Here is a 72,089-nt window from a genome sequence, read left to right on the forward strand (position 1 = left end):
ATGGGGGGCGGTTGAGTAATATTAAAATACTAATTTAATTCAACTTTTCTCCATTCTGGTTTGAGATGTGCTTTCTGATTCATGGGTTGTTAAGCTAATTATCAGTCCTGTTAGATCAGGTTTAAGTGTCAATCAAAGCACAGCTTCCGTGAAAAGGTTGAAACTGGGTTGTAAAAGGAGCCCACCGGTACCCCTCTACCCAGGTCCCATCACTGAGGTAAATCACTGAGCGCTGAGTGAGTTGAGAATCCAGGACGGCAGCTGAGGAACACAGTATGTTTATAAAGAAGACGATGCTCCTGCAAAATCAAAATTGTCTTTTCTATCTCCCTTTTATTTTTCCATACTTTAATTATTCTCTAATCAAAACCTAGAACATTTTACGAGTACGAACCCAAAACTGGATACACTTGGGGAGCAATGGAAGGGATTCCTGCTGAAGTGTGCGTGGAAGTGCGGACAATGGGCACGAAGACAGATGACAGGAAAATCGCTTTTAGCACTAAAATTCCCTTAATACAGGAACAGATTAAGTTAGGCAACAAAACAAACCAAATCACACAAAAAATGATTAGAAGTACTATTTGGCCAGGGGTAGAAAACTTAACTAGGAAGTAAATTTATCTCAGTTACAAGCTTTAAAATATTTTTGACTGAAACTTTGGAATATGTCAAAAATTCCACCAATACCCACAGTCTTTAGAACTAATTTCAGTGTAAGTGGGAGATATGGGGTTAGTAACCCTAATGGTTAAGCTTCCATCCGAAACACCCCAAAGACCAAGACAACATAAAATAAAAAGTCCATGGCAATCACTTTGCAAAAATGTGCAGGGTGGGGGAAATAGATCACATTCATTCATTAACGTAAGAAAGATATATCCAAATATTAGCCTCCCATGTTTTCTCTACAATGAATATTTCACTTGCATCACTGAAAACGGACGTGATAAGACAATGTTGGCAATAACAACATTTCAGCACATAATACAGGATGAGGCCACAACTACTGTCAGCCAGAACCCAAGTCCCAGTGCCTGTGGACCAGATTTCTCTGTGAGGAGGCTGGGTAACTACCATCTTCGCGTTCCTCCATCCATCCACCCATGTTGAATAAGCTTCTCCTTCCAACTAGCCACTTATTCTAGGCACCTGGGGTGCATCCAAGAATCAAAGATTCCTGACTCCAGAGAGCTTTTCAGCTTATTCTTGTGCGTTTTTGTGATTTGTAGACAAAAGAGAAATGTCTTGAGAAAGCGTGACCCCCGTAATTAAAACGTAAAAGCAGGCTAACGTGACCGAAGACAGGGTTAATTACTCACACCCTGTGATCATTGTTGGAATGTAACCGCACCTCCTCCAGTAACTGTTCCAGTTCAGAAACCGGCAGGTGTGTGAGCTCCCCTCCTCACCCTCAGCCAGGGATGGTGATGCAGGCACAGCCTAGGTGCCAGCGGGAGCCCCCAGGGGACAGGCCATCCCCAGAATGCCACCAGCGAGTCCCGGCTGCTGCATCGAGGAAAGCTCCAGGGTGGGGGTGAGTGGGAGCGGGTGCAGGAAAACGTCTCTTTTCTTTAGCTCCTAGCTATCACATCGTAGGGATTCTACGTTGTCTCCCTCTCTGAGTGAGCTGGGAGACGGATGAACCATTAGGGATGTTAGGCCAGGATCCAGCATGTCTGTGGAAATCACCTCTAAAGATGGTGGGTCGATAGTCTTTAAATTTAATTTGTGCAGATTTTGCCATATTTTAAAATGTGTGTATTCATATCTTTTATTTTAAATAGACATGTTTTTTGCATTTAGTGTCTTGTTTAAAAAACCATTGTCTAGCCAGTCAATGGTACGTGAATTCAATGACAGATACTTCCATTCTTTTAAAACACAATCGTTAGCTTTTTTGTACAGGATTTGAGAATCGAAGTCCATCCCTTTACAGTTGGTTATTCAGTTATCACAACACGGATTTGTGCTGCCATTCTACCTTCAACCAATTTTATTTATGCCTAGAATTATTTCTAAAAGTTCTCCTCTGTTAAATTTGTCTGTCTGTTTATTGCTACTGGAGAAACACACTTGAATTATTTTAGTTTCTGGTTGGACTACAACACTCCTGGACTGATTTTTAAATGTTCTTACCTTTCTTTTGTATTTACTCATCCAAATGAACTTTGGAATGCTTTGTTTTCAATCTCATCACCTTTTAAAATAATTTTTGTGTTTATTACACAAGTTTGAGCCAACATGCTATTTTCTCATATAAATAAAGAATATGTTCCATTTATCCATATCTTCCATTGTATGTCTCAGAAAATCTGTAGTTTTTATTGAGCTTATTTCCTTGTTATTATATTTTTGAACAAACATTAAGCACCTACTGTGTGCCTGACACTGATTGGCCATTGGTATATATTATGGGCTTTGAACAAGGACAACTTGACTTTGCTGTCTGTCTCAAGTATAGAGACACTAAACAATGTATTACAAGAAGATGGTGTGAGTGTTACAGAGAGAACATAAGAAGAAGCTATGAGAACACATAATGAGAGGGTCTAAGCCAGCAGGTGGTGTGAGCCTGAAGAATACACAGGAATTGAGCCCACTAGAAGAAGCATATGCAGAATGCATGGGGAAGCGTGGACACCTGGGGTCGAGGGGCCACATATTAAAGATCTGGCTGTGTTATACTATCGTAAGGAGGTCAGAGATCAATATAAGGGTAAACAGGCAGTATTAGGGCTTTTGAAGGAGAAATGGAATGCTCATATTTGCATTTTTGAAAATTTTGTTTCGATATTGGGGTTGATCATTAATGGTAATGGAATGAGAACACAGAAAAGACCTTCAAGAGATTGTTAAAAGATTTGTGCAAGAGATGGTACACCGAAATACAGAAGGGCCAGTGGGGATGGAGAAAGAGGCAAAGCTGGCTAAAACCTGAATCCTACTCACAGAATCAAAGCCCGGGAATACATCAGTAAAAATTAATGTTTGTTCCCACCACATAATAAAATAGCTAACTATGTAACTGTGCCACAGCTGCCTGGTCCCTGAATGTGATTGGGTAAGGAAGCCCAGATTTAAACCTTATCATAAAGGACTTTGGAATGGTTTTTAGATGGAGTAGCTGTGATCTAACAGGTCTCTTCAATTAGGGGGTACTAGAAAATGAGAAAGACTATATTCTGACTCCAAACATAAAATTAGTGCACACAATACAACCCAAAAGAGATAGCTCACAGAAAGAAATGCATCACATGAGATGCATAAATTCTAAGAAAACTACTAGTAAATCATCTACAATATTATGGCAAAAAAAAATGACACCGACTTCCAAAATAGTTTAAGAATGGATTAAAATTGGAAAATCAATTACTATAATCTATATGCTCAACTAAGCAGACACAGATAGGGTACACAATAAAATCCAAACGTAATAGGCAGAAAGGCCAGTTCTTGTGATGCCAGGCCTGGACACACACATTGTATTCAAAGATGCATTGTAGCCTATAAGCCCTGTAATATCAACAACAGAGACACATAGACCTCTTTTGACCCGATGCTGCCTGGCCAGCGGTGTGTAATCAAGTGTCCCTTCAGCAATGTATGACCAGCTTTTATACCACCCACCTCCCTTAGCAAGACCACCTTTCCTGGACAGGTGAGTTGTGAGGCAGAGGACACTCAGAGACTGAGTGCTCAGCACCTGGGCTGGCAGCTACTCCAATCATTGCCGTCATTCCCAGGTGGCTCCAAGGCCCCAACTCAAGTGGCTCTGGCACGAGGCAGTGACAAATGAGTGGGCTCTGCATGGTGACTGGTCAAATAGTGAAAGGAGAAAGGAACTCGGATGCACAGAACTGGGACATAGAGCATCTCTCCCACGCATCCTGTCTGTCCCATGATTGCGAGACAAGTCCCACTTCCAAGAGCACAGAGAACCCTTCCACATTCTGCTCCCTCCACTTCCACAGAGCTGCCTTGTGCTGGGGAGCAGCACCTGCCATGGGGAGCAGCCTTTCAAAAGGCAGTGGAGACGTTCCTGCAGGTCAATTTTGTATTGAAATTAGATCCCACTTTGAAATAGGAATCAGCTGAAGGAACTATATTTCTCAATGCTTTAGCGAAAACTTTGCCAACCCTAACGAACTCCTCCAGCCTCCAAAGATTTTTCCATTGGCCCAGAAATATGTCTATAGGACCTGTGAAGAGAAATTAAGCCCGATTGGTGTCATGGTTGGGAACAGAGGCTAGTGGAAAAGTCAAACCTTTACCTAGAGTGAGTGTTAATCAAGAGGCTGAAATCAAGGCTGTGTCCCCAAATATCATTGTCATTTGCAATTCATTAGCTTGCTGCTTCATGTACATGTTATTCTACTTTTTTTAACTCTTACCCAAGGATATGTTTATTAATTTTAAAGAGAAAAGAAGGGGGGAGAGAGAGAAAGAGAGAGAGATGTGAGAGAGAAACATCGGTGGGCTGCCTCCCACACACACCCCTGACCAGGGATGGAACCCACAACCCAGGCCTGTGCCCTGACCCTCAGCCTGTTGCTGTATGGGAACAACACTTCATCCAACTGAGCAACCCAGCCGGGGCCATGTTATTCTCTGTGTTTATGTTACATTTTTTTCCTGAGTCTTCCAAAATATTTGAAAATAAAGATTAAAAACAGGCCTTTAAGACATTTTCTTAATCAAATATGTAAGTGGCATGGGGGTAAGGATTTGTTGTCGTTTTTTCATCCCAAATGGGTGCTATGAAAATTAGAAAGACAAAGAAGAAAACAGATTTTTTTTTAATTTTGTTAAATTTATTGGTGTGGGGTAGCCCAGGACATGGCCCCTCCACCTCAGAGAACAGAGGGCTGCCTGGCCAGCAGCCATAAGGACCAAGGAAAGTGGTGTCTCAAGGCCCCTGAGTTTATCACACACCTGTAGCATTTTCACAGGCTACTGCAGCACCCTCCCTGCTGCACTGCCCCCTCCCTAACCCTGTGAGCAGTGCTGAGGCTGGACGCAGGTGGGTCTCTCTCCCACAGATCCACCACCATCAGTGCATCCCCTGTAACGTGAGAAATAAATGGCATATCCACATCGACTGGTCTTCCAGGGAGTTGTTTTTTGTTTGTTTGTTTGTTTGTTTTGGAATATCACGATACTTAAGCAGCTCCCTGGCTTGGAGCTCCTGTATTACAATTGGGGTGACACTGGAGCCAAAAACACACAGTGGAGATCAGAAAGCCTCTTCAACGAATGGTGCTGGAGAAACTGAAAAGCCACCTGCAAAAGAATGAAACTACGCTGCTATTTGTCACCATATACAGAAATTAACTCAAAAATGTACCAAAGACCTAAATGTAAGACCTGACACAAGAGATTACATAGAAGAAAACTTAGGTGCCAAACTTAGGGACCTTGGCCTTAGAGAAGATTTCATGAATCTGACCTCAAAGGCAAGGGAAGCAAAAGTAAAAAGAAATAGGACTCTATCAAACTAAAAAGCTTCTGCACAGCAAAAGAAAAACATCATCAAAACAAAAAAGCAACCAACCAAATAGGAGGAGCTATTTGTAAATAACACCTCAATAAAGGGTTAATATCCTAAAATCTATAAAGAATTCATACAACTCAACAACAACAACAAAAACCAATCCTATTAAAAAATGGACAGAAGACCTGAATAGACACTTCTCCCAAGAGGGAATACAAATGCCCGGCAGATATATGAAAAGATGTTCAACTTCACTAGCTATTTGAGGGGGGAGATCTTTTAAAATAAAAGATCATCAATTATTCTACCTTGTTCCCCACCATTGAATTGCATACGCTCCCCCAAATCAGTAAATAAATCTTCCATGTCTGTCTCCTCTACCAATGAATTGAAATGAATCATATCCGACTTAACACTGCGGAGCAATGGAGGACGACATTTTTCTTTAGAAATAATTATTTCCCACCATGTTCTCAAAGTCGTTCACGTTTGACTGTAAACCTTTTTCTCTTGCAGTAGCTCAGCCTCCATGAAATTCCCATTCCTAGTAGCAAATAATATTATCTGTAGTGTTCTTTCAATGAATGTGTCTTTCCAAAATAATAGAAATGATAGAAACATCTTAGCAATATTCAAACTGTCAGTGTTGGCTCTGGAAGCAGAGAAAATGGTCTTTCATCTGCGACACACATGACTGCAGTTTTCCGCGGGTGCCCCCTGACTTGCCAGGGTGGAGTGTCATCTGAGAGCTCACTGCCATCAGGAAAGTTCTTGTCCTCACGGTGAGAAGCAGTGTGAGTTGGTAGCAGTATTTCATTTTCTCCTCTGAGACGCGGAGAAGGCATCTCCGTTTTGAAGATCACTGTGCTGTCTTGGGCTACCTGTGTTCAGGATTGCCCTACTTTGCATTTTGCTGCCTGCACTGCGCTTCATCTCATTGTGGAGTCTGGACTGGTAGGAAAGACACAGCTTTAATTGTCAGTTGCACAAGTTGTCCCTAAGTATATTTTATCGGTGTTCAATATCAAAGTTAATGAATAGCATTTCTTGGCTCCTTTCTATTAAATCACAGGACTTTGGTTTGCTTCCCACCCGCATGCCTGAACCTCGCTTTGGTCCACAATACTCACCATACCTTACGCACCCACTCTTTAAAAACTGGACCCAGAGAAGACTGTATCTCTCAGTGACCACAAATCTCTGCCGTGGATTTCTCCTCCCCATCATTCCAACAAAGATGTCAGCACATCACAGGTGGCAACCCTCACCCCCTCAACAGTTCCAACAACACATTAAAACTGTGCAGAAGGAGGGGGACATGTCCCAACCCTGGAATCCAGCTGTGGAATATCATCTTCCAGTGTTGGGTGCGTGAGGGTAGCTTCACGGTCTTTCCTCACGGGGCAGAAAAGTGACAGGAGGTTTCCCGTGGCAGAGTGCAGCCCACACGCAGCAGACAGGATGACTCACCTGTGGGAGGTGTGAAGATGCTGTCAGTGTTTGAAACACCCACGCCCCAGTCACTGTGACCTGAGTCTCACCTCAGGAAACTTGACTGAGGTGGGAGTGTACGTAAGAAGTGCACTCCCACCAATGACAGCCAATATGCTCTGTGATGACTTTGGGCCCGTGGGGGACAGGTTCACTCGGGGACAGGGTCACACAGGAGCAGGAACGTCATGGACAGCTGGCATCACTATCGTCACAAGCTTCCATGCACGGTCCCAGGAGAAAGAGGATGTCTTTCAAAGGCCCAACCTTGGATCCCAGTATCAGGCACATGGCTCTGATGGGTTATAAACACGTTATTAATGTCTAATACACGTACAGTGATATGTGTCATCTGTATGATACTGAAACGTCAGACAGGAAGGGCAGGGGCCCAGGTTCAGACACCTGGGCCCATGTCTGACCTGCCGCCTTGAGAAAACGACTTTCTCTGTTCCGCTCCCAGTAGAGCACCGCAGCTACCTAACCCACCAGGCTTGTGGGCGTCTCTGAAAGAGGTAATACATGAAAAACAAAATGCCTGGCAAAAGCGAGAAGTACCTTACTAGTAGCAAAGTGTTACCTCTTGTCATTATAATCTTTACTATATTTACTATTATTGTTTAGTCATTAATTTGTATTACCATTATTGCTACTTTATCACTGCAGTTCCTATCGTGACTAAAAAACACTCAATCATCATCATTCTGCATAATACGCAATTAGGAATCTGTTCCTAATTAATGTCCCTATTTCATACAGTATTCCACCTATTAGAAATTATTGTATATACGATGCTTAATGATAGCATATGTTTCAACAGCAACTGTGTCTGGGGATTTATGTCACTCTCCCACATAACAGGGATGCTTCATAGGTCAAGGCCCTAGAGGGGGAGTTAGTGAAGCTGCCCCTTACCGCCCAGCTTCACACCCACTGCTGGCTGCTCTGCTCTGCGTGTCTGAGGCCCGGAATCTGCAGACCACATTTCTGTCTTTCTAACTGGCACCTGGCCCGAGGCTCTGGAGGTGCTGGGGGGATCCTGGAAAGTTAAGGAAGGGGACAAGGACGAGCTCTGTGCTGTCTGCATGCTGCTCCTACTTTGCTGCGCTTCCCTGCAGCGTTTCTCTGCCAAGGCCTCTTCCCCCCAGGCGATGCCTGCTCTGCCAGCAGTAGGAATGACAATTCGCCAGGTTCCCCAACACTCCAGGACTAGCCCCACTGCGGTCTGCACCTCCCCGGTGCCCAGAGAGCTCAGGTCTCAGCTGTGTGCACGACCAGCCTCCGCGGTCCGGAGGCACCACACCAGGCCTGCAGTGCCCCAATTCCAGTCCCAGCTCCAGCAAGCTAGGCTGGTCCTGATGCTTCAAAACTTTAATATCTCCACCTATTCCCTGTGTCCACCCAGTCCCTGTGTTGTAACTTCAAAATACTGCAATGTCCTATTTCTGCCTCCAGGATGCAATTAAAAAGCTTTATATTCAATTTTGTCTGTTAAAATAACTGGCATAGCTTTTTCCTTCTGACTCTAGATCCTAACTATGGAATGTGTAAACATGTTTTTTTTCTTTTAAAATATTTTATTGAGTATGCTATTACAGTTGTCCCATTTTGCCCCCTTTATTCCCTCTGCCCTGCACACCCCCTCCCACCCACATTTCCCCCTACCTAGTTCATGTTCTCGGGTCGTACATATAAGTTCTCTGACTTCTACATTTCCCATACTATTCTTAACCGCCCCCTGTCTATTTTGTACCTACCAATTATGCTTCTTATTCCCTGTACCTTTTACCCCCATCCCCCACTCCCCGCTGATAACCTTCCAAGTGATCTCCATTTCTGTGATTTTGTTCCTGATCTAGCTGTTTGCTTAGTTTTTGTTTTGTTTTTTAGGTTCAGTTGTTGATAGTAGTGAGTTTGTTGTTGTCATTTTACTCTTCATATTTTTTACCATCTTTTCTTAGATAAGTCCCTTTAACATTTCATATAATAAGGGCTTGGTGATGATGAACTCCTTTAACTTGACCTTATCTGGGAAGCACTTGATCTGCCCTTCCATTCTAAATGATAGCTTTGCTGGATAGAGTCATCTTGGATGTAGGTCCTTGCCTTTCATGACTTGGAATACTTCTTGCCAAGCCCTTCTTGCCTGCAAGGTTTCTTTTGAAAAATAGCAGAGAATCTTAAGGGAACTCTTTTGTAGGTAACTGTTTCCTTTTTACTTGCTGCTTTTAAGATTCTCTCCTTCTATTTAATCTTGGCTAATGTAATTATGATGTGCTTTGGTGTGTGCTTCCTTGGGTCCAACTTCTTTGAGACTCTCTGAGCTTCCTGGACTTCCTGAAAGTCTATTTCCTTTGCCAGATTGGGGAAGTTCTCCTTCATTATGTTTTCAAATAAGTTTTCAATTTCTTGCTCTTCCTCTTCTCCTTCTGGAACCCCTATGATTCAGATATTGGAATGTTTAAGATTGTCCCAGAGGTTCCTAAGCCTTTCCTCATTTTTTTGAATTCTTGTTTCTTCATTCTGTTCTGGTTGAATGTTTATTTCTTCTTTCTGTTCCAAGTTGTTGATGTGAATCCCAGTTTCCTTCCCTTCACTGCTGGTTCCCTGTATATTTTTCTTTATTTCACTTTGCATAGCCTTCACTTTTCCCTCTATTTTGTGACCATACTCAACCATTTCTGTGAGCATCCTGATTGCTAGTGTTTTGAACTGTGCATCTGATAGGTTGGCTGTCTCTTCATCTCTTAGTTGTATTTTTTCTGGACCTTTGATCTGTTTTTTCATTGGGGCCATTTTTTTGTCTCAGCACACCTGTTCCGTAGTAAGGGGTGGAGCCTTAGGATTTTGATAGGGTGGGCAACCCATGTGGCTGTGTTGTGGTGCTATATGTGGGGGAGGGGTCCGAGAGGGAACAGTGCCACTTGCTCGACTCTCCGCCGGCTTTCAGTCACTTTCCCCGCTACCCACTAGCAATTTGGGCCCTTCTGGTGCTGATTCCTGGGTGGGTGGGTTTGTGTACATTCTAGGACCCTGTGGGTCTCTCCAGCGAATTCTCCTTTGAGACTGGGAGTCTCTCCTACAGCCTCAACTCCCCCCAGGTTTTTTCAGTCAGAGGTTTTGAGGCTTTATTTCCCCTCACTGGAATCCTGGAGCAGTCTATCTTGCTCCCCAGTTGTTCCTCCTGGTTTATCCACACATGAATGTGGGACCACCCAGTCTGCCAGCCGCCACCTCGCCCACCCTGGTCCACCAGCTGCTGCATTGCTACGCAGCCTCTCTGCCCCTCCTACTGGTCTGGATGAATGTTTCTTCTTTAACTCCTTGGTTGTAGGACTTCCATACAGTTCGATTTTCTGGCAGTTCTGGTTGTTTTTGTTTTTAAATTTGTTGTTGTCCTTCTTTCAGTTATGCGAGGAGGCACAGTGTGTCTACCTACGCTTCCATCTTGGCCAGAAGTTCAGAATGGGTAAACATGTTTGAATTCAGTAAATCTCTTAGTGCAAATTTTGCCATATGCTTGGAATTGCTGCCTTCCTTTCTACACACCAGCAAACTGGACACATCGTGTCAAGAGAGACTGACATGCCATAGGCTGTGTCCTGTGACAGTTATCTGACTTCTAGGTTGAAGAGTGCTTGTTAAAATTATTGATCATTTCTTTGTTTTCTTACCAAAAATATTGTCTAAAGAATACTTTAAGAAAATGAAAAAAAATATTGTCATCATTTAACTCTTATTTCTTCATATTTCCTTACTTTTTAGTTTGGATCTCCTCTAATTCTTACCTCGAATCTTTGTCTTTCAAAATATTTGTACTCTGATTTCTATTTTTTTAATTGCTTTTTGAAAGAGTTTTTTTACTGTTTTTAAAGCAAATTGGCCATTCTCTGGAAAATTCCTCCACAGTAAATACAGTCTTCTCTGGCTTCATGTTGTTCTAGTTTTCTGTTTCTCAACTTACATCACGAGCTATGTATATCTCTGTCTATATTTTTTCTATCCCTTCTGGCCATCAGTTCCCTTACTTCTTGTGTGGGTTGACTTTGCCCCACATACTTGTTCACGTCCCCCAGCACTGAACCCCACACACGTGCTCCCAGCCCCTGAACACCTGGGAACCTGGTCCGCATGCTCACTCAGGTGCTAGGATGATGTCTCTGCATTAATGCCTTTCACTTTTGTCACACCATAGCAACACTTTTAATGCAAAAAAAAAAAAAATTTACTAAGCACCGACTTTGTGCCAGGCATGGTTCTTAGCACTAGAGACAAAAGCAGTAAAGAAAGAGCCAATGAACAAATGCACACACACAAACATGTATACAACACATTTCATCATACAGGATATTAGAGAGACAGATGACAGGTGATGATAATGATGATGATAGGCAGAGAGAGAGATAAATAGAAAGAAATAGGTGTTATGATTAAAAAGTCCATGTAACTGATTAGAGAGTGATAGGGCCGGTGATGTGACATTTGCAGAAGCTCATCTGGGGAGGTTGATGAGTAGAGGTGACTTTGCACTGAGACCTAAAGAAAATGAGAGGGTGAGGCAAGCGGGTGCACACAATGCACAGGCTCTATAGGCCTGTTACCTGTGGCGGGGGAGCTGCAGGGGAACAGAATGGAGAACCACATATTCAGATGTCAGTATTGAGAATCTTCTATTTATGTGTTAAGTGGCAATTTCAGGGTGCTAAATAAGGGAGACAGACAAGAGGAAGAATAAATTACAGAAGAGAGAAGCTCTCTTCCCTCCCCCCGCAAAATTTAGCCCAATATCCTACAGCAGGGCTGATCAAGGTAGGTGTCCACAGAGGGGCGGGGTTTGGGGAGGTACAGTAGCCCAAGAGGGAATGCGGAGTGGCATGAGGAAGACATACCAAAGAGCGGGTGTTATGGATTGAATGTTTGTGGCCCCCAAATTTAGTTGTTGAACCCCTAAACCCCAGTGAGCCTATATTTTGGGTTGGGGCCTCTTGGGTCATAAAGGTGGGGCTCTGATCTAATAGAAATAGTGTCCTTATAAGAAGACTTGTCAAACTGGTCAAGGTCATAAAGTCAAGAGTGAAGAACCGTTCCAGACTGAAGCATACTGAAGGGACACGGCAATTTAATGCAGCATATGCTTCTGACTTGGATCCTGGTGCTGTAAATGACATTACACGGGCAATGTTGAGACCCGGCTGGGGTCTGAGGATCAAATGGATACAGCGCATCAGTAATTGAGATTGTCATTTGTGCGTATGCAGAAGGCCATCTCTGCTTCTAGGAGACACGCACTACAGTATTCAGACGCCATGGGCTTCAGGTCAGCAACGCACTCTCAAACGACTCAGGAAAAATGCTACTTGTCCTATACATGAAACTTTTTGGCAAATTTTAAATTGCTTCGAAGTATACAATTTTCTAAAAAAAAAAGAGAGAGAAAGAATGAGAGGAAATAGCAAATGGAAACTACTCAATGAAGATATTTTTATAAAACAGTAGCCAAATAAACAAACGAAAAACATGCCATTGCTGGAGGGAAATGTGGAATCAGGGGGAAGGTTCTTTTAAGATGGGTATTGGGTGTATCCAATGTGTTTTTAAGCTATTGGAGGTGACAGTGGAGAATAAAAATTTTTTATTGAGTAAGGAATGGCAGAGATGCATAAATGGATGAAATTCAGGCATGAGAGTAGGAACTGCCATTATTTAAGAGCATAAAAAAAGTAACCTGAAAAAAAGAGAAGACAAAAGCTATCAATCCAGAGACAGGTAAGTTTGTAGATTTCAACATGGAAGCATCAGGAGGCTCTTTGTTCTACTTTTTCAGTGGCGTGTCCCCTTGTCAGGCAAGGGAGAAAGGACGAAAGTTGATCATACTATGGATTATGAAAAATAAGCTGGGTAAGAAGAGAAATAAGGAGCTAATTGGGATGGTGGACCATGAAAAGGTGATTGGGTTAATGGATTGGATGTTTTGATGGGATAAAGTATTGGTGAGAATGTGCTGGAGAATAGAAACAGGACATTTAGGGATGAATATTCAGAGAGCCGGGTGTTTGAACATAATATACCGATCCTATTCAGCTTTGTTTCATAATAACATCAGAAACAATTTCGTCCAATTATCTTAGGACTGGAGATTTAGTGGGGTCACCGATGATGTGGGTAGATAGGAATGAAAACATTTTGGAACATTATCAGATTTGTGAAGATCGTGATTCTTAGGAACATAATTCAGAAAGACACTGGAATACAAGAAAATCAAGTCTCTTTTCACTGTTTTTGAGATTTGTGTTCTAGGCAAATGTACAAAAAAGGGATTGAGAAATCACAAAATGAGTAGATTGGAAAGCACAGCCAGTCAATTTCAAAAGTCTTATACAATAAGATGAGAATATATTCAGCCATTTTACTGTCCTTAATGATCTGTCCTACTAGGAATGGGTTTGTCTTATGGAGGAAGTTTCTGTTATTGCCTCATGGTTGTTGAAGAAAGATGAAAATGGAGGAACAAACTCATTTTGATAATGCCTATTTTTCATTTAAATATATATGTATTCCCACCCATTATCAAAAACCTAGGGATATTTTATCATTGCAGAAAATGTGGGGATATTTTTTAAAATTAAGATATCAAAATTATTTATATTCTATTATAATAATGTCAAAGAATATGTTTGATGGAATGACCTTGGGTCACTTTCTGCCACTGCTGAGCCTTCATTAGAGAGAACACATTTCACCAACTGGGCCTTTTCTGGTCTGTGAAATAAATGGAAAGGATGGATGATAATTTTTTAGAATAGCAGGGACTATATGAATATAAGTGGTTTAGACATGAGTATTTCATCTGTTGTTTCAAAATAATCAAGTCAAAGAACATTGGTGGTGAAATATGCACATTTGAAATGCGTTTTAGAAGGCTAGTTTACTCCAGGCTGACCCTTAACGTATTCTCAGTTCTTTCCTTCCTTTCTTTTGCTCGTGGTGCCTTAATATAGCTCACATGTGCCACGGAACTGTGCCTTTCTCTTCTTTCTGTTGTTATCAAGCTTATTTACAATTTCTGCTTATTATGCTTTGAGTGCTTTTGAAGATCATTATTTTTCTAAATTAAATTTACAACTCTCAAGTCCAGAGTGTGTGGAATTATAGGGAAAATAGGATGTTAGAAAGACGATTAAAGTCCTGAGAACTTGTAGGCTGTTTCCATGTTTAAGAGCCATTAAAATCATCTTGGGGACAAAGATTGAAAATAAGAACCAGGCAACCAATACCAAATTCTCTAAAATGGAGAGATTTAACTTAAAGGAATTAAAGAATGGCTCAATAAGCAATCCATTCTTAACTTCCTAAAATATCAGTGTGTTGCTTTTTAAGATAAACGTATGTATAGCTTATAGGTCCAACATTATATGATCTTTATTACAAGTCATGAATTGTGACAAATGTACACACATTGAACAAGCACCCAATCATAATATTAGGTAGCTACCCTTACAATATCACACAGAATACAGGATTCACCACCACCACCACCCCCAACAAAAAATAAAAGAAACTGTGTGTAAGGTGTGATGAAAATGGCATTTTATCTAATAATGTTCACCTATTCAAACCCTCCCCCCTCTTTCAGCCTCTGGCAAGCACTGTTCTGTTTAGAGAACATCACATAAGTAGAATCATACTGACTATAGCTTTTTCAGAGTGAATAATTTTATTTAATAGTGTGCATTTAAGATTTGCCCATACTGTTGTATGAATTGATAGTTAGTTCCTTCTACTGCTGGAGAGCATTTCATTATGTGGGCTTCCCACACTCTGTTCACGTATTTACCTAGTACACGGCATTTTAGTTGCTTCTCGCTATTGGTAATGAAGCTCCTGGTAGCCTTCTGCATGCTAGTTTTTGTAGCCTAATCGCTGGATCATATAGTAAGATAACATTTAGCTTTGTAAAAGGCTGCCAAATTGTCTTCTAAAATGGTTGTACCATATTGCATACCCACACGCAATGAGAGCTCTTGTTGCTCCGCATTCTCAATCAGTGGTTGGTGGTGTTAGTTTTTTGGATTGTAGCCATTTTAATAGGGATGATGATATCTGATTGTAATTTTCGTTTGCATTTCCCTAATGACAAGATGCTGAGCCTCTCTTCCCAAGCTTAGCTGCAATCTGCATATTCTCTTTGCATCGTCCTCTTTGGGTATCCTCACATCTTTGGCGAGGTATCTGTTCAGGTCTTTTGCCATATTTTAATTTGATTGTTTCTTTATGGTTGAGATTTAAGAGTTCTTTTACATTCAAGATACAATTTCTTTAACCTGTTTTCAAATATTTTCTACAAGTCTTCAGCTTGTCTATTTATTCTCCTAACAATGTCTTTCACAGGGAAGACATTTTGCATTTTATTAAAGTTCAACTTAACTTTATGTTTTTTTCATGGACTGTGCTTTTGGTGTGGACCTAAAAAAATCATCATAAAATCCAAGGTCACATTGATTTCCCTCTATATTTTCTTCTACAAGTTTTATAATTTTGCATTTTACATTTTTGTCTCTTATCCTTTTTGAGATGAGATAAATTTTGTAAAAGGTAACTTTTGTGATGTATATGTCTATGTTTGTTATTTTATATAGAGGTATAAGTATTAAAATAATATTTATTGAAAATATTTTTACATTGAGTTGTTTTTGTGCTTTTGTCTCAGTGCCTCTTTTTATTCAGTAATTTTCATAATATTTTAAAATCTCTTAAGGTAGGAAAAATACATATTAAACAAACAATTATTCATTTCAACAATGGTTGAGCCACAAAAAAGGATGAAATTTTACTATTTTCAACAGCATGGGTGGACATAGAGGGTATCGTGCTCAGTGAAATAAATCAGCCAGAGAAAGACAAATAGCACATGATTTAACTTATATGTGGAATCTATTGAACAAAACAATTGAACAAACAAAATTGAAAAAGACTTATAGATACAGAGACCAGACTGATGGTTTCCAGAGCAGGGATGGGAGGAGACAGAGTGAGGAAGGAGAAGAGATTAAGTAAAAACTGGCAGTTACGCAACAGTCACGGGGTGTCAAGCACGGCACAGCAAGCACAGTCGGTAACACCGGGAGAACCCTGCACGGTGCCAGGTACTGACAACACTGGGGATCAGTTCTCCAGGTGCGCGATGGTCTAACCACCGTGCTGTACACCGGGACCCAATACAAAATCATACTGAATGTAAACTGTTACTGAAAAATGAAATTTTCAAGAAAGAAGCTCTCGTGGATAAAATGTGTCGTAGGTGTAACAGCCCACTCAGAGCTGTTCTGAATTTGGCCCGTGCAGACAGTCTGGGAGAATTAAGTAACTCCAGCAGACCTGCGTGGTTGATTGTAAATTACAGAAAAACCAAGAAAAGTCTGTGGTGTCTGTCACAAGTCCCTCACCCATCTTCGTCTTTGTCTGTCCTTGCCGTGGCAATATTGAACCACGAAGACAAGGGCCCAGTCTGGCCCTTGGGGGTTTCCAAGAGCAGATGACTGGACTGACCCCGAACCACCGACCTCCAGATGTCGCGTAACAGAGAGATCAAGTTCAGCCTTGTGTAAGAAATGGTTATGCGGGACTTTTTAATGCCTCTGAGCAAAATGTAATTCTCACTAACGAACCTATCCTATCTACATAATTAACTTCTACTGTTCGGGTACACACACACACACACACACACACACACACCCCTCTCCTCCCAACATGGTGTAGCGTGCACACCTTCCATGGACAAACCCTCCAAACGCAGAACAAGTCCCAGGAAATTCTGAAGACCTCCTTTTCCCTTTTCGTTTCTCCTTCTTAAATTGCATAGCATTTTCCCAAACTACGCTTTCCTGTACTCATGTTTCCTTGGACTGCACTGCTTTTTTTTGCTCCTTCTTAGCAACTACAGAGACTGACTGATGACTCAGTCCAGACATCGGGAGCCACTCCCCCAGGGCCGGTGGGCCTCCCGGCAGAGAATGTGATCCGACTCCTGCTCTCTGAATTTAGAGCCCTCTGACTTGGGACCCAAATTCTCTTTCATCCAACCTCAAATAACCTCACAACTAAAGCCTAGCCATTTTGTTTTCGTAGTTGTTGTCTATGACTCTGAGTATGTGGCTTGTTTGTCTGTTTTTGTTTGTTTTACTTAATCCCTTCGCCTAAATCCTGGCCTTTTAAAGGAGTCTTAAGTAGCTTTTCTTCTGCACCTTGAAAGTTACCCCTCCATGACCCTGAACTGGATACTGAAGTAAGGGCTTCATATTTCTCTTTAATGAGGGTGCTCCTATCATTTATCATCCAAAGAGGGCTGCTTTTGAAAGCAAAAGTACGTGTTATTCATAATTATGATGAGACAATCGGCATAAACCAAGACCATTACAGTGTGATCACCATCCTTTTAACCAGCGAAGAACCTGTGTGCTGCGTGGGGATGTGAGTTGGGGAATACGCTGAATTCTTAGGCAGGCAGTCCTTGCACCCTTCCCACTGCAGTCAGACCAAGTCCGATTAAAGGTATGGCCGTGCAGAATTACTTAATAGCCATTCATGAATACACCTGGCTTATTTTCCGGGGAGGGGGGGGGGGGACGTTCCCATGTACTGGAGTCAGCCAGAAGCCCATCCCCCAATAGAACGCCATGCTGGGACACTGCCAGGCCAGCCACAGGACTTGGACAGCGGCTTTGGCCCCTTTGTCATCCCATCTCGTGCACATAGCCCCGGGGGCCCAGTGTGTTTTTCTTTTAGTCTTCTTATTTTAAACCAACTCCAGTTTCTCAAGTACCCATTCTTTAATAAGGATAAGTGACAACAAAAGTAAGGTTTAGCTTTTATTGAGCTCTTACTGTATTCTTGACATTGTCTTTACAAAGTACGAGCAAACCGTTCTGTACCGGGAGACTGGGTGACATCTTGGGAAGATAATCACTTGCTTAAGGACAGAGAGATAATGAATGCTGAAGGTGAGCTTGAACTCCATCTATGATACTCAGTAATTGAGAGACATGTATACTTAAAAATGTAAGGTGAGCTCGATGTTTATAAATTACCTTGTTTTTTTTAAAGATTTTCAACAGCTTTATTGTCAGTTATTGCTTTTATTCAAATTGTAAACATAGGCTAAGAATGACAGAAAACCTCAGAAATTATAGACTCTACCAAAAATTGCAGCTTTTCTTGTATTTTTGGTTTTCTTTCCCCAAATAATTATCTGTGGTACAAAAAGATATAGAATGGAGTTACTCATGTTTTAAAAATCCATGGGATTTTTAATGACAAAAGCATATACTGAAATTAACAAATATCACAAATCCTGAGTTTTAACTGGAGCATATTTGGAAGCAAATAGAAACTTCCCAGACCTAGCAGATTCGGTAACAACCCTCAGCTTCCCTTACTCCACGGTTTCTAGTTGTAGAGTCTTACTAGGGAGTGGACACATAATATTCATGTCAACAGTTTTTTTTTTGTTAATGGAGAAATTAACAGACATAACTTAAAATTTAATCATGGGCCCATTTTAATCTCTCATAAGAGAAAAAAATGGACATAAGGGTCAATGAGTTTTGTAGAGGGCATCTAAGCAGATTGTGGTATTAACTTTCACAGAAACTATGAAGCTTCCCTTTGCCATTTTCAGAGGTCACCGCTGGACCAGACATTAGAGTTTTAAAATAACACAACATGACCTCATGAATAATTGGAGTTCTAACTTTGTGAACTTCAATTAGAAAGTTACGTAGAGTTCCATGGAATATAAGCTAGATGTAGGTAATTTCATGTTAACGATGTGAAAAAGGAAAATATAATGAGAGAAAGGTCATCTGGAAGGTGAAAATGAACAGGAGCCTTTTGGTGGGCAGTTGCAGTCCTTAGAGCCCACCTGGCTTTGCAAGAGGCTTGACTACTTCTAACGACCACCGGCTATGCTGGCTCTCTGAATTGCTTACTTCGCGAGACACAGGATATTAGACGACCCGAAGCTGTACGGAGGAGAGTTGAATACTATTCTCGGAGCATATAATTTCGAGTGACTTGTTTACCAGTGTATCACAAAAATGTTGAGTGCAATTTGGTCTCTAATGGTTCCTTTTTCAATATAAATTTTACAACCAAGAGCATGAACAAGATCCATTGTTCTTAAAATACTTAAACCTTCCCCCTCATTTTAAGCATTTCAGATCTTAGGATCTTGAAAAACTAAAATCTAGATTTGTTTTTGGATCAAAGTGGCTGGTTAACTAGCAGCCCCTGGCCCCTCATGTGTAAAATAAGCAGTTTGGATTAATTGCTTACTAAGCTCCATTCCAGTTCTGAAGTTCATTTATTTTATGAAGACACGCTGTGTGCATGCATAGAAAGAAATATTGTTCCTGTTGTTTCTTTTGTCATTATCTTGTCCTTGACCTTGTCATACCTTTGAAAATGTGGCAGGATACCAGTAAACCCAGTGCTACCAAGGCATTGCCTCTATGATTCAGTGGAAAACAAAATTTTAAAACTTTTTTTTGGTTAATATGAGTTAGTGACTTTCTCCTGGACTCGTTTCTGTAACAGTGGGAGATTGTAACCCACCCCACCGTTCTTTTGATGTCTCTGTTTACTGACTCCAACTAATACATAGCTTGTAGATGAATAACATGTTTGTGTAAGAATCCTAGGAACTAACTTCAAAAGGTAACTCTCCCACCTTCAGGCTTCCCCGCTCTGGGAGATTTGCTGACCTTCAACCATAAAACCAGGATGATGTAGAACTAAGATGATGAAAACGAGGATGACGCACACCAGACCATCGCTTGACCCGTTTCCAGGTCCTTATCAGATTGGACGGTGCTCGTCTGCGTGCAGAGAACTTTCCAACCCCCTCTCCTCATCTCCTGGTTCTGTTCCCCTCTCCCTCCCTGTAAACCTCTGCCTGCACAGACACGTGGAGGTGGGCTCTGGGACGAGGGTCTCTGGCTTCTCGAGAAATGGGCGTCTGAATAAACCACTTTCCTTCTCACCAGCACCTGTCTCATGAGTTTGGTTTTCTTTGCTTCAGGCAGGGAGACCTGCATTCGGTTCCATTTTCTTCAGCTGATAAAGAGTTTCTTTGTGGATTATAATATTGATTTCATATTTAAAGACTCTGTGATATTTTCTTTTATTTCCCCAAGTGAGAAAAATTTTCCTCAATACCCTGGAATAGTCTCTGTTAGGCAGTTTTTTTCTTCTTCTTTTTTTTTGTGATAAACATGCTTTCCTAAACATGCTTTCCTGAAAGTAGCTTATGTACCCATTTTTAAAGTCAAGATATTTTTCAAATCCCTCTTTTGAAAAGATTTGGGATTTTTTTTCCCTAGTATTCCTTTTTCCACTTTCTTCTCTTCCTTCCTCTTATCTCCTAGGCAATTTTGAGCTTCTCCAAAGAACATGTTAAGAAGAGAGTGGGATGCGCCTCTCCCACATGGGTGGAAATGTGTGCGCAGCTGCACAGGCCACATGAGATGTCTGCAGGAGAGGTGAAGATGTGAGGCGATGCCTTTGGATCGGATCAAGGGTGATCTCCCAGTTCCTTAGATTTTGCATTTTAAAGGTTATATCTAAATAAAATGCCTAATTTTGTCTTCCAATTCTTCAGAAAAGTTTACATGGGGTACTTAAGCCTCAATTTAGAATAGATTGTGACAGTGTGATGTGTAAAGTCATTCTATCCTGAGCTATGGGTGTGACATGTGGGTCCTCCTCAAGTTCAAGGCCCTCTTAGGAAAAAAGGGTGATGTGGTCTGTAATCACAGACCTTAAAGAGCCCATCCCCAGTTTAGCTCATGGTTCTGAAAGCTGATGTAACAGCTGAAGACATCCTAAGGAAGCAGTGTTTAAAAGACAAATTTAAACCAGTTTTTGTGGACAAATTAAAATAAAATAAAATGCACTAAGGTACCAAAGAAAGGCAATGGAATGTACTCGAACAGATTTAATCATGCCTGAGGAAGGAGCATGTTCATGGATTCTTATTATAAATTGCAGGGGGAAATAGCTGTGGTGATAAAAGATGTTTAAATTTTTTAAAAGAAAAAAAATGACCAAAAGTTAACCCAGAGGACAAGAAAACAACAACAAAAAAATGAGATTTTAGGATTTTAGTTTTGGAGCATTTGTTCATGAGTAAGTTTTTTTTTTAAGAGATTTCAGTCATTTTCATAGAATAAGGCATCCACCCCCATCTTGGGGAAGGACAAGCAGGCGGGAAACAGCTCTCCTGCACGTGGATACAGACAACGTGGCTTTCCTGACAAGCTACCACCGACCTTGTAGGAGAACATAGTGTTCTTCAAGGGCTGGTGTGAAATAATGCGACTCGGTCTCAGAACTGTGTCATTTGATATACTGGATATATTTACATTTTAATTATATTTTCTTATTTCAAACTTTTAATAGAGAGACATTCTGTCTTAAATGAGGCAAATGTTCTGCAGGAGATCATGCAAATGTGTTTACAGCCTTCGATGACATAACAGATGGCATTTAAGGCAAAATTTTTGGTCTACATTGGCAAATGAAGTATCTATCAGGCATTTTTCAAAGAAAACAACACATAAATCCTGCCCCAATTTTTCTTCCCTCCCTTCCTCTCTCCCTTTCTTCCTTCTTTCTCTTTCTTTCTCTGCTTTGATGTTATAACTTTCTATTTAAAGGGTCTGGTGGTTTATCTGTACTATACAAGCTTTTCTCACACCTTCCTTTTCACATTTTAAACTTACTTTTCTTATCCCTTTGCGGTGACAGTGACCAAGTCCCCCTTACAAGAAGCTGAAATGCTTTGCTAAGTTAACTCAGAACTCCACTTGCTTAAATTGGATGCCCTTTTCTTTCTTTCCTTTTTTATAGTTAGAACTTTTCTTATCTTTTTATGTTTTTAAATTAAACTCATTAGGATGACATTGGTTAACAAGACTACATAGGTTGTAAGTGTGCGATTCTGTGATACATGATCTGTATTTCACGCTGTGTGCTCACCACCCAAAGCCAGATCATCTTCCATCACCATGTATTTGACCCCTTTACCTTCACTACCCTCTACCCCCTCTCCCCCCGGGAGCCACCATCCTGGTATCTGATGCCTTTTTCTCTATGTTGGAAACTCTTCCAACCGCAGATAACCTTGAAGTCAGATCATGTGCACGACATACTAATCACATGTCTAAGTCGAAGGCTCACATAAAGCTAAAGCCTTGTGATAAACACTAAGTACAGTCAATTAGGCATCAAATTTAAGGCTGGAGGATCCTCTGAGGACCCAATACCTGGAAAGTGTTATTTTCCACATGTTGTTTAATACGAGGTAGATGCACTGACTGGGGTGTGTTTCTGTATTCTGAACGCATTGTCCATGAGCAATGTTTGGGCATAAAGAGACTTATTTTTGGAATGACATACTTCAGGACCCTTTGCTCAGTGCAGAAGGAGGGAGCATCCCGTTGGCCTGGACGTGAGCAGATGTGAAACATCCTCACAGCTCTCCCCAAGTGTTATATTCTGCCCCTACCCACAGTGAAAAATCAATGTAGCCTCAGAAAATAAATAATATTGCCATGAAGTTATTGTGGCTTTGTTTTCTGATCTTTTACGAGACTTCCACATTCAGCTGTAGACAGTGGTTTAAAAGTGCATCAGCTACGTTAAGGTCAATTTTTCCCAGACGTTGAAGGAACTAGCCAACTGCAAATGTTTTACAAGTAAGATGAGAATACATTGTACTGCATTGGTACATTGCTGACCACATTGTTAAGGCTGAGTCATATTTCCAAATAATATTGTAGATGTGTGGTATTGATAGAAATAATAAGGGGAATAAAATATCTGGTACTCTGCTTAGATAGCAAATCATTTTAGTTTTGTTAAAAAGACTTAAAATCATTGACTAATGGTTGGACTTCATAAGGACAAATAAAGTCTTTAATGTGATGTATACTGTTTTTAAATTCTTAATAAGAAATAGAATATATGTCTCTATGCTTCTCCAGGGCAGATAACTAGATTTATTCCAAATTCTAAAACTTGTTGTACTTTTTGTTCCTAAAAGAACATTCCTTATTCATATAATCCTAGGGAACATTAAATAATTATTGTGTTAGGCAAAAAAAAAAAAAAAAAGCAAATAAACAAAACAAATCGCGCAATGGAGACCTTGGTGGTGTTTAAAACCTCCCCCGCTCCAAAATGTCCTGGGGATGGAGGCGAGGAAGACAGGGAGTACATGATTTTTTTAAATAAATAAAAGTAAACGGGGCGTGATGGGCTTTTCTTTCTGGAAAATTCTCTCAGTGCGTGTCTTTTCGGACTTTCTGTCTTTTCCATTTGCCAGCTGCAGGGCCACAGCGCCTGCCTGCGCCGTTTTTCTTCCGCGGGAGAGTGGTCAGCAATGAATTGGTGTGAAATAATAGCATGCGATCATTCCAGTTAGGGCAGTTAATAATTGGTTAAACGACGTGTCCCTCGAATGGCTGTGTTCGTCGCCCCGAGGCAGGCTCTTTCACCCTACGCCATCCCCCCCCCCTTAACGCGCCCCAACTTCCTCCTGGCGTCTGGAGCTCCTGCCCCCAGCCCCGCTGCCCCGCTGTCCTGCGAGCGTATTGTCCTCTTCGGCGCCGAGCGAGCCGAGGCTGGAGAGACTCGATCGACAAGGGAAAGAAGCACATTGGGGGGGTGGGGGGGGGTGGAATCAAATGCTTCTGCTCTGCAGAGGGAAGCCGTAGACCGAAGCTTCGCCGAGCCCCGCGCCTCCTGCGGGCAGCGCGGCCCAGCCCCCGGCAGGTGCGGGGCGGCCCGGCGCGCAGAGAGTTAAAGGCATCATCGCAGCCATTAGAGGGAAAAGTTGCGGCGCGGCGAGCCCCGCGAGGTCCTCCGCCCGCCCCGGCCCTCTCCCCACTTCCCCGGCTGGCGCGGCGTGGAGGGAGGGCAGTGATCACGCAAGCCCGAGCCGCGGCTGACGTGGGCCGAGCCGCCAGGTAGCGGGACGCAGCGGCCAGGCGGCGGAGACACTCCAGCGCTGCCAGCCGGCTCAGCGCGCCCAGGCTCGGCGAGCCGCGGAGGCTGGCGGCCCCCTTCGCCAGCGGCTCCCCCGCTCCTGCAGCCAGTCCCGCCCAGCCAGCAGCAGGATGCGCGCGGCGTCGCGCCCGGGGCTCTGAAGCAGCCTGAGACTCCGCGGCATTCCTTTCTTTTTAGGGCTTGACGGCCGTTGGCTACACTGATGTGACCCCCCTCTCTTTTTTGGAATGATGGGGATCTTTTTGGCATATGTTGGATTTGTCTTCTTTTCTGTTTTATACGTGCAGCAAGGGCTTTCTTCTCAAGGTAAGCGTGTGCTCATTGGCAAATGTGCATTTGCTTGTGTGTGTGTGTGTGTGTGTGTGTGTGTGTGTATCCAGGCAGATGTGAGCTTCCTAGCAAGTAACAGTGGAATAGGGTTCTGTTTGGCATTTTTATTTAAAGTTGATTAAACAGTAGGCATGCTAGATTAGGAAGCAAATCTATTTGGTGCCTGACGGTGAGGCAGGGGGCTCGGAGAGCAGACACACAGGGGTGCGTGGTGTGTGTGTATGTGTGTGTGTGTTGCGTGTGTTGTCTGTGCATGCACAGGGTAACCACTCATGCATACATAATCGTCGCAAACAAGCAGGGACTCTCCACGGTCAGTCCTCCTGCTCCGTGGAGACAGAATGGGTTTCGAGTTTCTTTTTTTCTGGGTCCGTGTGACTTCGTTTGCGTGTGTGCTTATCAAAGGACAGACGTCCCCGAGGACCCATAAAAAGGCACGGCTTGCATTTCAAGCAGCGGCGGCAGCCTGCTGAATCCAGTGGTTCGGGACTTCGCAGGCTGCGGGGCGCGTTTCAGCACCACGAACAGATCTCAGCGCCGCGGCCGGAGGGCTGCATCACTGCTCAGGCCGAAAGGCCACCTCCTCCCTCGGGCTGGAACACAAAGTCCCATCAGAATGTCTTCTTCGCGTCTCCCATTTGCTTTGAGTATGAATGCAGTTCCCTTTCCACGGAGACCATTTCGGATGCCATGCAGCCGTGAGAAGGGGCACGGATGGTGTCTCTCCTTAAAAAGTGGGGGAAATGGGCACCCACCCCAAGCCTGTCCTGCAGCCCCCCCCAACCCCGGGGTCCTTCTGTCCGCAAGAGTGCATTGCATCTGTGCACAGCTGCCGGCCACAAACCTCTCAGCGCCACTTGTAGGGAGCCAACGGCTCTTCCCAAAGTGTCCCTTAGACAACAGAAGAACAACCATCCAAAACATTCCGTAGCAGAGGAATGCCTTTGGGAGAAAGGGAGCATCTTATCCGTGTGAGTTTTGCCAGGATTCCATGAATCTTGCAAACTAGCAGGGTCGAGGTTGGTCATGAGGAGAAGCAAAAACTCTCTCCAGTGGCTTCACAACACCCTTCAGTCTGAACAGAGTCCAAGTGTCTGGTTCTTGCACCCCATGGAGTGTGTGTGGCAGTTTACAACCCAGGGGCTTGGTGGGGGAGCTCATGAAGTGAGTTTGGAGAGGAGGAAATGGTTGCGGCGTAGGCAGTGTGGGACTCCTCTCAGTGCCGTGGTCTCTGAAGCACAGACGCTAATTGTTCTGATATGTCAGGAATGTGCATTCGGACAGGTAATCACGATCTGTTCTCCATGACATAAACACCCAGTTACCATAGATTGCTTAGAAACTTAGAGGCAAGAGGCTGTCCCCATATATCAGCTTGACAGATTTGTCTAAAATGCACCCCACTGAGGCCCTCAGTAAATTTGGGGGAGTGCTGCAATCTGACAAAAGGTTTGTTTTGCTTCTAATTGAGCAGCCTGGCTAAAGAGGTGGGGGTGGGGGCGTGGGGAGTATTGGCAAGCTGGTTAGGCTTTCCATTATCCAGACTTGATCGACAACAAAGTGATTGAGGCACCATACCAAAAATAAGACAGGCAAGAGGCAAAGGAGAGGGGGGTGGGGAGCCAAAAGTGCGGGATGATATAGAAGGTTTATTTATTTATTTATTTATTTATTTATTTATTTATTTTCAGTCCAAGAAAAATGTAGCGATCTCTCAAGGGAAGAGAGCTGGCGAGCATGGTGTGGATATTCTAAAAGGATGAGTTTCTGTTTTGCAGCAAAATTCACTGAGTTTCCGCGCAACGTGACTGCGACCGAGGGGCAGAATGTGGAGATGTCGTGCGCCTTCCAGAGCGGCTCCGCTTCCGTGTACCTGGAGATCCAGTGGTGGTTCCTGCGGGGCCCCGAGGACCTGGAGCCGGCGGCCGAGGTGGCCGGTGCGCAGGTAGCGGAGCGGAGTCGCGTGTTCCGGTCGCCCGCGGTGTCTGTTCCGCTCACCCCGAGTCTTCTGGGGGTCCAGCCAGAGGTCTGTGGGCCAAGAAGGTTTCTGGGCGCCACTTGGAAACCGCCGGCCCTCTTGGGGCGGGTGAGGCCCAGGGAAGCCAGGGAATGAACTGGAATGTGTCCTGCTGACTGTAGTTTGAAACCAAGGCGGAAGTCTTGTCCTTCTGGTTAAAACCTGTCCTGGCCTCCTCCTGTTAGCGCTGGTTACTGTCAGGATGTCCAGGACGGCACTACAGTGTTGACCCTCCCAGGACACTCGCTGTCCCATCTCCGGGACCGCGGGGTGGGGTGCAGAATTCTGGGGGTGTCTCCATCCCCCGCCCCCACAGCTGAGATTGGCGAGGACATTAGTGAGAGTGGGGAGAGAAAGAACGGGATGGGGGCGAAGGGGCGGGGAAGAGAGGGAAGGAGCAGGGAAGAGACGCAAGGAGGAGCGGGGCGGTTGGACAGAGGGCCGGGTGCAGGAGAAAGGGGATGAGAAGGGAGTGAACGAGGGTCCGGAGGCCGCTGGAATAGACGAAACGGAAGGGTCCGGGACGCGGGGAGGGGGAAGGGGGAGGAGGGGCGGAGGAAGGAGGAGCAGAGGAAAAAGGAAGAGGGGGGAGAAGAGACAGGAAGGGGAAGGGGGTGAGAGCGCGGGCTGGAGACAGAGTTCAGCAGAAGAGGCGCAGACGGGTCCGGGCTGTCGGGGCGAGGAAAAGACAATCTGTTCCTGAGCCCCCAGGGAGGGGACGCGGTCCGGGCAAAGACGCCGAGTCTCGTCCCCACAAACTTCCACGCACACGCGCGCCCGCGCCGCCGTCCCCGTGTCCCTCCCTCCCGGGCACCACGAGTCCCAGACGCAGCCGAGCGCGCGCGACCGGGCAGCGCCCCCGCGCGGCGGTGCCCGCGCGCCTCTCCTCTGCTAAACCGGCCGGAGCCACCGGAATGCTCCAGCCACGACGGGGGCCGCGCTGCGGGTCGCAGCCGGGGCGGTGTGGGTTCCCGGGCTGAGCTTTCGTCTCCGCCCGCAGGTGGAGCTCGTGCCCGACCGAGACCCCGACAACGACGGGACCAAGATCAGTGTGAGTATCACAGGGCCCGGCGACAGGGGGCGCGCGCCTTTGTGCGCAGTACGCAGGCCCACGGAGAAAACCAACGCGTTTTAGGTGTTTAACTTAGGGCCCTCTTGTTAAGCCTTTTAACTTATTGTCCCTCAAATGGCAATTTTGCAAAAGCAGGTCGAGAGCCAGTGCAGAAAAACTGAAGCCGATTTAGAGCTGATACAATGAAATTATTTATTTTAATCACATATTTAAGCAGTTACTAGAGAATCATCTTGCCATCACAAAAGTTGCCACCATTTTTTTTTTTTTTTTGCTTTTTAAGTTACATAACTAAGAGTAAAGAGCCGAATACTGCTCTCCATTAAAGTTATGGAAATAATTAGAGGATACGGAGTAAAACACTAACATATGAAATCATATAAATATAAAACCAAAAGCCAATATACACATAAACACATTAACAGAAGAGGTTAACCTAATGAAAATATAGAGATGCATTTCTGCTTTACTGGTTACTACTTTTCATAACTGTGTGTGAAATTAAAAAAATAAAATAAAAATCATTTTTATTCTACCTCAAATGAAGCCACATAGAATCATTTTATATTAATAGAACTGCTTAATTTGTTGATAAATAGTAAAGAAGTTTTCATTGCTAGAAATGAAATAATTATATAATAAGAAATGAGGTCAGCTAAGCATAAAGATATATGACACATTATATATTATATATGTTAAGATTTGAAAATCCAATGACCCACATTTAAAAAGAAATTTATTCTGAGGCTTTCACAAGAGCAGAAAGGGGTATAAGATTGCAGTTACATCACAACTAAAAGTATAAACATATATTGTACTAATAAAATCAGATTCCATCATCTAAATGTATAATCTCAAAATGGAAGAAAATATCAAACAAAAAAATGATATAAAGCAGAAATTACATTTATAAACTCACTGATTTTTTAGACTACTTCAATTCAATTATTCTTACATCACAGGAACTGCTGTTCTCAGACAGTGCTAGAAAAGCTTTGCCAGTAAGACCAATTGTTGACAGTATTGTCTCATGAATACTTCATTTTTCATACACACGTGTGATTGGATAGGTCGTTTATCGATGACTCATCCCTTACTTGCTATACCAGTAACCTCCAAAGACCAGTAACGAAAACAGCTGCCCACACCCTGACGGCGGGAAGCTACACAGTCCGATTCAAACCCTGGATACAACTGCTAACAGTGTTACCTATGCCCATACTCCCGAGACTCTAGTAAACTGTAGAGATCTAGACACAGATTGAGATAGAAAGTAACTTGTCCCCAGTTTACTCACTGAGTGACCTTGAGTATATGTCCTAAACCAGCAGCTGTTAGCTTAGATTCTCAGGAGAGTTTTTATAAAACACTGATGCGAGTTTCACCCCGTGGAGACGCAGACCACGTGTCTGCACTAATCCACGTGTTTGAGTGTTTTCTAATGGCGCCTCAGAAGAGCCCAGTGTGCGGTCAGCGCTGGGAGTCACCAACCAAAGCCCCCCAGGCTTCAGTTTACTCTGCTATAAAATGGGACAATAATAAGTACTCAGATTCATGGAGACTGAGGAGATATTAGAAGCTTTTAACCTCCATTATTTTTATAGTATTGCTATTTATGGAATTTTCCATCCAATACATATGTTGTGTAATAAACAGGTGAACACTTTGCAAGTTATCTCAATTATTTATGTCCATGTGAAAGTGTGACGGCCAGTAGCAGCATAAATTTCTGTCTCTTTCACTTCTTTGCTCTTTCAACATCATCCAAGTCCTTAAATCCTGAATGTCTCATGAAATCCATCATCATTCAGCTAATCATGGAAATATATAATGTATATCAAATCTAGCTGTTTTGTTAAAGATGCTAATGGATATATATTATATAAAATTTTATTTATTATACACATGTACAATCTTGCCATTAATATGGCCTAAAATTACTAGAAGAAATAAGAGCCATTTTCAATTTTGAAAGTCAAGCCTTGCTCAAGTTCCAATAGCGTACAGACCCCGTGATGGCCGGGAGTAGGTGGTCTGAGCCACAAGACTTCGGCTGACGTTAATCGGCACCCAGAGCCATGCCACCCCATGACTGTAGGTCAGAGTGTACCAGAAACTTGAGAAGAAAAACCCGTAACATCCGAGTGTATTTTTGTCGGTGCCTTCCATCGTCACTCCAGTGTAGGGGGAATAGCACCTTCTCAGTTAATCTCGCCATTGGTCACCAGCACCCACGAAATGTTTTCATGGCCTCTCAGAGTTGGAGCCCAAAGTGAGGAACAGAGGCTGTGTAAACGCCAGACTCGGCCTCGTTAGCGTCATGCTTCCTTCAGCTGAGCTAGCCAGGCAGCGACAATCCCGTGATTGGAAAAAGGCAGAGCGTTCCCAGGAGCTGCCATTCTGTGTGGCTCGCGGAATGTGGCGCTAGCTGGATTGAACTAACACGCCACGCTGGGTGAAGCTGGTAGGAGTAGACTAGGATAAACAAGACCTTGGGATTTCACCATTGACACCCTAGGGGCGGGCTCTCCGACTGTGGCCATTAGGACGCCTTTGTCTTCCAACACCAGGAAGCTCAGGGCAAAGTACGGGGACACCATCATTTGACGTAGCTCTTTCTTTTGCTTTTTGCCTGCCATCTTTCAGACAGTGAAAGTCCAAGGCAATGACATCTCCCACAAGCTTCAGATCTCCAAAGTGAGGAAGAAGGATGAAGGCCTATACGAGTGCAGGGTGACCGACGCCAATTACGGAGAGCTGCAAGAACACAAGGCCCAGGCCTACCTGAAAGTCAACGCCAACAGCCACGCTCGCAGGATGCAGGCCTTCGAAGCCTCGCCCATGTGGCTGCAAGACATGAAGCCTCGAAAGAACGTCTCCGCGGCCGCCCCCAGCAGCAGCGTCCACAGCTCTGCCAACCAGCGGATGGCCCCCACCTCCAGCCCGCAAGCGGTAGCCAAAATCCCCAAACAAAGTCCACAATCAGGTATGGAAACCCATTTTGAGCCTTTCATTTTACCACTCACAAAACCCTCCTGAGGACGACTGGTCAAACAGAGTAGACAGGTTTATACGTGACGGGTTGGACCGCCGGAGACCTAGCTCCGCTGACATAATGAGATGAGACGCAGAGAGCCTGGAGCTGGCCTTCGCCGAGGTGGCCACCTGGGCCTTTTAGCGGCTGGCAGTGCTTCCAGTTCAGGGGATCTCAGGGCCAGACTTCCTTTTCCCCTTCTGTACTTACAGATTTTAAGAACAATAAATCATGTCATGTTGGTCACGTTATAAGTGCATGTTCGTTTTCTCTACAGATTTATGTCCCAAAAGTGACCCAAATTTAGAGATTTCACTTCATCAAAATGTAAATGAAAGACAGACACATTTTCAGTGACCCACAGCTTTAAGCAGGACTGGTCTCCAAGGGCTTTTTTTCCGCTTGGGAAGGAGAGACATCAGCTGCCTGTGATGAAAGTGATGATGGTAATAGCAGGAAGTGGCACAGAGATAAGACAACTCCTGTAAATGTGCCCTCCATGCCGATGGAGAGGCTTAGTCACACATTTCCCAAGTCAGCTGTGCAAGTTAAAGCCATTCTGAAGAGCATTAATTTATGCAATCATTCAGTCTGGAAACTCACTGAAGTTTCAACCTTGATGCAGGATAAAGGCTTCTTGGAAGGAGCAGCACCTCACACACCCCGCGAATGCTCTGTATTTCTCTCCCGCGCCTAATGCGATACTACAGGGTGGAAGGGGCGTAAAAATATCGATCGTTCTTGAACTCTTTCCCTTTGCAGTTTATCACTGAAACATTGTTGCTACTAGTACTGGTCATAGAGAATTACATTGCTAACTTTCAAGGTCTCTTTAGCCATTAAATCTGGTCATTTCGTCAGGGTGATTGTATATATTATATATAATTATATATATAATATGCATATATTCTTACATCTTATCTTAGTTGTACCTTTAAATCCTGTCTTGTGAACCATGCTTTTAAAATACCGTGTGCCGACCTAGGTTCCCTCCTCACGCTTCACGAGCTTGACCAAGGTCCCTGGCGAGTTTGCACTGCCTTGCAATGCAGGCACGCACCTGCCCCTGCAGGCCTTGGTCCTGGCAATGACGTCAGCCTGATGCTTGGGCGACTTGCCCTCCCCAGAGCTCAATTTGCTTGGCTTTGTCTCAGTTTCCTCTTTATTGTCTCCTTTGTTTCCCAAATGAAGGAACAAAACCATACCTGGAATATACATATGCGCGTACATATGTACTTATGTTTCGGTGTGTCCCTACGCAGCACACACCTGTGTGCGCACTTAGTGGCTATAATTTGCGCAGCCATTATTTGAGGAAGACTTCGTCTCTTTGGAGATATTCTCATCTCCCCTTCATGCCATCAGAAGAAGCACCCCGACAAAATTACAGAGCAGCCTCAGCAGACAGTTTACGACCTAATTAGAGAAAACGCCAAAATCACGGAAGTGAAATTATTAGCCCCCACAGAATATTTCACACTAGCTATCAGGAATCCACGCTGTGGAATAAAATCAAACATTTTATTACCTATTCCAATGGAGGATTCTGAGCATAGAATTAAATGTTCTATTTCTAAACGATTTACTTTTGATTATGTAGTGTACTCTGCAGATACCTGTTTTACTTTGATACATAGTTTTTAGCACTGTGATGGGAGCTAACTCGTAAACTCTAGCGATCTTCTCACAATTTTCAAACAAAAATCCCTGCTCGTTTTCCACCCCCACCTGTCAGGCGCACTCGCCCGCTGAGAAGGAATGCTGACTCACGGAGCCCGCACTCACTCACGGAAAGCCACGTTCCCTAAGCAGCATCTGCTTAGAGCAAAGATTAATCTGGAATGTATCAAAGTGTCTCAGTTCTATTTTTTCTACCCGTGAATACTGGAAAGCATTTTCTACACATGTAACATTTTCTGACTTCTGGCACAGACGCTGGCTGCCCCGGCCACCCGTCCCGCTCACATTTAAGTTCCCAAGCTTGCACAGCTGCTTCACAGCACACAGCACCTGGGACGGGCATTTATGTATCACACTCAGGGTAATACCTACACACTCATTTATACTTTTGCTTTGTAGGTTTTCAGGTTATATTCAGATAAAGCTGATTTCAACACCCAGGCTTCCTTTATTCACTCACTTATTCCCTCTCCATTCACCCACATTTCCAGTTCTGATTTCTTTCAGGAGAGCCAGGCTGGGGTTCACTCTTGCCCCCCAACACTTCTCCACAGTTACATCCTATCAGCACTGTGGCAGAGTAGAGATGGCTACATAATGCTTGACACCTCTCCCTTTAAGAGGCGGCCCCTCTTCCCCCAGCCCGCTTTCTGGGCGGGTCCATGACCACGAACAAGAGGATGTGAAGTGATGCCTTGCTCATTCCAGACCAGGCTTTTCAGAGGGCAGGCAGCTTCTGCTGTGGCCTCTCAGAAGCCAGCAACCCTTGAAGCAGTGGAGCTGCCTTAGGGAGCGAAGCCCCAGCCCGCCAGCCTTTCACTTCAGCCCCAGCTGCCACTTCTCTGCATCGTGAGCCGTCCCAAGCTGGCTCTGCCCCCTAAGCCAAGCGGCGCACAGACTCCTGAGCTGCACGAACAAAGTGGTGTTTCAGGCCCTCGGTTTTCGGGTGGTTTTTTTCCACAGCAATACAATCTCTGGGTCAGGCCCCTAAACCCAAATAGCCAAAACGGAATTTACTACCTTTTTCACCAAAACACAAATGTTTTTTCTCCGGTGTTCTCAAATGCTTTGAGTAACATCATCCCATGTTCAAGGTGTGGAAACCTTGAAAATGCTCTTATCGCCTCTTCTTCAGTCAGTGGCCACAATGCATCCGTCATCGGTTCTATTGTGTCTTTTCAAACTGTTCTTGAACAGTGGTGTCTTGTCTGTTCTGCGAACACGGATCGACTTCTCCGCACGGCCTTCTTCGCTTTCTCCTCTGCTCCAGCAGCTCCTGACAACGTGCCTGTCTCTGTTCCAACACAAGGAGCAGGTCACAAGGGAGCAGGTAGTCAGTCACGCTGTTTCCAAAGCGCTTGCGCCGCCTCTCCTGGCCTCACGTCCAGCCCCGTTCCTCCCGAGTTCCCCGTCCTCACACACACTCTTCCTGAGTGGTATTTCCAAATGTTTTCCGACACTGTCTTACTTCTGCGACTTTACAAAGGCTGGGTTTTGTGCGGGTCATTCCCTGAGGGCTGCTGCAAATTCTTTTATATAGCTTTCTGCCATTGTCATAGTCAGAATCAATGGTTTCATTCCTGTCCCTGAGCAAGGTGTTTGTGCCCACGGGGACGCCATCCTGTGCCCTGGGGGCCCCTTTTCTTGGGACTCTCCTCCTCGGCACTCCCCTGTTCGCGGACCTCTCAGTGGCAGGCAGAGCAGAGCTGTTGGTCTACCCGAGGACAACTTCTTGGCTACAAGCATTACAGCTTGCAAGGGCGTCTCTTTAAGTGCTCACAGCAAGTGGAGTTTGTTTGGGGGGAGAAAAGGGAAAGTGAGAGGAATGGTCTATCTTTGTTTTTGTCGTCTTCTTCTTCTTGTAATTATACTTACATAAGTAGCATTGCCACTATCCCGAAACTGAGGGCTTCTCAAAGTGTGTAGTGCAGGCAACCTCTGCCAGGGTCCAGCTGGAAAAACTCATCTTCCAGGGCGTCATGCATGCAGCCCCTACTGGATCAAACTCAGAGTCTAGAATCAGAAATAGGTATTTTTGCCAGCAGTAAATTATGAGAATCATTGACACTAAAAAGTTCTTATGGGTGAGAAAAAATTTTATCATTTACTATGACGTGTGTGTGTGTGTGAGATGCCGGTCTGTTGCCACGATCTTTTTCCCCGTACTGAGCTGGGCTTCAGCAAAGCTGTTCTGTTCATGCCTGTAATCAGCAGCTGGCATTTGTAACCGCTGGCCCTGGTTAAGGTGTAGCGATGTTTCTATGTGTGGAGTCTGTGAGGAAGTCTCCAGTCGCTCAGCAGGAATGCTGATTCTCTGAACTCCGAAACATGGTTATTGTGTTTCTACCACGATATGAACTGAGCCTGAGAGGCAGCTGCTGCTCTCGCTGCTAGAAGCCACCAGCTCCCGGCCCCTCTGCTGCCAAGAAGCGTGGCAGCTCTCCAAAGGTGGCCAGATGTAGCAGAAATGATCTTCAGACAGAAGTCGAAGCTGGCGGGGAGCGGGGGGATGGGCAGAGGAGCTGGCAGGAGAGTGTTTTCCTGTTCTAAAATATGAGGAAAACAGTGCTCCGCATCGAGGTGGGGAGCCAGGCATATAATTCAGACCTTAATGTTGATTTTGGTTTAAATGATCCAACCCAGCTGCTTACACTGGTAAAATTCATTTGATCATTGCAATTCTATTAGTTAAACGGCTACTATGTAAATCAAGGGTCTATGAGTAAGATGAAAAATAGATTTGAGGCAATGCTTTGGATAATACAGGCCAGTGAATCTGCTAGAGATGTGTTTGAACTGGAATTATGTAAATTAATAGTCTCTATTAGCTAAGTTCCCCCACAAACCATATTTAACTCAACTCATTGAAATTCAGTACTAGCTGTAGGCTGCAGCTCTTGCCAGTGCGTGAAGGGCCACACTGAGGTTCACCTGTGGCGACCAGGAGCTCTGTCATTGAGGAGGGACATGAGCAGATTTGCCGATGTCCTAAGCTCCTGTCTCCAATGATGTCACAACGCTGCCAGAGAAGCAGCTTTCTGGAGAGGTGGCCAGAGGGTTGAGAAGTTGCTGCAAAAACCTCCCTCTGTTGGTCTTGGTAACACAGGTCCTAAAAGCAAGGTGAGGGCTCCTTCTCAAGGGACGCTGCTGCCACCAGTAGCCTGGCACAGGAGTGTTCCGCAAGGCTGCAAAGAGCAGAGAGAAACAGGAAATGCTTCTTCCACTGACCCGGCCACTCAGCAGTAGGGGCGGGAGGCACAGCGGTTAGGGAGGGAGGCTGTTCACGTCCCAGCCCCACGGCTCAGGGCTGTGTGCATCTCTGTTTCCTCATTTGGAGGGTTAGTTGCAGCTATATGCAGAGAGAGCGTGACACGGACCAAACCCCCGGAAATGACCGCTACTCGCTGGTTTAACAGGACATTACCACGTCGGGCTCACACGTTCTAATCATTAGCAGCCATGAAAGGGTGACGGCAAATGCTGGGTGCCACTTGGCTCTGCCGTGGCAAGTACTTGCCTTGCTGGGTGTGTGTCCCAGGTGAATGAGTTCAAAGGAAGACGGGGTCTTCCTTCCTGGCTTGGGCCTTGCTGTTTATCATTTCAGAGCTTCCTTCTCTCTTCTGTCACAATGCTGTTAGTTGACAAGTTGTCCCTGGTGTCCCCAGACCAGATTAGCCACCAGCTCTCTTGCCCAGGGTCGTAACTGTACCCTCACTGTGAAGCATAATGAAATTCCAAAGGATTTTTAAGGGTTTGAACTGCACGACCTGAATAAACAGTACGTATTTGGAAGCCACGATGGTATATACTGGCTGCTCTATTAATTAAATTCAAGCTTTTTATAAAAGACCCTTGGAATTTTTTAAATCATAAACAAGTGAAAATACTGTTAAAATTTGAAAGGGAAGAAAAACACAAAAGATTTAGAAGCTTCTAGTGAGAATGGCACAGTCCGGGGTAGCACATGGATACAGATCTGATTCCAAGATTCCCTCGCTACGAGTTTGCTGAGCAGGCTGAGCACGCGACCTCTGAACCTCAGAGCCCTGACTTAGGAAACGGAGGCGGTAACACAGGTGTGCCAAGGTCATTGTTAGCATTAAGTGACATAAGAGCAAACCTGGCACATGACCGAGCTCAGCAATGGGAAGTTCTCTTCCTCTTTACCTGTCAGATATTAAGGTATGTTTTTAAATAACCATGATTTAGGAGAATAACTGAGAACATAAGTATGACTAAAGATGAAAGAAAATAAGAAACCCAGACTACTCTAAGATTATGTAAAATAATAAATATCTGCTGAATTAAAAAGATTATAATTAAGGATTTATTTAATTAATAAATGACAAAATGAAACATTGTCACAATTTATGACATATATCCAAATGAAATCTGACTAAAGAGCTAAGTAGAAAAGAAAAATCAGGCATAGAAAATTGGCATAAAATCAGAGGCCTGAGGCTCTGAAGGTTGACAATAACAAAAAATACAAATGAAAATATTTTACTGTAGATCATTTAAAAAGTGTTTAATTTACAAATGTAACCAAAAAGTGATGCAACAGATAAGGAAATGTCTGTGTCTAATACTTAAGGAAAGAAGCAAGCCTGTCATTTTGCAGAGGCGATGATTACGTAATCCACCCCACATGACTTAGCTGTGTCCAAAGTGAGCGCACACTGTCGATGGAGATAAAATAAGGATGTAAGTTGGAATCAATTGTCCACAGGACCTCAATACTCAACTAGAAAACACTTGGGGCAAAATATATAATCTGCAACAGTAACAACAAAAAAGTATGAAATGTCTAGTTTCTTAAAGACTCACAAATAAGCAGTACAACAGTGAAGACCATTAGGATGCTTTGTTAAAACAGTTCAGGTTTAAATAAATGAGTAAACTTGCTAAGTTTGGGGGTGGACAATCTCATTATTATAAATACGTCAGGTTTTCTCAGTCAAAACCCTAGTTATTTTTTAAAACTTGACACATGTAATCGTGGCAAAGATTTTTAAAACCAACACCTGTCATCAATCAAGGTAACAGTCACTGAGGCGTTTTTCCCGTTACTCCCCCACCCGGCGGCCTGGCCCTCCCCCTCTGGAGGAAAACTGGGGAGGACAGGCGGGTGGCAGGGCTGCCCCTGCCGCGACGCCCCCTGGAGGACGTCCCAGAGAGGACAGCGGCGGGGCAGACCCAAACCACGCGCAGGACGCTGGTCTCAGAGGCCTGACGGAAGACCGAACCGCGCCTGCGGCAGACTGCAGGAAAGTCACCCAATGAATGTGTTAAAACCATAAAACAAACATTCAACAGCTCCTAGAATCGTGTTTTCAAAGAATGTTTAGTTAAATTAGAAAGGACTGAATATAAAACTTAATGTAAAAAACGTAGGATGCAAAACGTTAAAATAAAAAATATAGACTACAAATAAACCCATCTGAGATGTGTGCATAGAAGGACCACAGGAAAAACATATGAAAATGTACATCAAAAGTCAAGGTAAATTATTTTGAAGCATGAAGCACGACTTCTAGAAAATAACTCTTTGATTATTTTTCTCTATTGATAACATTTGCACAATGACGATTTATTACTTTTGTTATAAAAATTATTTAAAACTTCCCAAATTTAAAAATAGGCAAGACAGCTCATGAGAGGGAAGACAAATGAAACAAATAAAACGTATTCAGTAAAAGCAAAGGCAAAGGAAAACAATGGTGCTGTGTGATTGCGGCATGACAAGTTCAAATCCATGCGCACAGGTACATGTAAATATTGAACGTACTATTATGAAGGGAGTGTAGTCAGAAATTGCTAGTAGCTTTGAAATTAAGACCATTATCTCATTTCCTGGGATCTGAGTGGAGAATCAGACCATCAAATCATTTTTTCTGTCTTTCTAAACAGTGGGTGTGCTTGATAACCATACACTGGTTAATTACGTCAAGCACATATGAAGTCCATACATAAAATATGACGCAACCCCTCTTCCTCCCCATGGTATGACTCACTCAGCCCCCAGTTCACAGCTGGAGCAAAGTGACAAGTGACCGTGTGGGCACAGGGCGTGTCAGGGGAAGGCAATACCCTGGAATGTTTATAAAGGGTGATTATGTTTCATTTAACAGGACCACTTTGAAAAAGTTTCAGAAACCATTTTTGCATGAATTCAGAATCCCGTAGGCATAAAACAGACCCAACATAAACTCTTAGTGCTGGAATTAGAGCAAATTGTAAAAGCTAAGAGTTAGAATTCCTCATTCTGTGAAGCTATTGCAAAAGTAAAAATAAGAAGTTCAGTTAAGCAAATTGAATACCTTCCCAGATGCAAGACTTGGAATGAAGATTGAATGATACTCCAGACTTCAAAATACAAAGGTGTCAAGCACTGTGCAAGGAGAGGGTCCAGTATGGGGCTGAATTCTTTTTTCTTCTTTTATTTAGATGTCTTATGTTGTGGCTACATCCTTAGCAGCATCTCCTTCAGCCATTTGGAAAGTATTTTATTTGTAATTTTTCTGATTAAACAAATTTATTTGCCATGAAGGCAATTGTTTCACTCCTATTAGCATTGTAAAGAGTTAATTTGGAAAAAAAAAATGCTAGCTTTGGGAACCAAGCAGTAGAATCAGAAGCACTAAATAGAAAACAGAAAAAACTTTAGAATTCAAAAACTCACTCCACTTCCAAAGACCTGAAAATATAAAGGTCTTAAAGAAATAAAGCCGTGGCCCTAAACATGCAGGGCACCACACAAAGCCAGGGGTATGACTACTTCCAACACACCTGCCGAAAGAGTGTTGTTCAGCTGACTCTGCAGAGTTAGCGTAAAACGCTACTGAAGGGTGGAGAGAAGGTATGAATTGGGTCTTCACACGTTTGGGGCTATTGAAGCACCTCGCACTGTGCTTAGCACATAGTGAGAGTTAATGAGTGTTTTGAGATTGACTATTATGTTTTGGCGAAGCACTGTTGAGGATAATACCACAGCTAAGAAGACACACGAATTTTTCTGTAATTTGGCCGATCTTTAAGGAAACCACCCCAGACCACTTATGTGTTGATAAAGAGAGAGGATTAGAAAACAGCCCTCGGGCCATCCTTCATTCCATACCCCTGACAACAACGATATTCATTTGTTTTAAATTATGTTTCATGACAAGTTATATCTATGTAGTTTTACCATTTTACTTGCATGCCTTAATAAATAGGATATGGGTTTTTAAAAATCTTCAACTCTCTCCATTAATTACTTAATTGTGATGGCTAAGAAATCTTCTGTTATGAAGATAACGTATAAAACATTCAGTTAATTTTGAACTATCTATATTAAGGAAAAGGGTAAAAGTATTGGCTCAAACTTGGAAAAAATATGGGTAAACTCTTAAGAAGTTTTCCTATGCTAAAACAGGTGTGTTTTCCAAAGCTCTATCATTGATGGTTTTCTATGGTCTATGGCATTAGGTCCTCACCCAATTTTTTCCTCAAGAACCAACAGTTGCTAAACAATTAAAATTAATTTTTTTAACTCAGGCAAATTGCTGTATTTATAGAGTGTGCTGATAGCTTTCTCTTTTTCCACTTACTTGAGAAGGTATGTGGAAAATGAAAACATATTCACAGCTGCGTTTCTTTCCTTCTTTCTTTGACTTCTGCTTCCTGACTCACAGTCTCTCTGTCGCCACTGATCTGAACTACAAGATGTCTCCATCTCTGATGGAGCTGGCTCTCCCTCTGGTGAAGTTGGAGACAGGGGGTCTAGGACAACAGGGAGAAGGTATGGGTGGGACAGACGTCCCCCCTCCCATCAGTGAGTGATCGCTCACATAGGAACGTGCCTCTGTCTTACCTCTTTGCTCAGCAGTCAACAGCTCCAGCGCCCTCACTCGGGACTAACTACCCTAGCCTGCAGCAAAGCCGCCCTGCATTGGTCTCGGTTGCCCTCATGATTTTCCCCAGTCTGCTCCCCAAGATAAGTACTTATTTAAGCCCTTGGACAAACTGGGCATTTCGCAACCATGTGCAGCAGAAGCGCATGTCTGTGCAATGCCTAATCTGGAGCTGGGATCATCTCCACAAGGCGTGGGTTACTTTCCACCTTTGTGTTATGAATACATACAGTTTGCTGATTAATAATGAAAACATATGTGCAGGCAGCAGATTTAAGTTCCATAAGTAAGTAGTTTCAAGCACTTTAGCAGCATTTATTTATATGCCTGTAAATGCAGTGCTAATAATAAATTACTCTTATTTATGCATTGCGCAGTTATTAAATATGAGTGGTATTAAAACATCTTTGTTTGAAAATATTTTATTTGTTTTTCCACTAATATATATGTTATCCCTTCCATTTCATCAAAGCCACTCATAGTTCCACGTATTTGTACTAGGCAGGATGGAGAAAGTAAGGTTTTCAGGTATCCAGAATCGCCACATGAAATAATGATGCAATTAGTTTGTAGAGTTGAACGGAACTGGATTTGAACCTCAGCTGCATCACTTACTGGCTACGGCAACCTGCGCAAGGCACATGCCCCTGTCGGGAAAGTTCCTTCTTCAGCAAAGCAATTCCAGCGACCTCACAGATCACGGGCAGGGGTAAAGGCATAATAAGTGCTCAAGAAATACTGGCTACTACCATCATCACCCTCATCCTCATCATCCCACCTGACCCAGAGCAGCTGGGCGAGCGAATCACAGTGAAAACGGGCTGTCTTCCATGCACTGTGTGTTCAGCAGGCAGGAGGCAGAATTACTTTTAAGTGTCCCTTTCTGAGTCCCTGGGGAAGGTGGAAACCCTGAAAGCCTGGAGGGACTCATTGTAAGCAAGAGAGTCTGGAACATTGTGAGGTGAATGGGCCGTCCCCCGTGTGCCTTGCCATTTAGACCTGTGGACGTGGGCAGCGGCCCTTCTTTCCCTGAGCTATAATAAGAGGCCTCCTAACGAGCAGCAAAGGCTGGCTTTGCTGACTATGGGAAAGAAGGAAAAGGCATTTAAGTAGGGACTGCCAGCCTGAGCAGGCTCAATCAAAGAAACAGTTTATGGATTAGGTCAAAATGAAGAACTTTTTTTTTTTTAAATAGGGGATTTCTGGAAGAAACTGACACTGGACCCATAAGAATTCTAATAAAAAGTTATTCTTTTCAAAAAAAAAATGTTTAGGATAGAATCATCCTGTTATTTGACTTTTCCTCTTAAATAGTTACTTAGTATGTGCAAGCCAGAATAAAAATTGCATGAAAAGCTAGCTCAGATTTTCTCTCCCACCTACAGTGATGCCCAAAGCTGGCTGTCACCGTACTAAAGGAGACGTGTGTCAAAGGCTGGGCCATTCCTGGAGCTGGGCACCCCATTCTTTCTAAGCTGGGTCTCTTCCCAGACAAAAATAAAATCATCAGACTTGCTTCTTTTGTTATTGGAGGATTTCCACTTTTAGGTTTGTTTGTATGAGAAGTACCACTAATAGACACTTTTACAAAATACAGGTTCTGGAGTCAGACCATGGAGCCTCAGTGGGAGAGAAATTCTTTTCTTTCTCTTTTCATACTTCTTTTGATTCTGCTAGACATTCAAACCCAAAAAAGGAGAGAAAAGCATTTGGAGAATTGTACCAAATCTACAGACAGAGACCCTGGAGTGTGACCATTCCCCTCTTGTCTAAACCAACTGCGAGTTGTTTTCACACAGGAAGTTCGCCCATCAGAGACTCACTCCCCAGAGAAAGTGGGCATTTGAACAGCTGGCCAACGTTAGGTGGGATCAGCTGTCTACACTGTGCATGAGCGCTCAGTCTTTTGAATTAAATGCTCATATCCTCTCTGATGATCTTTCTTGGTAGACAGGCGCTCTGGCTGTCTGTCCCCATCACTAACTAAGGGTGGCGCTTTGAACAATCAGCTTAACCATGGGTCCCAGTCTTTCAAATCTGAATTAAAAGCTTGGAAAAGAGGAGCTCTTAGAAAGAAGAAGCCATCTAAGAATAATGGTGAAGCCACCTCTCACTCAAATATTTAAATGGCTCTGGAGGAAACTTTAAATTCTACAAGTCTATAATATGAAAAGTTCAAAGTATTATTATAAGACATTTAGTACACCACATGGAGCAAAACAAACTTTGTTTATTATTGATGCCTAAGAAACCAAAGAGGCTGATGTTCTCATGTTCCGTGTTTATTAGCTCAGAGTTGGGGAAGTGTTCTATCAATAATTTTTTTTCACTCGAGCATGTTATAGCAGTTCATTTCTTCTGGAAAGATTAGTGTACATTCCAGATGGCTTCCCATCCCGATTTGACAGATGTGGAGACACGGTGGGGGGGGGGGGGGGGGCGGTCAGGGCGCTTGCCCCAGGAGTTCCAGAAAGGAGCTCACCTACATCCCAGGTGTCCTCATGGCATCGCTGTTTCTTCATGTCTGCACCTTTGCCTTACTGCCTGTCATCCGTGGGACCTGGGGGGCGTTATCCCATCTTGCTGAGTCGCATGTTCCTGATCTGCAGGGAGACAGGGCGGTGGGGAGGCAGGACGCAATGTATGCGAAGTGCCTGCTGCACCTTCCCTGGCATGTGGTAGATGCCCGGGCCCGTCTTGTAATTTTGGAGACTGATGCGAGCAAGAAGAGGGGCACAGCATTATTAAAGAGGCCCACCGCATGCCAGCCTCGTGACCGCAGACCCAGGGAGGAAGACACGGGAGCCCACAGTCTAAACAGGGGCTGGCTAACAGCACCTAAGTTCCTCCATCTGGCAGACAGATGAGGGGCGTGAGGAGGACGTTCCAGTCCGGGATGCTGTGCTGAGCTCAACTAGGCAGGGAGATGGCAGCTGGGCCCTCGATGACAATGACAATTGTGTTATGGTGGGGTAACTGTATGTCATCTCTCCCTCCTTGCTAAGGATGCCATGCTCTCAACTACTGAGGTGTCATTTTTTTTACTTGTTCTGTTTTGTTTTAAAGAAATAGATGGAATGTTCTGTTGCTCTCTAAAATAATCACTGTAGAGAAGATAAGGTACCTGAGACTTTTTCTTCATAGTTCTGCTCGGCCAAACTCTCGTTGTCACGGGCACCCTCTGAGGAAATGAACGCTCGCGTGTCCACATCGCAGGAAAGGCGATGGGCCTGGCTGTTGCATGCAGGGTAAAAAGGGCTGACAATTGGAAGCTAAGTCTCCACGCTCCTTGGACTTATAAGAAGACTTCCTAGACTTCTCCACTTGCAAAACGGAGAAAATGCTCCCCTGCCTTACAAGGAATGACCCCTGAGAGAGCATTATGTAAACATTTAAGCATGAAGTCAATTGATAGGCATCTTTTTTGCATAGAAGTCGAAGGAGGTCATGAAAGGGCCTTCCGAGCAGAGAGAAATCTCTGGGTTCTGTCCGGGCTCCTCGCCTGCGCATGCTCCCTGTCCATGGCCTTCACGGGACTTACGTAGCAGCATCTCTCTTCCTTCCTCACAAGAGCATTTTGTGTTGGGAGTAAACATTTAAAACTCTCAAGGCATTGTTTTAGACAATGAGAGTAATGAAAAATAATTGCTAAAACTTCACCCTTTGGCTTGAAGGAGCTTATAGAGTAGTCAGTGAGAGGAGATAGGAATATAATGAATCACCGGTCAGTGTAAGCCTTGCTATGGCCATAGGGAAGGCAAAACCAAAACACTGCTGAAGTTCAGAGGCAAGGGGGTTACAAGGAGTGGGTGGGGACAGACGCAGTGGGCAGCAGGTTATTCGAGGGCAAGAGTTGCTTACATGTTTGGTCACGTTAGGGGGTAAGAGCTTATCCTGCTTGGGATGGGCATAGAGGAAGGAAGGAAAGGAAGGAAAAGGAAGGAGGGAAGGAAGGGAGGAAAGAAGGAAGGAAGGAAGGAAGGAAGGAAGGAAGGAAGGAAGGAAGGAAGGAAGGAAGGAAGGAGAAAGTTGATTCTGTCTAGTCCAACAGTGTCTGGCATACTAGTATGGAAAACTACATGAATAGTTACTATGCTCATCTTAGAAACCATGGAAGAAATAAGTACCTTATCTGAGATCTTAGAAGTGCGTGGTGGCAGACACAGTTAGAGCCCGCAGCTCCTGACCATGGTCCACGACAGTGTGAATAGTACGTCCCTGCTGTAACAGTGAGAGTAAAGCTGGGTGAGTGGCCCAAATCTCTTTCTGAGAAAAATTTTTGACTGTCTATAGAATAGACCATAGCATGTTTGATAAGCAATGTGTGTACTCAGAATAGTAAATAATGTTATATTCAGAATAGTGTACCTCGGAGTGAAATTAACTATGACGAATATTTGTGACGCTTACACAGGACAGATTATAGCATTTTAGATTCTCAGATTTCACTAAGTCTTTGAGATTACAAAGATAAAGTACCTAGCTCTTCATTCAAGGCATAAACTGTAAAAAGAAAAGACAAACAATCAGTGATTTGCTTTAGAATTTCCTGTGCAGGAAAGAAAAACTTTGTAATTGGCCCGACAGAAATAAATGTCATTTAATTAAAAATATGCTGGAAAATGCATGTGCCCCGAGTGGATGAATAGCACGGGGGTGGGAAGTACTGTGTTACAATGGTATATTGGCTGTAAGGTGGTAGTTCAGAGTTCGAGTAGCCTTAAAATATTCTCTTTGGCGAAAAATTACATTTCTTTGCAATTCCACTGCCAATGCAAATTTTGCTTTAACTTGCACATGCTGGACATAGGAGGGGAGGACAGGGTGGTCAAATGTGGTGGCTGTTTCCCTTATATCTCACAGGAGTGAGGGACCAGGTGCCTCTTGTCCTGGGCGATCACTTTAGAAAGGGGAGATTAATACATGGCTTCAGTCCACTTGAGCCGATTTGCAACGTCCAAGCTGGAAAGGAAACCATGATTTCACAAACTACCTTCTCTAAAGAGGGAACCGTTTTACTTAGGAGTGTTGCTATCAGCATTTTCGAACTGTTATTCAGTATCAGACATTGTGTCAAGTGCCATTAACGATTTAAGGAAGCATGTAACCAATCATCCCTCTTTTTTTTTTTTTTCAAAAAAATGAATCCCTGTCCAAGAATCTCTCTGCCCAGGATAACGACAACACATATTTAACTTTGGAAACCCTTGGTGCTACTGGTTCTGCATAGATTGTGTTTACTTTCCCTGCACCATCTTTCTTCTTAGTGCTTGACAGGGACTGTGCTGCCACTTTTGTGTTTCCGACCCTTAGCACCCAGCCTGAGAGAGGGAGCACCCTCCGGAGACCCATCACTAACCTCTGGGTGTTCAGTCATTAGGTTTCTGTGAGGACAGGCTGTGTTTAGTATGTGGCTCCCCTACCAAACAGGGATGAGTCCAGGACTGCGCGAAAGTGAGCTGAGAGCAAAACAGCTTCGGCAGGCAACCACATGGTCGAGGGAGGAGCAAGCCCCCCACGGTGCTGTGGCTATCACTTTGTGACAGCGCCGTCCTTGTTTCCGCCTTGCTGTCACTGCCAGTTTGGACCTACACACGACTTGCTCAAATACTCAAGATGTTGAATTTCTCTGCCCTTACCCCCTCAAACCCTTTTAGTCGTTCTCCAATTAAAAAGAAAAAAGAAATAAAGAGAAAAATGCTTTGAGCCCAATTACATTCTTGTTCTCTTATTAGTAACAGTATTTGATGCATCATTTGTAACTAGAAGTTTATTAGATAAAATACATAAAGAAAAATTGCAAAAATACAATTGAATTGTCTCCCTTACAAGGTCTCAAAGGTCTTTGAAACATGGTCAGTTCTTGATAGCACTAACTTTTTTCCTCCGATTTCAAGGGTAACATTGAGAAAGATCTTCCTCGAAAAGAAAATGCCCAAATGAGCCCATCCCCGAACACAGGCCCTGCCCACCAGAAGCTGCAGCTCTTGCTTTGGGTTGCATCTTCTGCAGCTTTAGGGTTAAGCTGCAGGAAAGCAGGGCGTGTTTTTATCGTAGGCACCAAGAGAGGAAGGACCCCATGACCGTAGGGAACGAGCCCAGAGAAGGGCCGGAGGGAAGCTGTTCGGCATCTGTTCCTCTGCGTGCCCCCACTGTGGAAGGCGTTGTTTGAAAACAGACGAGCACGCCCACGTGCCCGGGACTGAAATGCCGTGTATGTGTTGTCATTTACAGTGCATGCCAAGACATTCATGGGCACCAGAGCCAAGCTGGCGAGCTAATTAAATATGTATGTGTATGTGTTTAAACAGCCTGATAAGGAGCGTTGGAAATCTTCAAGATGAGCGAATATCTTATAACTTCTTCCGCAGGTGCCAGGATAGCTACAAGCCATGGACTTTCTGTCCTGCTTCTTGTTTGTGGCTTTGTGAAGGGTGCTTTGCTTTAGTCTAAAGTGCTGACTTTTTTCCAATATCACTTTCTCTTCTTAAAGCAAAGAGCAAATCGCCTGTAAAATCTACGGAGCGGACAGCAAAGTTGACCCTAAACTCCAAGCACCACCCCGCACCCACTGTAGTCTAATCACCTACACAAGGAGCGCCTGCTTCCGGAAGCATACACGAAGAGGCTTTCGCACGCTTTGTTCACAATGTGTTCTTGGGCAAATCACTCATCTTTTGTTTGAAGAGCATTAGTGTGAAGTGATAGGACATTTTCTAATAGCAAGATCTATTTTTTCCCTTTTCTTCTGGCTACTTAACGTATCATCTCAGGGGTTGGCCTGAACGTCATCAGGATAGTAAATATTTACGACGGACACCACAGATTTCCTACAAAAAGACCCATTATCTGCAGGAAGCAAACGGAGATGAAAAGACTACAGAACATAAAATATCACCAGACGAAACCCCGGTTTGGGGGCAAGAACAAAATTACCAACGCTGCGAGGCAACAAGGAGAACCTTATTTTAAATAAGAAAGAATGAAAGAAAGAATTTTTTTTAATTTTTCTTTTTTCTTGGATTTTTCTCCTTTTTCTTGATTGTAGTTCTTGTTCAATGGTGGCAAGTGCTGATTACGGCCAATCCCTGTCAATCCTGGGAGGTTTATAGAAATACATTTTGAATGGTCTATATTTCAATGTATTTTAATTCATTTTGCAATTCCTGTATATGCAAACCTGACAAATTCTGTAAATTGCTTATAGTATGTGTGATATAACTTCAAAGTAGATAGACTCTGACTTTCATGCAAGCTGATTTTTATCATTATATATATAAATATATACATATAAATATCTCTATGTTGGGTCATCGGCCAAGTTTTTTCGATAGAGCATTTGTTTCTCACCTATGACTCATATATTGTGGGGATTTTGTAATGCATCAGTTCACTTCCACAGGTTTGGCAGCTGCGGGTGGTCTCGGTTGGCCCGTGCTTTCTGGAAAATGCATATTCAAAACTGTATTGGTCTCTGACAAATGAATTAATTTTCTTGTGTGTCTGCTTGTTGGAATTTGCTATGTTTCTTTCTCTATGATGTCTGTTGAGGTTCGAGGGTCTCTTGACGCTAAGGAATGCACCCTCTCTGGTTTTGACCATAACCTTCATATCGTAATCACCACCACCATCGTCAAAGAGCAGCGATGCTCCTAGAGAATTTGCCTTGGAGGTGGACGTGGGCAAGGAGAAGAGGCTGCCATGATTCCCTGAATTCATGGACGAGCGCTTCTTGCTGTGGCTAAGCGTGTGGTTCCTGGGACCTTGACACATTTTTTTGTAGCTTTGTCACTCTGTTATTTGCTCCTAATTACACCTTAATGTCTCCTGATTAAAAATGGAAATTTGGTTTTTGGCTAAATAGGATATGCAAAAGACTACTGCACATTTCTGATTGAAGAAGATCGTGTACTCAGTGTCCGCTAGTTAAGTGGATTCTAATTTTAAATGTCCCATTCTTATTTTGGGTTTTATGACAATTCTGGCTACTTTCTATAGAACCTGTGCTCTCCTCTGGCAAAGAATGATGGACAGAACTTTGAGTGTCTTCCATACTTACTGTGGAATCGACATGGGTTGAGACAGAAATGCCCTGAGTTTCCCTTCCAGAGAGATCCTTCCATTTTCTTTCATAACAAACCCAGGAGACCGTCAGCTTCCAGCCTAAGGGCCTAACCTGAAGCTTGAAGGCAACGAATACCTCTGCTTTTCAAAGGTAAATGCATCAATTTTCTGCAACTTAATTATAGGCAATGTGCATATTTTCATAATATTCTTGACATTATCTTCTGAGAATTAATGTTTCATGCTAAATCTTTTATTGACACTTTTCTTGTTCATTTGGTTTATTATTTCAGCCTAATGAGAAAAATAAATAAAGGATTTGATTGCACTATTTTATTAACTTAGAAATTTATTTTCTTTCAAAGTTTAAAATATGCAATGCATAAGAGAATGGTAAGATAACTACTATTTATTAAGTCTTTCTGGGCTTTAAAGATCACATGCATTCGACCATAAATTGGTATACTGATTCAAATTCAGTCAGGCTGAGAAAACCTACCGTGTCCTATACTTTTATCCAAAGTCCACGCCACCAGATTGTTCAGTTCTACAGCAACATACATGTGTATCTTTATCAGTTGCTTGCTGGTAATAAAGGATGTGTTAGCTTGGGACGAACTCACTAGGCTCATTTTATCAGTGCCCAGAGTAAGACGTTTTTGGCAGTGTGGTCCCAAGAGTCTAACTCACCGGCCTCTTTGAAAAAACCATGGGACACTGTTTCTCCAGACTCAAAGGGGAATGTGGAACCTTGAAAATTGGAATAGAAGCTATACCAAATTAAAGAGGGCAGCTAGTCATGCTCACCTTATTTGCATCCCTCTGGGACCAGCTGTGTGCAACTAGGGCTATACAAGCAAGGGAAGATGGAAAACAAGTTACCTGACTTCCTCACCCTTGGCCTCCCAGGTTATGCAATGCTTTCCAAAAAGAGGAAATCATAAAAAAGTTGACATTGCTTAGCTGCATTCAAGTCAAGTTCTTTGGTTCTTTCCTGAAGACTTACAAATTGCTTACAAATGAAACAATGCATTGAAAACACTTGAGGATGACATAGGATAACAAAATCATCTAAATCCGGAGCTCTTAATTGGAGTTGTAAGTGAGCTTGGGGATGCCATGAGCCCACTGAAACTATATGCATATTTCTGTATGTGGATTTTCTTTGGAGATGGCCGTTCATAGTCATTGATTCTGAAAATGATTAAATTATGATTTGCTTGCCCACAAGAATACTTAGATGTTTTTGAGCACCTGAAAGGACCTATTATAATTTTGAATTAGTTTACCTTAAAGTTTGGAAACAAGACATGTTTAAGGAAATAGTGTGTATGTATATTTGGCAAAAAAAAAAAAACCATATTTTTTAAGTGTTTCATATTTCTCACATACAGCATGGAATGACAGATACAGGATGATGTTTGTTCAATTTTTGGAACCAATGCTAAGAGCTTAAAATATAATTTTACAAAATATATGCAGCTACCATTGATACTATGTAAAAGACAAAATATTAAATATAACTTGGTAGTTTCTGTAGAAAAAACAATTGCAAAAGGAAATATCTGTCTTGAATGATACATAGACTCTGATGAGTGCATCTTGGAATTAAGACTACGAAGCTCCAAAACAGGCGTGAGCATAATCTCAAACGTACAACCCAGATAATTTTAATTACAGAACCTCTAATCATTAATTAGGGGTGCAGTCTGTCACTCAGGAAGTGTCGTAGACTTTATAGTTTGATCGATGAAATAGATAAGGTCCTTTGCTGTACCGAGGCAGAGACAGAGTAAGCCCATGACAGCAATAAATTCTAAGGAGAAAACCCAGTAGGACAATATAAAGGGGTGTGGCTGTAAGAGGTCAGCGGATGCTGCTCCGAGAAAGCAACGTAGAAGCAAAACTTGAAGGACAAGTAGCAAAGCGGGAGAGGATCCGGAGGAAGAGGCTTCCAGACTTGTGCAGAACTCCGACGGTGAAGCCCGAGTAGGCCGGCTCCCGGACGTGAACGAGGACAGACGCACAGTACGGGAGGGGGAGAGGCGCAGGAGAAACGATCAGACGAGGAAAGCCAGGCAAGACGCCGCCAAGGAGGGCAGAACGGGACAGTTTGTGCAGGTCCACTGTGGGCTCCTACCCTGAGCTAGGGCGCGGGCTCTCTCCGGAGTCGACTTCTTACTGCGTATAGTTGAGCTTGTAAACAAGACTCCTTCGTGAATAACATTGTATCATTCAAATAGTCAAGTCTGGAACTGCCCGGGTCTATTAGGCAGGAGGGAATTTAACTCCATATTTTAATACAATTTTACAATTGCTAATTTTGGGGAGGAAATGGAAAGATCGAAAAATTAGTGGGACTACTTTTAGTGTAGGACTGAACTACTTACAATAATTACAAATGTCATTTGAAATAAAAATGGGAGTATATAAATTGAAAGCACGGATTGAAAGTAAAAAGATTTCTCTCCTAGACACTAGTTTGGTAAAATATTATAAGTAATAAGATGGAAGGAGGAGGAAAAAACTCTACATGTACACAGAAAAAAAATGATCAAAAAATCAGAAAGTAAGATCTTAGAGTTTTCCAAAAGACAATGGATTTAAAAGTACAGTGGGAAAATATTATTTTATACTGTATTAAATTATATTTTCATTGTTAAAAATAAGCAAAACCATTCTGACAAAGTCAAGGCTCATGGAAAAATAGCATATAGTATGTACTCTTCTTAAAAGCTATGCTTACCTACATACTTCAATTCAAACAGGAGTCAACTACAATTTTAAAAATAAATAGGCAAATATAAACTGTCCACCATAAGAGATTGTATTCAATATAAAGAATTACTGAATATTTTATTGTATTTAACTGTATATGAAAAGAAACTAAAGTTTCACCAAACAATATTCATCCTTTTTTTGTGCATGCTATGAAATGCACTCTAATATTTTCTATTTTGTTTTGTTAAAACTCGTCCCAAACCATTAAATTGGTTCTACAACCCAAAATTTGAGGAAAAAAAATCACAGTTGTGCTTTATCCCAAAATGTAATACAGATGGCAAGAATAATTAAATGACAGCATATAATATAAAACAGTAATCTGAGTTCTAAACTCCTAACTGTGTTTCTTAAAAACAGGAAGTTCAAAGATGATCCGAGGAAGAGAAAGGGGTGCCTTCTCTGTCCCCCACTCGAGGGCCACCACTGGTGTTAAGATAGGAAGGGAATCCACGTCCTGTGGTTTGGGGGTTCCATTTTCAGTTTCGGTCTTTTGATTTTAGACTTATCATCATCTGAACCCCCTTCCTATGTGTTTGGGACAGCCCCACCCCGATTAACAAATGATGAGATCCTCCAGAAGACATTCCCTTCCTCAAAGCCTTTCGAAGCCCCCGGAAAGCTTCATGCGGCACCCGGGCAGTCACCAGGGAAGCGTTGGCAGACTCAGTGATAGCTCACCCTTGAAAGAAAGGCAGGGGTGGTGACCAGGAAGGTCAGCAGAACCACCTGACCCAGTTAGGAAGAGATGATGGATTGTGGCATCTCCAGTGAGGAAACCGATGGGCACCCTGCAGGAAGCCACACTTGATTTGTGTGATACCCTCCTAAGGAAAATCCTCCATTCCTTGCAGAGTTTTGAGCCAGCACAATAAGGTCACACTCTTCATCAAAACCTACCACCTGAGCCAGATCCATCGAAGGGGTCACTGGCCTCGACAATAATATGTCATGTGCATACTGAGAATGTCACTCTCAGCATCTTCCAAAGGGACCTGAGGTGTTTGGAGAGTAGCTGCGCATTGAAGCAGGAGGTTGTCCCGACCCTGCTGTGCTCCTGGGCAGTGACTCAGCATTAATACCACACCCTGGGTCCCTGGGGTGCCTCAGGCCAAGACCTAGTGAGCAGATAATGAATATAATAACCCCCAAATCTGTTGTTGGCCCATGGAGGCCACTGTACCCACCTGCAACTATTCCCCCAGCTCCTAAAAGCACAGTTGAACTGTATACGTTTAGCAATGGCGGAAAAAACCTCTACATTGGCTCCCTGCCCCATAAAATAATGACTATAAGTTTTTGAAGGAACTTTTTCTCTTTATCCAAGTAGCTCATAAAAAACAATGACAAATACGTGACTACTAAAGTCACAGGTGAAGCACATACCTCTTTCTCTGGTAGTACAAAAGCAAGCTGAGCTCACTTGTACGGAGTCTGGGTTACCAGAGTGTAATTAGGAGCTGAGTGCAATCGTAGCTGCTGACCCAAATCTCACTGGAGCAGATCAGCAGGGCTCCCAGTACCCGTCATGCAGTAATAATTGGTTAGTGTTCTACTCTGCTGCAATTAGAGTAAATAAAAGGAATTTTTTTTTAACCTAGGAGGGATGAAAGTATCCCTCTACCATCTTGCCCCAAATCTCCATTGACCTTCCAAGTCTGACCCATGATTTAGTCTTCCCCACTAGCGCCCGAGTAGCCTGCAGATGGCATCCAGCTGATAGGAGCTGGAGATCAGGATGAAACAGACCCCTGAAGGCTTTGGTAACATACATACACGCTACAGGAGGGGAAGAAACTATAAAAAATGTAGGGCCGTGATGGCTTCAAGCTTACCTGGAAACGTGCAAGGAGGTAATAATTCCAGTCTTTCACAAACTGTTCAGTGATTAGAAATGGGGCATCGCCTCCAGCTCATTTCATGAGGCGGGCGTTACCTTGCTAGCGAACTTGACAATGACAGTGAGAAGGGGCAATTACAGGCCAACCTACCTCACGAAGATAAGTGCAAAAGTCCTCTGCAGAATAATAACAAAAGAAATCCATCGACGTCCAGCACACCCCGTAGAATGAACATGTTTTATTTCAGGAGTGCAAAAATTGGAAAAAACAACAACGAGATTCTCAGTGGTCTTAAATTGTTAGCCCCCAGAGCAGACAGTGAGACCATGATTCAAGGGTAATTGATTTACTGGGGAGGTTCAGAACCACAAGCAGAGGAGGAGGAAGTATGACAGAGTATGTTGTCAAGCCAGCCGTCCCCGTGGGCTACCTGAGTTCCATCCCGTGGGGAAACTGAGCAAGCAGTAAAAAACACGCCCTTCAGACCTACCCCCATCCAAAGGAGAACCTGCGATACTTAAATACCAACTCCTGCCGGTCATGGGTTGAAGGAGGACGAGGGAACTAGGGTTCCTCTCCAGGCACTTTAAGCCGGCCTTGTGCATGGGCAGAAGAGCCTTCTGCGACTTTCGAGACAGTCTTTGGGAGGAGAGCTGCAGGTGTTGGACACACTGATGAGCCAAGGCCCATTGGACAAAACCTGCAAGTTTCTGCTGCACCGTTAACAGAATAGAGGAGAGCGTGCGTATGTCTCAGTAGACGAAAGAAAGGTGTCTGATGCAATTCAACATCCATTCATGATTAGAAACTCTTAGAAAACTAGGAATAGAAAAATCCTTCCTTACCCGGGTGATGGGTTTTTTCAAGACTGTTATAGCAAATTCCATACTCAGTTATGACACGAAGGATATTTTTACCTTTATAGTCAGAAATGAGGGACAGGACAATAAAACCCACCACCCCACTTATATCTACCACATAATGATGTTCTTAGAAGCATTTTAATGACCCATAATTAGGAAGAACACGAATGACCATTAACAGTAGAATATGTAAATAAAAGGATACACTAGGGCTATTTGCACTGTTATGGCTGGTCCTTAAAGCCGTGATTAGTACTTGATTGATTAAAGACAAAAGGAGAAGCACAGGGCAAGGTTCCATTTGACGAAATCTGGGAGTGTAAAATTGAATCAGTGTCTGCAGTGTACTAGAAAATCCCTTGCAAATGAAGAAGTATGCCACACCTCATCCCTCCTGACACTACCAAATAGTCCCATGATTCCTGGGCCTGTTTGGACTTTGGAAGCAATACGTACCGTCTGGTGTGCTTCTGTTTCCTTTATTAAGGGACCTGAAAGTTTGCCGGGTTTGAGTGTAAACCAGAAGAGGAAAAGGCCTTTTCTGGTCCAGGCCATGAAGGATGTAGCTCTGCCCATCAACACTCCTGACCCTGCAGGCCCAGCGGGGTTCTGGTCCCTCGTTAATTTGTCTCCGCTGAAAACCTGGCTAAGAGCAGCTCTGTGAACATCGCCAGGCTGTTGTGAGAAAGCCATGCCTTGGGTGGCAAGTCACTCATCTATTTTTAGGAAACCATTTACCACTGCAGCTGGTAGAGGGGGAATGAATAGGGGAATGAACAATGAAGTGAATGAGTATGAACACACCACGCAGTTATGCGGCACACCAGGACTGAGTGCTGTCTGTGAAGCCTGGAAACCACAACAGCCCACCGTCCAGCAGAAGCAAGAAAGTGCCTGAGAAGACCCGGGAGGCTCCAATAATTGGATGGAGCTCCACGCTCTCCGTCTCTCCCCATCCCCATACTACCCATCCTCAGTCAACCTGCATCAGAGCTTCAGGAGGAAGCGCAACAGTTCTCCACCCAGGAAAAAGTCTCCACTCCCCTTATGGGTAATTTTGGAACCAGAAATGCTCTTCCTGCAAGATCTCTAGAAGATATACAAAGCTTGAACTATCCAACAACACACCCCTGGCCAGCGGAATTGTGTACATACATGTTTATACAAACGTGAGGGGGATTTCAGTGTATGGTAAAGAAAACATTCCACGTCACTGGGGAAACATCTGTTCTCTAAGCAAAGTCGGAAAAATTGATTAATTATTTCCACTAATTCAAGCAAAATAAAGGAAGGAAAGAGTAAATTAAATAACAGTATATAACTTAAAATTTATGTAGGTAAAAATGCAAAATCAAAAGAAGACTAAGGGAAAACCATTTTGACATACATGATATGCCCAAATCAATGTCCTTCCATCTTTTTTAAAACTTAGTAAGCAAAATAAAAAAATCTCAGCTTAAATAGGGGTAAATAATCAAAATTTTTCAAGAGAAAAAATAGAAAAAGCCAGTTATCATGAAAATTTTAAGTCGCACTAAACATTTTAAAAAGCAGTAACAATAAGACCAACACTTCATAAATATCAACCTGAATTTGAGAAAAATGAATGTCCTTAAATATTATAAAACAAGAAAAATTGCATAAACTGTATTCTCGACGAACAAAAGTAAAAAAATCCATTTAAGTGAACCAGGGCATAAGAAAAAAAAATAAAGAAAAACACACAGATAATGAATGATATCATAGAAAAACGTTAGAGAGCAAAGATAAACGTTGTCTTAAAAAATAATAAGAAACAAAATTCTGAGTGAGACAAAAAAAAGTGGAAGGAAATCAAATGATAAGACCAGAATGAGACATGCATGTCTGTGGTCAGGTGTCCGAGGCTGGGGAGTTGCGGGGCGGGGCCGTGAAAAGCCTAAACCGGCAAGTGGCAATCGTAGTTTCCAAATTCAAAAAGCCACTGTCTGTCACCCGCACAGACATACCTCCTTTCAGAGCCAAAACCTCCAAAGGAGCAGAGTTCTAAGAGGACAGAAGGCAAAACTTCTGTGACAGGGCACTTATGCAAATATGACCAGCCAACCCCCACGTCCTGCCTCGGTTCCTGGAACCAGGATGCTGGCTTGGGAAAGCTCAGCGCCACATATCGAGGCTGATTCAAACCTTTCTGAGTGTTGATGCTAATTAGGTCACAAGCAGGTATCCAGTGGGCCGTGCCTTTGTTTCATCAGGCCCGCTGCCCCCGAGTGGGGGAGCCTGCGGTGGCACAGGGAGGCTGTCGGCCTGCGACTTTGGGCACGCTTCTGCTGTGCGGTGAGCGCCCGATCGGAGGCGGTGCCGGGGAGCTGGTGCTGGCAACAGCTCCGCCCAAGGGAGGAAAAATTCTTATGCAGAATGTCTGCATGTTCCAGACAGAACAAATGGTCATTCTGTCCGTGATGGAAAGAATCCAATGTAATTAACTCCTACCTACCAGGTCGTCCTGGGAAGGGTGCCAGGTGTCAGGCTCCGCACTGGTTCTACTCCGAGCAAGTCCGGGGCTCGGCGGTGGGGCCGCCGGACAGCCTGCGTGCGGGAAGCCCCGGCCACTGAGCCCAAGCGGATGTATTAATATAAGACGGAATAAGGTGATGTAATGGAAGATTATAATATGGCTAAGAAAACAATGATCACCTCCTCAAACACACAAAGAAAAAAAGAATACGTAATAAAGTTCAAACTTCTTTAAAAACAACTCTTTGTAAACTTGAATTTGAAAGATGCTTTCTCAACAAAATGAGTAAAATCTGTCTTAAGTGAATAACAAAACCTGTGATTAACATTTACACACTGTAAACACGTTGATTGAGCTAAGAAACATTACCAGAATCCCTGTTATTGCTGTTTGATACTTAACATCGATCTGATTATCTAGCCATTGCAAAATACAAAAATAAGAAGCACACACTGGAAAGAAGAACATAATTATCATAATTTGTAGGCAGATAAATATCTGCTGTAAAGCACAGAGGGAATCTGACGGGTTTTAGGGCTCTCAACTGACTGATATGCTAGGACATAAATATAAATTCACCAAAACAGCACACTCCTCTATGTCAGTTAGAAAAATACAATGGGAAAAGAAATGCATTCACACTGAAAACACAAACAATTAAACAAAAATAATAATATCAAGCAAGAGGCCAGACTTCAATGAAGAAAAAAAAAAAAGAGCACAGAAGAAACTTGACCAGTGGGAAACCATTGCATCTTCCAGGGACAGTCTTCGTAAAGACGGCCACCCTTCCTGCAGGCAGGCGCTTCCAACCTGTCCCAGCTCGGGTTCTGTTTTGATTTATTTTTGCTTTTGCAATTTTGCCAGATCACTTGAGACTTAACCTGAGAGAAGAAATGAGGGAAAATAACCAGAGCAAAAAGAGTAATGAAAGGAGAGTTGGAAGGCCATGTGACCCTTTCTAACATAACTAGATACAGTCTTACTGTATGACTCAGGAATCGCTCTTCTAAGTATTGACCCAAATCAGCTGAAAACTTACACAAAATCTTGTGCATACATGCTTACAGAAGTTGTATCCATAATTGCCAAAATATGGAAGTGGCCAAGATCGTCCTTCAAAAAGCGAATGGGTAAATAACTGTGGTACCTCTATGCAATGGACTACGATTCAGTGATAAAAAGAAATGAATAATCAGGCCATGAAAAGATGGGTTTGCAGATTGCTAAGGGATAGGAAAAGACTACATACTGTATGATTTCAATGATATGACCTCCTGGAAAAGGCAAACTATGGAGACGGTGAAAGACCAGTGGTTGCTGAGTATTTAGGAGGGAGGGGGGGATGAATGGGTGGAGTGCAGAGAAATTTTAATACAGTGAAATTAATGTGTATCCTACCATCACAGTGGTTAAATGACAATGTACGTTTGTCACAACTCACTGAACTTTACAGCACAAAGAGGGATCTCAGATGTAAGCTATGGACTTTCGTTAATAATAGTGTATTAGTGTTAACTCACCAATTGTTGCAGATACGGCCCACTAATGGAAGATGTCGATAAGAGGAGAAATAGTGGGGGAGAGAGAAAATATAACTCAGCTCTCTGTACTGTCGGCTCAATTTTCTGTCAACCTAAAATTTTTCTAAAAAATAAAAATCTACTAATTTAAAATAAAAAGGTTACTCAGATACTTTAAAATATGTCAACGCAATTGCTCTGTTTCAAAAAATAATCAAGACACCCAACTCCAGACTGACTCAGCTGGATGGAAGGGAAAGATTTTGATGGGTTTGTAACAACCTCTCTGTTATTGCTTATTTGAATGTCTTTCAAAGTGGATGCCAATCTTGCCAAGTCATGAGCTCCATATCTTCAAATAAATCCAGCCAAACAGCCATTAAATCTTCACTCCCCAAGATGCAACATACACATTAAAAATCTTATACTACTAAACATTTTATGATAATAAATATGCAAAAAAGCTATAATACAAACAGTGAGCCCTTAAATACAACACTGTTATGTACATCATGCATAGTTAGAAATTCCTGTGCTTATCAGATTGCCTTTTGCCTGCATCTCAAATTTTAAGGTTTGAAAGTGTGAATCCTAGATCTTCGGGTATAAGCTAGTGGTACGTGGCATAAGCACTTTGAGTTGCATCCCTGCATTCCCAAAAGCAGCGTAAGCTCTGGCCCAGAGCAGAAATGCAATGCTTGTGTGTAACCAAAGAGAAGAGAAGGGAGAAACTATGCAGAAAGTGTAAGATGCACCATTGGTGGCCTTGGAACTGAGCTCACTTCCGCTTCTATTTTGTGTGTGTATCACTTCAATGACAGTTCCGAATAAGGCTGACATATCTAAAGTGTTTTACTATCCTAAGACAGGACCGCCTTATTTTTTTTTTTCATGAGAGCCTCATTTCATTTTCAAATTGGCAGCAACAGTACATTTTCTCATATTCCTCAGCACAGAGGCATACCTGTTCCTGGCAGGGCTGGAATCGGCCCATCATTTAAATGTTTGTTTGTGATGCATCCTTGCATTTTATCATCTGCGATTTGGAGGGAGTGAATGCAAGTGATTTACACAAGCTTCTAAAATTACACCCAACTGTAGAGATGTTAAATATGCCTTCAGGTCACATATCTTTCTGTTACATAGTAATTTGATCATCCTTCTGCTCTTTCAGGCAGTGAGACAGTGAAAAAGAGTAACTCATAAATTTGAGAAGAAGGTATGCTTGGGCAGGAGCAAGTAAATTTACAGAAATAAAATTACGAAGATAAGAATGTGCTCTTGGCATTGAACAACAATAAAGAGAGCCCTGAGAGACTAATCTTAAAGCATTACTGGAAGAAATTCAATCAAAAATATTTTCTAAAAAAATACTAATTCCATCGATAGCGTGAAAACTGAGAGAGGTAGCATTTTTGATGCCAGCAATAAACTCTCAGCAAATTAGACTCTGAAATGGATGCTCATGCTATTCCTTCTCCATCCAGAGCTGTTCTCTCCAAAGAAACAGTGGAGAATGCGGGGACTGAACAGCTTCAAGGCTCTCGTTCCTAGGCATCAGCCTATACATACTTTAGAATGTCGACAGAGTTATTGTAAACATCTAGTCACTTAAGGATTACACAATGACAACTATATATAAACCATGTATTGTACATAGTTTGGAATTTCAGAAAGTCACGTAATTTGGACACCCCAGTTGGAAACCAGTGAATGCTGTCAATGAACGCCTAAGATGACTGCGCTCAAAATTTACCGATAGAGAATAAATTACATCAACAGGCAATCAGAAGTCTCAGGGATTTCTTCTGAGTCTGGTCCCACACGGATTCTCCCCAGATACCCTCTGGTCTGCCCCACCCCGAGGCACTACAATTCCCGAACACATCACTCGAGCCTCAGTCTCAGACTATTTCCAAAGTGCCTCTCCCCACATGACACCTACACGTTTGATTCCTTCTGAGAAGTGGCAGGTGCAGTGGGAAAGTGTTATAACATCCAGGATGATAACGTGTCCACACGCTTCTCACCACTAAAAATGTCACAGGCCTGTGATCAGTTGTACACCCAGAGAGGTGTTCCAACAAAGGAAATAAATACAAGTCACAATAAAAGTCACCTTTCCTCTCCATTTTCAGCATTTTAATCTCCCATCTTGTCACCTTCCCCTGCTTCTTGGCCTTCCTGGCTCGCTGCTCATTATATTCATTATCTCAGCCGTCACATCACCCCTCTGGGTTTGTAGGTAAGGTGCTATTTCCACTTGGTGTGTGTCATTTTAGGTGTCTCATTCTCATGTAAAGCTACAGGCTTCAGGGAATTTAAATGACAAGGCAAGAAGATGGGAAAAGACACGATTCCAAGATACTGGTTCCTGAGCTGGTGTCTTTTATCCCACGCCATGCTCCTTTCTACAAAAATGATGTCTTTCATCAGAGAAGGAGCATGCCCATGATGAGCCACTTAACCTTCTGATCCCCAATTTCCTCATCTGTCAGTGGGAATTATGAGTCTTGCCCTGCCTGTCTCATGTGGCAGCTGCAAGAAGCAAATAAGATAATGTATGTGAAGGGGCTTCTGAAGCGCTAATAAAAAAATTAAGAGTGTCACTTTATTATCTTCACATGGGAGACAGCTGAAGAGCTTTGGGATTAAAAACACCAGATCTAACCTATTACTACCTGTGCTGACCGCGGCAAATAATGAGCACAGCCTAATGCTCTTCCCAACTAGGAAGCAAACACGGCAATGTAAGCGGTCACACACGTCCCTACTAGAGACTGAATCGCGGTTTAGATTACACTGAGGTCTGGTTCACACTTTCCCAATTTTCAATTAAAATAGCCTCTAAGACATCAAAAGAAATACATGCAAAAGATTGAGTATTTAAACGTTCTGAGAAATATTTTCCCTAAGAATACAATGCCTTAGTATTCTGAGTAAGAAAAACATTTGTGCCTAGTTTAACTGAAATCTTACTGGAAAGTTCCAAAATGATGTCCATGAAGAATGATGAAAGCCCGCTCCATCTCTAAAGGTGAAAACACTTCTGCAGAGAAAACAATCAACAGAATGAAAAGGCAATCTACAAATGGCAGAAAATATTTGCAAACCATACATCTTATAAGGGATTAATATCTCAGATACATAAGGAACCCCTCTAATTCAATAGGAAATAAACAAACCTATTTTTGAAATCGGCAAAGAACTGGAATAGACATTTCTCAAAAGAAGACGTAGAAATGGCCAATAGTTGTGTGAAAAGATGCTCAACATTACTCTTCTTCAGGGAAATACAAATCAAAACTACAATGAGTTATCCGGCCCCCCTTTTAGGGTGGCTATACTTAAAAAAAAAAGAAAGAAAGAAAGAATGACAAGGTTGCGTAGTTGGTGGAAAAGTGAAACAGTTTAGCAGGCATAGAAAACAGTGTGAGTGTTCCTCAGAAATTTAAAACTAGAACTGCCACATCATCCACCGGTTCCACTTCTTGATAATTATGTATCTGAAAGACTTGAAATCAGGGTCTTGAGGAGACATCCGCCCCCGACATTCATCACAACATTCTTTAGGGGAGCCAGGTGTGGGCACACACAGTGTCCAGGGCCCATCCCCAAATAAGGGGATAGGAAGATGCTATGTTTGTGTGGGGGGTGTATGTATACAAATTTAGTTGTGAAAGGGAAGGAAACCCTGCACTGTGACAACATGGATGAACCTGTAGGACACTGAGCTTAAGTGAGATAAACCAGTCACCAAAGGACAAATATTACATGACTCCACCAATATAAGAATCTAAAATCACCAAATTCATAGAATCGGAGGATGCGAGAGCACTTGCCAGAGGTTGGGGAGTGGAGGCGGAGGGGAGTTGTTTTTCAATAGTTACAAAGTTACGATCTTACAAGATGAATAACTCCCAGGGTTGTGCTGTACAACACAGTGTCTATAGTTAGCGACACAGTATTGTTCACTCAAAAGGTGTGGAGAGAGCATAGCTCATGGTAAGTGTTCCTAACACACACACACACACAAATAATAATAGTAACAAAAGAAAAACCACAAAGGGACAAAAGGAAACTTTGAAACATGTTGGATCTATTGTCTTAATTGTGTTAATGGTATCCTGGGAATTTGCATACGCCCAAACATCCAACTGCACGCATTACATACCTACAGTTTTTTATGTATCATTTATGCCTCAATAAGCTGTTTTTAAAAAAGAAAATATCTACAACAAGAGGACACATGAAACTCTGATTTGATTTTATGTCTATGCAAATTGCTTCCATCAGTACCCGAATAAAATAAGCCCTGCTCTCTTTAAAAATGATCACTAGCCACCATCAGGGCATGGCATGCCTCACTGAATTATGCTGTCAACTGGAAATTAGCAATTGACCTGTGCGTCCCTTTTTAATAAGAACATCCCTGCTGGTATTGATTTATAGGAAGCATTATTTCCTGTTGCAATATGGGTAGTAATAATTTTTCCTCGGAGGCACCTTATGTTTTTAAGAGTTCCTATAACAAATGTGATTTTAACAAGGTAGGAGTGATTTTATGTGATGGGAGGCTGTTTGGCTATGCACAGGTGATTTGTTTAATTGAACACGATCTAGAAGACGCTGGTACTACAAACAGGCTGGAGTCACAACCGTGTAGCACGTGTCAGAAAATGGGAACGAGGTCTGGGGTGAGGGAAACAGTGGGGCACTCGAACGTCACGAACAGAAAAAGCATCTAGTTTTAATTCGGGCCCACGTGGAACTCCCCCAAATACCTTCAGTTTCCAAAACGACCCTTGACCTTTGCCCTTTCTTAATAAGTATTGAACGTCTGTGTGTTGCTTGTTCCGTGTGGGCGTGAGAAGGTGTTACACCGCTCTGGCCGAGGCCCACGCTCTCGCACACCTCCAATTTTCTGCTCTGACCTAGTGAGCCATCCTCCTCCGCGTTGTTCTCCTTTCCTTGATCGCCTTGTCCACTGAAAGAGACAGTCTCTTTGAACCAGATGACAGCGTATTTTCATACAGGCGGATGCCCTCTTCATCTCAAGCTTTCGGAAGAGAGTATCAACGCTGCCCACGAGTCATTACCCGCGAACTCATGGGGATTGGTCTTTTTAGAAACGTGGATTAGGAACACCCACACCGCAGGCTGGGGCACACAGCCTTGAACTCCTTGCTACCTGCTACTGACCAAAAGCTTTGTGGAGGTGATCCGCACTTCAGGAAAGCACAGCCAGCTTCCTCTGCTGATACTCTCCATTCATGTCCAAGTCAAAAACGTTGGGAGAGCGGGAGCCCTGGACCACCTTCCACTGACTAGGAGAATTCCTGCTCTTCCTCCGGTTCACTCCAGGGCAATAGCACATGCGTGCAGTAATGTCGGTCTGAAAAATAAAGACGCTGGAAACCAACTGAGGGAGCCTAAGTTGGTGACGCTGTCCGGCGATCACACGTGCAGAGTGCAGTGGTGGCCCCTGAGAGGGAGTCCTCTTCGCGGCTCGTAAAACACTGGTTGTCATCTTCTGGAAACTTAGTTTTACTTCGAAGAAACTCAGTTATATGATTAATAGACTTTCCTTTTGCCTTGTCTGCTGAGAAGCTTATAACTGACCCACTTTACTTGATTTTGCCTCGTTCTCAGAACCATTTTATGTTCACGATGTTATTTTTATTTTTGACACTGCCACTTTTAACATTTATCATGTACTTGGATTTTACTTTTTTTGGAAGCTTCCAGAAATCTTTTATAGATAAGGTGTGGCAAGTGAAAATAGTCAGGTCAGACGTCGGGCCTCAGAGAGAACACTTTCCCACCTGAATCTGTTCCCACTTTCCAGACACATCCTCCTGTGGAATCTGAATAGAAACCACTTCCACCTCTCATTGTGCAACTTCAATTCTTACAGAACAGCAAAATGAAATGGCATCAACATAGCAAGAGAGAAGGTTGCTGACCAAAACATATGGTATTTCTGAGATAGTCAAATAGGAGAAAAATTTTAAAGAGAGAAAAACTGCTGATACCTGTTCCCTTGTTCCATTTATATAAACAAAGATAAGCCTATGTTTTAAAAGATGGCCTCCATTTCATAATTCCCTGGAGGGTCCTGACTCTGAGTTTTTCTCCAAGAGATTCTACAACGATGGGCAGAAACCCGGTGAGATGGAGGATGAATGTAAATCATTCCCAGAAGCCAAGTACAGTTCTCCCCAGCTTTACGGAGATACGATTGACACATAGCTTTGTGTGAATTTCAGATGTCCGATGAGATGATTTGATACACGCTTATCTTGCAACATGATTACCCACATGCAGGTTAGTTAGCACATCCGTCGTCCCACACAATTACCTTTTCTGTGTGTTTGGTGAGAACGTTTAAGATCTACTCTCTTAGCATCTCCCAAGTATACAGCGCCTTATTGTTGCCTATGATCACCTGTTAACTACGCTGTGCATTGGACCCCAGGACTTGCTCGTGACGACAAGTCTGTACCCTTGAAACTGGAACAGAGCGCAAGTTGTATTACTTGCTGTTGCCCCATGTAGACAGATGAGCAGCAAGACATAATCGTTGAAATTCTCAAGTCAGGGACCACGGATGACCTTGTCACATGAGCTTTTGGAGGGAGAGCAGCAGTGGAAGCTTACTGGAGCAGGTTCAAGAAAGAATGAGGGAAGGTGGAATGGGGAAATAACGTACAGAACACATTTTCAAAAAAATTTTTTTTACATAAATGGGCAGAGAAGTGAGACATTACTAGAGAGGGATATGGGGTTAAGGGAGTTATTTCTTTAAGAGCATTTTAACCATACATGCAGGCTGATGGAAATGATCCCATCGAGGGGAAATTTAATGATATAAAAGAGAGATGATTCAAGTCTGTGCTTTAGTTGGAAAGAGGAAATGGAAGTAATTACATGAATAAAGGAGCCAGGTTTAGAGCACAGAGAATTCATTCAATGTAATAAAAAGCAAGACCCAAAATGTATATACAAATGCAGGTGATCAGTATGAAAGCTGCTTAATTTTTTTTAATTTTCTTATAGAAATAAGTAAAAAAAAAGTCATCACTTGAGAATGAGGTGAAAAAGGAGGTTCTGGAGCTTTAAAAAGATGCCTGGAAGAATAGGGGACTTGAAAAGATAAGGGGAAATGTGATATGATTGGCAGGAAGCACCACAAACTCTCTGAAGAGTACTGGTTACGAATTCAATGTGAGACTAGTCAGTATTAGCCTATATTTTTCTCTGGTTACTTTTGCCTTCTTGGTGGCAGGTGTAGAGTTATGGGTGGATTGTAACTAACTAGGCATGAGGTTGTGCCAGGAATGAATAGAAAGAGTGGCGAGGGGTGTGGAAGGACTACAGCGACGGACCAGGAACTCCAAGCTCGGGAAGAAAGAACTCGCGGCACGGCGGGAATGTGAAGGACAATGACAAGGTCATGGGTCAATTGATTGGAAGGTTTATTGGGATGACAGTTGTTGAAATTAGAGTGTAGAGGGAGTAAGTTGGAACGATTTAAAGTGGAAGTTGGAAAACAGAACGCCGAAAACTGAGGTTGTGGAGGGTTTGCAGCTATTGGTAATGACCACATGGAGCCCAGCATTCATCGGGGACAGGTCTCCTGGAAGAGGAAGCTTCAAGGAAAAGAGAGGCCCCAGGGTATCGGGAATATTTTCTATGAGAATACTGGCATAATCAAAAAGTATGGATCATGAGTTGTTAGAAAAGGCAGTGACAAATGGGTAGTTAAACTACCGTAGGAATGAGGGGTAGCAAGAAACAAGAGTATTGTGTGGCCTACTCTCAAAACACGAGCTCCAGCGAATCTCGGGTTTAATAGGGAGGAAGCCGAGATAATGATCTGGAAACAGTAATGAGAAACACTAAGGACTCCTATTAGTTATTTATTGTTGCATAACATATTAACTCAAAGCTTAAGGCAACAATAATCATTTATTATCGCTCGTGGTTCCTGTGAGTCAAGACTTAGGACAAGCCACAGAAAGGACAGTAATCTCCACTCCAAGGAGTCTGGGGCGCCACGCTGGACACAGAGCCCCGAGGCTTGCCTCGTGGGAGGTGTCGCGCACTCCTGACACTGGCAGTGACTTGGGAGCCTGGCGGGAACTGTCAGCTGCAGTCTCCACACGTGTGGCCTCCAGGTGGCCTGGCTGCCTCACAGCCTGGGGCTGGGTCCCAAGGGGAAAGCTGCCGGGAAGAGAGAGAGTCAGGCAGAAGCTGGATCGCCTTTTCGCCCCTAGCCTTAGAAGGGAGTTGCATGCAAAATCACAATGCGTGCATAGTAGGGGTTAGCACGTGTCGGCAGAGTGCATGTTGTGTTGTCTGTGCTCATTTTGCTCCAGCTGGACCCGATGTTCCGGGATCCTGAGACCACCTGAGAGAGAGATGGGGTGGTACTCAGCACTGGGGTAACATCATCAGGGCTTCCAGGTCACAGCATTCCATGTGCTCACAGGTAACTGCCTGTCATCTCTGCCACCTTCAGAAGCCAAATGGGGACTGTGAACACCTGGTTCTGAACGTGCAGGTCTCGTGCTATTCTCCTGTGGTTCCATCGCCAGGTGTCTGAAGATGAATGTGCTGTGCTATGTAAATATTGTACGGACGTAGCACTGGTTAACTGTCCTGTTTTGATGCCCACACTTTCAGGGGTAAAATGGTACCTGACCAACAGGAAGTTACTTTACAGTGCGAAAAATGTTGTGTGTGGAGAAGAACTGTGTGTGAAGAGGAAAAAAGAAAATAAAAGTGGATTTGAAAGGTTAAAAGAAATAAAGGAAGTCACATGGAAAACCTTCTGCCACATCCTAGTGACTGAAGCACGTACAAAGGTCCATTTAAGTTCAAGAGAAGAGGACGTAGACTCCGCATCCCAATGAAAAGGTATCAGCATTATCGTCGAACAAGGAGCACGCGGGCGGGTGTATAATGAGTGATGTGTCCGTCTGTGTGTTAATGCAATGCAGTCTGTCACAACCCACATTAACTCAAGGATGAACGAACTGCAGGAGAAGCATGGAAAGAAAACATCCACCATGTACGAGAACTCCCAGGAAAACAGCCAGTGTCATTTCATCGGGAAGGTAAAAGAGGAAGTTGAAGATGTGGAACATTTGGCTCACTCTAGGCCGTGCAAGAATTTGTAACATTGAGGGAGATGACAGTTGAATGTGTAGCCAAGTAGACGCAAGAATCTGGGAGACAGAGACGATCGAGAAGACTTGGGCTTCTTTGGGTGATGGAGATAAATACAGATGGAGGACAGAATGAAATTAAGTTGGAAGGCGCTGCGTGCTCAGAGAAAGGGGGAGAGGTCCTTTAGGGGCAGATGGAGCCCACGGGCTGCTGACACAAGCTGTGCAAAGGTCACACTAGGGCCGACAGAGGGCTGGATGTGCCAAGGGCACGTAAGGTGCGCCATGACCAGGAAGAATCGAGGCCAAGATAGCCAGGTTATTTTATAATAGAAAAACCATTAATGTAATTAATACCTCAACAGAGACTCTCGGGAAAATTACATGTTCACCATAACACAGAAAAAATACTGAAAAAACATTGACAATAGAAAACTCGTTAACGAAAAAAAGAAACAGTTAGCAAACTAAGGAATGAACTTGAACCTGACAGTGTATCTACCGAAGACTGCCAGAAGTTAGCATACTTAATGTTCGAGAGGTTGAAGAGATCCCTTTAAAGTCGGAAACAATTCAAGGACCCTGGCTAAAAATGCTTAGTCACTAATGAAAGGTATGAAAATGAATGAGGTTTATAGTCATAAAGAAAGAAATAAATCGCTATTTGCTGATAATTAAAGGTAATGTGATTGATTACAAAGAAAATTCAAGAGACATCACAGGAAAATAATTAAAATTTACCAGTAAGCAATTACTTTTGTAAATCAAAGATGAATATACAAAATTCCATGGCTTGTCTCTGTATCAGCAATAACCAATTACAAAATGTGCTTTTATAAAAGCACACTTGTAATGGGAAAAGAAGAATTGCCTGTGAATATCGAATACGTAAAGAATATATCTAAAAGAAATATAAAGCTTTTCAAGAGGAAATTATAAAATATTTTATTGCAAAGCATAAAAGATCTTAAAATGGAGATAGATTTATTCTACGTTCATGGATGAAAAGACTAAATGTAAAGATGTCAATGAGCCCCAAATTAATCTATAAATTCAATATAATTATAATAAAAATCTCAGCTGAGTTTTTCACAGAACTTGGCCAGATTGAAAATGAATGAAACAGATCCACATGAAGAATCATAACTGTGGAATTTCACAACATCAAGAATAAAGAACAAATTTTGAAAGTCACCAGAAAGAAAAACAGGTCACTTTGCAAAGGACTGGCAATCAGGAGGGCATTTGATACCTCAGCAGCATGTCAGAAGCCAGAAAACAATGTCTCAATGTTAATAATCTCAAAGCAGAAGAGGAAGAGAAGGAGGGAGGAGAGGAGAAAGAGGAAGAGGAATGAGAAGGGGACCTCCTGCTTCTCAAGAAGTTGCTGGAGAATACACTTCACCGGAGAAAAGGAGAAAATTACATCAAGAAACTAGGAGACACAGGCTTGGTGGGGGAGAGAAGGGAAGGAGGGTCTCTGGGAGGCAGTGATAAGGTTTGCCAACAGCTTTGCTGCCGAGAAAGAGCCCAGTAACCCTTGTGTCCAAATCTGTGGTTCTCAAAGAGTAGCCCCGGTCACTGGAGAAGCTGTTGACAATGTGGGTTCTTAGGGCTCTTGCAGGGGGGTTCTACCAATAGGGAGCAGCACAGAAGGGAAGAGAAGCGGAAAGGATGGGACAGGAGGGTCAATTTCCCAGGCTCCCTCCCTCGCTACAGGACAGCTGCTGGAGCAAGATGCCACCAGATAAGTCTCTCACATTTCTGTCTCCCGCCTGCCCCTGTCCCTCGCTCCTTCTCCAGGTTGGTTCTAAGATTCTGGGAACTCCTCTTCCCCTCCTCTCTTTGCTTCTTCAGGCCTAGGGGTGGGCATGGAGCCCCCATTGCCCATTTCGAGCTCAGGGCCCTGCGCTTTATCCCATTGGTCTCCCTACACCCTGTCCACATCTATGTAAATGGTGGCTGACCAAACTGTGTCCAATTGCTTAGGTTGAGTGTAACATCTGTTTCCTGCTGGGATGTTAACTGATACAGAAATTGGTACTGGAAATAGCTCTAGGAAACAGACCCTCAACATGGGATTCTGGGACTGGGTTACTGTCCTTGCCGCAGGGAAGGGGACATGAACAGCCAGCTGCACCTGGGATCACGTTGACGCACATCAGTGGAGACCACAGTGAAGGGCAAGCGGAGGGCACGTTGCTGAAAAATCAATTCGCTGTAGCTATTAGTCTCCATGATGATAATATGGATTAAAAACATTAAATGGCTTTTTCTCTGATAGCTCTAAAGCAGTGGCTCTCGGTTGGTGGCAGTTTTGTCCCCCAGGGAACCTTTGACAATGTGTGGAGACAGTATGATTGTCACAACTTGGGGGCGGGGGTCACTATTGCATCTAGTGGGCAGAGGCCAGGGATGCTGCGAAACGCCCCACGATGTGGAGGACAGCTGACATCACAGAAGACTGGCCCAAAATGTCAACAGTGACGAGGCTGAGAGACTCTGCCCTAACAGGAAATGGAAGGCAGTGAAGACCAAACCGAGAATGTGAGTCGAATTCAGAAAGTCGAGGCAACACATTAAAACAAATCTTCACTTCCCGAAACTTGGGGGCAGGTAGGGCTGAGAACCAAGCCAGAGGTCTTGTCACAAGGACTGCAGGGCATTCCCAGCCCTGCCAGGTCCTGCCAGAGAGGCATGCGGCCCTGAGACTTGGGCCAGGAGCACTGGAACCAAGAGACAATGCAGGGAACATTGTCCCAAATGTTTCTGCAACTCCTATAAGTAGAGAGGGCCCCTGAGCTTCCCCATGAGAAGGAGCCCATCTCCTCTTGCCCTACAGCTCACGAATGACTTCCCCCCTTAGCGAATGACCCAAATGTACCCTTTACCCTGTGCCTCCAAGCTCATAATTAGAATTGGGTTCTGGTATAGACAGGACCACAAAGTACCAGGTCAGCTCTGGAAGCAGATATAACACCCCCCCCCAAAAAAATTATAGGATTAAGCCAATCTCTACTGGCAAGAGCCCAGCGAGCCTGCGGAAGTGGAGGAGGCTTAAGCAAAGGGTTGAGCAGGCCCTACTCAGTGCAGCGTCTGCGCTCCCTGCTGGACTGTGTGTCTTGAGCAGAAGATTGTGCCACAGTCTTTCCAATAAGTCAGCCGGGCAACTCGTTGATTCGCTGCCTGCGGAGCATCCGGGCTCCAAGGAATAGACAGAAGCCTCACATGGTAACTATGCTAATCACCCAGCTTGTATTGAATGCAGGTTCTCTCAAAGTAGAACACCAACATGCCTTAATATCCTGCTCACACGCTAACAATATAAGAGGAATATAACCTTCGCACACAGAGCAGTCAATGGGGGTTAACGAACCCGAGTCCCAGAGTCTCCGTCTGCAGGTGCAGGAGACAGCACTGTGGGCAAGGGAGTCATCAGCATCTTGCAAGGAAGGATCTCCGGGGCCAGGTGGGCAGCAGGGCAAACAAAGCCCTCTGTCCAACAGGGCAGAGACTCTGGCAGCTGGTGCCAAGGGCGACCAGCGTGGCATGGGGCACACTCTGGGGTGTGGAGCTCAGCAACTCCGCAGTGGTCTGGAGCCTGCCTCAGTTGTACCTTGAAAATGGTGTGCTCCGCCTTTCTGGGTCTTTTCAATAAATGTCTTGGCACCCCAATGCCAAGTAGGGAATTTGCCCAGGAACCTATTTATGGGTGGTCCTGCTCTGCAGACACTGCCACTCTGACCATGTGTGCAGATATCTTGGGTGGGCCTCCTTGCCAGACGTCTCTGCTCTGACTTAGGTAATTTTCTTCTTGAATCAAAGTGTCATGGCTGACTGGCAGCTGTTTTAGTCAACATAAGTGACTCCACTTTGTTTTATATACTTTATGCCACAGGTGGCAACCACAAGGCCTGAGGGCCAAATCCGGCCCTCCACCTTGTTGATCTGGCCCAGCACCTTGTTTCTACCCAGCAGCAGCACCAAGCTCCTCGCCCCTAGTTAAGGAGCAGTTACATTTACACAGTCCTAAAATTACATTCGGCCCTTTGAAGGCAACCAGTGAAAATGACTTTGACACCCCTGGTTTATACTATCTTAATCAGACCAGAGCCATTTTGTCAGTCCTGCTGTCCACACCGGGGCTCCAGGTGTGGGCTCCAGCAGCTGGGGTGATGTGCATCGTCCACGCATTGCCAAAAGGAAGCTGAACTCGGCAGCCAGACTGTGCGGTGCAAACACGTGCTTGGCGGAGGCTTTCTGGTTCTATCAGAGTCACTTGGGGGACTTGGTATAAAGCACAAAAACCAACACTCTGCTGCTCCTTAAAAGGACGCCACAGGGGAGCAGGGGTCCTGCCCCTTCAGTCACGTCAGGAGCCCTCGGGGAGGTCCCGAAACCCCCTGGGCCCAGATCACAGCCCAGACCCTGGGAATCGGCCTCTCTGGTGTCAGGGCTGTGTGAAACATCCCGGGCGATTCCAACACGCAGACCAGACTGACAGCCACTAGATGAGGCATCTGAGGGTCAACAGGAGGAGCCTGAGTCCTTTTGGGGAGGACCCTGCAACGTGCGCAGCCTCGGGACGATACCAGGAATCTTGTCCAGGCTTTCCCAGGACTCCAACGACTCTAACTGCATAATTACGCAGGGGGAACAGGGGCGTTCCAAGGTTTTGATGACACACTAGCTCTGACCGGATCCTGACCCACGGAGACCTAGAATGATACTATGACCCACTGACCCACGGTGGCTCAGTGGAGGCCAGGCGACAGGTGCACCCCTGGCCCGAGCTCCTCCCACAGCAGGGCTGGCGGGCCCATGGGTCCATCTGTGGAATTTCTCCAGACCCAGGATAAATATACTTAGTTGCTGAGAAAATATCCTTGTTTAGTTCCTGATTAATGGAGTGAAGACTATTATAGTACAAAAGGCCAGATGGGAGCCCCTGGAAATGTTCCCCCTCCCATTAACCTCACCCGGAGAGTGAACCAAAATCTAATGCCTCCTCCCTAGGGAATTTAAGAGACAAATGAGCCCAGTGACTATTTGAAAAGCTCTGGGTCACCTGTTATATTTCCGTTCACCTCCCCGGCTTGGCTGGTGCAAAATGAGATTGGCCATGTGTACTAAGGTGAACACTGAGCCCCAATATGACATCACCTAATGGCAGGTGGTTACCTTGGGCATCTCTTATCACCAAGGGAATGGTGACTTGTCTACACAGGGCAGACACATGTTCTTGGTAGAAATCAGCCCTCCTTGCCCTGCTT

General features: G+C 43.6%; 1 protein-coding gene across 2 annotated transcripts; it reads left to right on the top strand.

Moving 5' to 3' along the window:
• Positions 1–23,775: 23,775 nt before the first annotated feature.
• On the top strand, positions 23,776–48,417 carry VSTM2A (V-set and transmembrane domain containing 2A). Of its 2 annotated transcripts, none has more exons than XM_024563108.4 (5): positions 23,776–24,355; positions 26,158–26,324; positions 27,397–27,447; positions 30,115–30,454; positions 46,568–48,417. In XM_024563108.4, exons 1-5 carry the CDS (start codon positions 24,277–24,279, stop codon positions 46,654–46,656), a joined length of 726 nt encoding a protein of 241 aa, XP_024418876.1. In that variant the 5' UTR covers positions 23,776–24,276; the 3' UTR covers positions 46,657–48,417. The 2 variants fall into 2 exon arrangements, with proteins under 2 accessions (XP_024418876.1, XP_053783353.1); XM_053927378.2 differs by having other exon boundaries at positions 46,446–46,655.
• Positions 48,418–72,089: the final 23,672 nt, after the last annotated feature.

The sequence above is a fragment of the Desmodus rotundus genome, chromosome 6, assembly GCF_022682495.2.
Source record: "Desmodus rotundus isolate HL8 chromosome 6, HLdesRot8A.1, whole genome shotgun sequence".
Classification (NCBI taxonomy): domain Eukaryota; kingdom Metazoa; phylum Chordata; class Mammalia; order Chiroptera; family Phyllostomidae; genus Desmodus; species Desmodus rotundus.

Bases quoted from the DNA above. Each gene is read 5' to 3' on its own strand.
- VSTM2A (XM_024563108.4), top strand. From the start codon at position 24,277: ATGATGGGGATCTTTTTGGCATATGTTGGATTTGTCTTCTTTTCTGTT. The intron at 24,356-26,157 runs GTAAGCGTGTGC...TCTGTTTTGCAG, and splicing joins GCAAGGGCTTTCTTCTCAAG to CAAAATTCACTGAGTTTCCG. The intron at 30,455-46,567 runs GTATGGAAACCC...CTCTTCTTAAAG, and splicing joins CAAACAAAGTCCACAATCAG to CAAAGAGCAAATCGCCTGTA.